At 41.9% G+C, this 72089-nt stretch overlaps 4 protein-coding genes across 6 annotated transcripts in view; 3 read left to right on the plus strand and 1 right to left on the minus strand.

The window, feature by feature from the left end:
* The window catches only part of prdx4 (peroxiredoxin 4), a 14434-nt gene extending 13734 nt beyond the window's left edge, over positions 1-700 (plus strand). The window contains exon 7 of the mRNA XM_080854965.1: positions 493-700. Within this exon, the coding sequence (XP_080711091.1) occupies positions 493-543 (51 nt within the window). The 3' untranslated portion in view covers positions 544-700. The remainder of the gene's footprint in view (positions 1-492) is intronic.
* An 8237-nt stretch (positions 701-8937) lies between these two features.
* On the plus strand, positions 8938-14634 carry LOC308366185 (diamine acetyltransferase 1-like). The gene is made up of 6 exons (XM_080839820.1): positions 8938-9174; positions 9715-9766; positions 10568-10651; positions 13424-13525; positions 13931-13971; positions 14118-14634. Exons 1-6 carry the CDS (start codon positions 9109-9111, stop codon positions 14280-14282), a joined length of 510 nt encoding a protein of 169 aa, XP_080695946.1. The 5' UTR covers positions 8938-9108; the 3' UTR covers positions 14283-14634.
* A 2900-nt stretch (positions 14635-17534) lies between these two features.
* On the minus strand, positions 17535-35162 carry apooa (apolipoprotein O, a). 3 transcript variants are annotated; one of them, XM_080840107.1, is made up of 10 exons: positions 35126-35162; positions 23898-23996; positions 23627-23746; positions 21075-21107; positions 20258-20312; positions 19653-19748; positions 19180-19271; positions 18850-18939; positions 18706-18753; positions 17535-17970 (listed from the first exon to the last, which is right to left on the minus strand). In XM_080840107.1, exons 1-9 carry the CDS (start codon positions 35132-35134, stop codon positions 18718-18720), a joined length of 630 nt encoding a protein of 209 aa, XP_080696233.1. In that variant the 5' UTR covers positions 35135-35162; the 3' UTR covers positions 17535-17970; positions 18706-18717. The 3 variants fall into 3 exon arrangements, with proteins under 3 accessions (XP_080696233.1, XP_080696234.1, XP_080696235.1); XM_080840108.1 differs by lacking the exon at positions 21075-21107; XM_080840109.1 differs by lacking the exon at positions 23627-23746 and having other exon boundaries at positions 35126-35146.
* Positions 35163-66600: 31438 nt separating this feature from the next.
* Positions 66601-72089, plus strand: part of LOC308379444 (zinc finger Y-chromosomal protein-like) — a 15839-nt gene continuing 10350 nt past the window's right edge. The window contains exons 1-2 of the mRNA XM_080856589.1: positions 66601-66665; positions 69782-69885. Of these exons, the coding sequence (XP_080712715.1) occupies positions 69819-69885 (67 nt within the window). The 5' untranslated portion in view covers positions 66601-66665; positions 69782-69818. The remainder of the gene's footprint in view (positions 66666-69781; positions 69886-72089) is intronic.

Genomic DNA, 72089 nt, shown 5'->3' on the forward strand with positions numbered 1-72089 from the left:
TGTGTGTGTTTGAGGGCGTGTGTGTGTATGAGGTGTGTGTGTGTTTGAGGCGTGTGTGTGTGTGTGTGTGTGTGTGTGTGTGTGTGTGTTTACACTGCAGTGTCCATATTCAGATACATGCACAGGCTTTTTTTTGGCCCGCCTGGTTACACCCACCACTGCAATGAGTGTTGGAGGTAAACTGATTCTCTCTTTCTCTCTAGGTCATTCTTGGTGTGTGTGTGTGTGTGTGTGTGTGTGTGTGTGTGTGTGTGTGTGTGTGTGTGTGTGTGTGTGTGTGTGTGTGTGTGTGTGTGTGTGTGTGTGTGTGTGTGTGTGTGTGTGTGTGTGTGTGTGTTTGAGATGTGTGATGTGTGAGAGGCGTGTGTGTGTGTGTTTGAGGCGTGTGTGTGTGAGGCGTGTGTGTGTGAGAGGCGTGTGTATGTGTGTGTTTGAGGCGTGTGTGTGTGTGTGTGTGTGTTGGAGGTAAACTGTTTCTCTCTTTCTCTCTAGATCATTCCGGACCCGTCTGGGAAACTCAAGTACTTTGACAAGCTGAACTGAGGAGCTCATTCTTCTGTTTAATATGCACTTGTTTGTCCCTCCCCACACGTCTTGGACATCACTCATTCTCACATGGAGTCTGCTCGTTGTGTGTTGTGTGTTCATGGAGACTGCTCGTCATGTGTTGAGTGCTGGTATGAAGATGAACAAATAAAATCAGTGGATGTCTTTTGATAATTAAGCCTCACATCATTCTCTGAGGGCGGGTCCAATGGGGCAGGATTCTTGGGTCTCATATCATATGAAATATCACAACTGCCACTCAAGAATGCTTTCTGCGTGTTAGCCATGTCGTCTCGTAGGACCACTTCCACTGTGTGGATTATTGCTAGATTGGCCTGTTATGTTCCATCCCAGAGAGCAAAACGCCAGTGGACCACTGGAGACAGAGTTGGTCAATAAACATGCTAAGGAATATTACTTTTTTGGCTGTTTTAGGTCATGTGACGTCCAAACACAAGCTGAAATCCTTTAGGCTGCTCCATTCCATTTAAGGATCCCCAAAGAGTACTGTTATGTTACGCTATGTAGCCTAATGTTCAGGGTCTTTTCTAATATTAATTTCTGATTAAACTAATTGTGGATAACCAACACAACAAGCACATTCTTTGCCTACAGCTGCATCTTAAACTCCAAAACTTCCGGTTGTTAAGTAAGCAGGAAGCCCTAATGGCTATTGGCCATTTATGCTAAGGCTAATGGTTATTGGCCATATATGCTAAGGCTAATGGTTACTGACCATCTATGCTAAGGCTAATGGTTATTGACCATATACGCTTAGGCTAATGGTTGTTGGCCATATATGCTAAGGCTAATGGTTATTGACCATATATGCTAAGGCTAATGGCTATTGACCATCTATGCTAAGGCTAATGGTTATTGACCATATATGCTAAGGCTACTGGTTATTGGCCATATATCCTAAGGCTAATGGCTATTGGCCATATATGCTAAGGCTAATGGTTATTGGCCATATATGCTAATGGCTATTGGCCATATATGATAAGGCTAATGGTTTATGCTAAGGCTGGTGAGGCAGCACACAAACATTCTTTTCCATTTTTTATCACCTTCCCCTGTAAAGGAATTTCACTCTTCTGCCTGAAGATGGCGCCATCTATCCTAACCCTGACTAACGCAATGAAAGCCTGAACACACTCACAGACAAATAGACAGGCTGAAAGCCTGAACACACTCACAGACGGACACACTGAAAGTCTGAACACACTCACAGAAGGACACACTGAAAGCCTGAACACACTCACAGACGGAGACACTGAAAGTCTGAACACACTCACAGAAGGACACACTGAAAGCCTGAACACACTCACAGACGGAGACACTGAAAGTCTGAACACACTCACAAAAGGACACACTGAAAGCCTGAACACACTCACAGACGGACACACTGAAAGTCTGAACACACTCACAGAAGGACACACTGAAAGCCTGAACACACTCACAGACTGACACACTGAAAGCCTGAACACACTCACAGACAAATAGACAGGCTAAAAGCCTGAACACACTCACAGACAGACTTTCAAGAATACAAGCAGTAATCTGGGGTGTGTTTGTTAGCATGTTAGCATGAGACTGTTCCAACATAAAGCAACAGTATGCAGTAATGTACCACTTTCTCAGCTAGTTTTAAAAGCAACTAGTTTTGGTTTCATTTTCAAACTGATTTTGATGGTCATCATGTGATGGTGGGATGAAAACAAGAACCGTGTAGTTCTGTGGTCTAGGATAGACGACAGACGAAGATGTAAGCATGACATTGCCAACTACAGTTAGTACACCATTAAGTATACTAACAAGCTTTTATTGCAGTTTGCGTATCTTTAAGGTAGGAGTTGTTTACGTGCCTTTAGGGTTGGGGTAAACTCCTAAGTGCTTCTTTAATGAGAAATGTTTTACATAGTACATAGGTTTGTGTGTGTGTGGGCGCGTGTGTGTGTGTGTGTGTGTGTCCCTGCATGTGTGTGTGTGTGTCCCTGCATGTGTGTGTGTGTGTCCCTGCATGTGTGTGTGTGTGTCCCTGCATGTGTGTGTGTGTGTCCCTGCATGTGTGTGTGTGTGTCCCTGCATGTGTGTGTGTCCCTGCATGTGTGTGTGTGTGTGTCCCTGCATGTGTGTGTGTGTGTCCCTGCATGTGTGTGTGTGTGTCCCTGCATGTGTGTGTGTGTGTCCCTGCATGTGTGTGTGTGTGTGTCCCTGCATGTGTGTGTGTGTGTCCCTGCATGTGTGTGTGTGTGTGTCCCTGCATGTGTGTGTGTGTGTCCCTGCATGTGTATGTGTGTCCCTGCATGTGTGTGTGTGTGTGTCCCTGCATGTGTGTGTGTGTGTCCCTGCATGTGTGTGTGTGTGTCCCTGCATGTGTGTGTGTGTGTCCCTGCATGTGTGTGTGTGTGTGTCCCTGCATGTGTGTGTGTGTGTCCCTGCATGTGTGTGTGTGTGTCCCTGCATGTGTGTGTGTGTGTCCCTGCATGTGTGTGTGTGTGTGTCCCTGCATGTGTGTGTGTGTGTCCCTGCATGTGTGTGTGTCCCTGCATGTGTGTGTGTTTCTGCATGTGTGTGTGTGTGTGTGTGTGTCCCTGCATGTGTGTGTGTGTGTGTGTCTCTGCATGTGTGTGTGTGTGTGTCCCTGCATGTGTGTGGGTGTGTGTGTGTGTCCCTGCATGTGTGTGTGTGTGTGTGTGTCCCTGCATGTGTGTGTGTGTGTGTGTGTGTGTGTGTGTGTGTGTGTCCCTGCATGTGTGTGTGTCCGCATGTGTGTGTGTGTGTCCCTGCATGTATGTGTGTGTGTGTCCCTGCATGTGTGTGTGTGTGTCCCTGCATGTGTGTGTGTCCCTGCATGTGTGTGTGTGTGTGTCCCTGCATGTGTGTGTGTGTGTTCTGCATGTGTGTGTGTGTGTGTGTGTCCCTGCATGTGTGTGTGTGTGTGTGTCTCTGCATGTGTGTGTGTGTGTGTCCCTGCATGTGTGTGGGTGTGTGTGTGTGTCCCTGCATGTGTGTGAGTGTGTGTGTGTCCCTGCATGTGTGTGTGTGTGTGTGTGTGTGTGTGTGTCCCTGCATGTGTGTGTGTCCGCATGTGTGTGTGTGTGTCCCTGCATGTATGTGTGTGTGTGTCCCTGCATGTGTGTGAGTGTGTGTGTGTATCCCTGCATGTGTGTGAGTGTCCCTGCATGTGTGTGTGTGTGTGTGTGTGTCCCTGCATGTGTGTGTGTGTGTGTGTGTGTGTGTCCCTACATGTGTGTGTGTGTCCCTACATGTGTGTGTCCCTGCATGTGTGTGTGTGTCCCTGCATGTGTGTGTGTGTGTGTGTGTCCCTGCATGTGTGTATGTGTGCCCGCTAACCTCTGGATCTTACATAAGCACCACAGTTTCTTCCCCACGTGAAGGTGATAGTAAACCCCTAACCTAACCCTAACAATCAAAACAATAACCATAAAGTCACAGTCACATCAAACTAGTTTCATATTATATAAAATCCTTGAACAATAACCATAAAAGATTCAGATCACATTAGTTTCATATTATATAATATCCTTGAATAATAACCATAAAACATTGACATCACACTAGTTTCATATTATATAATATCCGTGCGCAAAGCTTGACCACCAGGTGATGATAGTATGGTAGTATCTGGGTCATTGAGAAATAAAAATCTCCTGCTGCTCATTCTCACTTCTCTAGATGCCAGCGGTTGGAAACTGGCTGACAGGCACTAAAATAAAGCTGGGCGTCATTAGATGAGAACGAGTAACGAGTCTTCAGTGCCTGTGTCAGTCTCGTGATGAGGAGCAGAGGGTTGACAGAGAAGCATGGCTTCCTCAAACTGGACCCTCCATTCACACCCCATGAGGGAGTTAGCTCTATGTGTTTGACACCCCATGAGGGAGTGAGCTCTCAGCTCTGTGGGTCGACACACTCCAGGCTGCCGTGGGCATGAAGGGGTCGAGGGTCAGGCACGTGCACAGTTAGACCCCTAGTGGTGCTCAAGCACTTGCCCTTTTGCCCTGGATGAGAAAAAAGCCCCTTCTGCTGGCGCCAATTTTTTTCTTCATTCATCAATATTTAAGAATAAAAAATACTCTCTCTGTCATCAATTCCCCCCAAATGTGTTTTGATATATGGCCCGACGTTTCCTAAAAAATAAACAAACAGAAAACTCACGAAATCTGTGATTTCAAAGCCTTGTCCAGCTGTTTACTGACGTTTGTCATGTTTAATTAAGAGAGAGAGTGAGAGAGATCCAGACAGGCAGGCAGGCAGATAATTTAAAGGCAGTTTTACGGTTCTACAAAGTTCACTAGATTTGTTTCATTTAAAATTAATAGTAATTATTGAAATGAAAGGTAGGTCTTAAGTTGAGCTACATGACAGTCTGGAGAGGTATATTGTGGTATATTATTAGTGTCACTGTCATGCTGCCTATGCTTCAACTCAGTCAGAAAACAGTAAATGTTTCATTTCATTAATAATTTGGCGATGGGTGCCCTTTTTTTTGGTTTGAGCACCTGCCCCCCAAAATGTCTGTGCACGTGCCTGTCAAGGGTGATACATCTTTGGGATGCCCTCGACGGAAAAAGACAGTTAATGTCAAAGTTTCATTGAAATAATGAACTTTATAAATATCAAAACACAAGTTTTGGGGCTGAGGTTTTCCATCAATAATGTTGGATGCTAATACTATGTCAGAATAAAAATGTTTGAAGATCAATAATGCTTGTATAACGTCAGATCAATAATTTTGGATGCTAAATGATGTCAGAGAGCCAGATGGGAAGAGAATACAAGAACTCAGTGTTTATATCCTCAGTGTTCATATCCAGTCACCTGGAGGGAAGGATTAGCACAGTAGAGGGCCATCTGCAGGGCAATGGCAGTGGATAATCTCCCTAATGAAGCATTTGCATTCCCAGCCCAGAGAAAAGGTGAGGAGGATTAGACACTCGTCTATGAATGTCAGTCTCACACAGTCACACACACACACACACACACACACACACACACACACACACACACAGTCACACACAGTCACACACACACAGTCACACACAGTCACACACACATAATCAACTCCATAAATGGACAGGTCAGACCACGGAAACAGGAGGAGTATCTGATTAACTGTGTCAAAGGCTGCTGACCGTAACAAAAGACCTGATGACTGAACAGAAGTGTTGCTTCAGTCTCAGGCACCACACTGGTTTCGTTTCTGAGCGCATTCCTGCTTTTACACTATATCTCTCGTGGAATGCTGCATGTGAGACAGAGCTCTAGGCCCGAGTGTGTGTGTGTGTGTGTGTGTGTGTGTGTGTGTGTGTGTGTGTGTGTGTGTGTGAGAGAGTGATGTCATAAGCTCTCCCAGGCTACTTGCCAGCAGACAAGGGATGTGATGTAATTTCCAACAAGAGGCCCCCCACTTCCCACTTCCCTGTTGAGTGTGTGACTCAAGACGAATGTGTCCTTCCGTGAAAACAAAAGATGGGGAGTGAGACATCAGGGGGCTGTGTCTGCCTGTCCGGAGCTCTCATGTGTGTGTGTGTGTGTGTGTCTGTGTGTGTGTGTGTGTGTCTGCCTGTCCGGAGCTTTCATTCACCCACATTCATCTTAGCTTAGCTTTGTCTTATCTCAGGGCCATAATTGATCTTGAACATCCTGACATTTGATGACCCTCAGCCATAAAACCCTCCAGGCTGGAAAGTACCTGCACCTGTACGTACTGCGTGTGTGAGGAGGAATGACTTCTATGTCTGGCCAAGTCTGGGTCTGTATGAGCCCATAAACCCTCAGGGTTAAGGTTAGTATTGTCCTCTAATAAAACCTACAACTCTGGCCAGGGTTAGGGTTGTCTACATGTTCATAATTTTTCGGGTAAAATACCTTTTCAGTGTCTTACAATAGATTCCAGCTGGTGGTTACAGTTTTTTCCTATCGTTTTAGGCAATTTACCTAAACCATGTTCACATTCCCTAAACACTTCACACAGTGAGCATACCAGTAGACCATGTGAACCAAACTGTGGTTACTTGCCCCTATGCTTAGATACAAATGCTGGCAATGACGCCTTCTTCCAAATTCCATGGATACCTGTCCCAGTCAATGTTCACTACCGGCAAAACGCTGTGGAACTACAGCATATTTTACCAATGTTTAGATACTCTGTTCAAAACAGTTAACTTTCTGTTCAAAACCTAACTTATCAGTAATTTAGATCACTGTAGATGGAAAGATGCTGCATTTGGACAAACAAATGAAGTTACGGTATATGTTTGAATAAGAAAAATGATTTACAGTAGTTTATAGTTTATTTATTTTATTTTACAGTAATTATTTCGATTTTTTCCCCCCCTGTGCACCATAGTTCTTGGTGAATTGGCATGGAATTACTTTTTTTACGTAAAAGCAACACTACATACAATGATCTGTACAAAAATCTGTGCAAAACACCTGGTTGTCATTTCAGCTAAAGACCTACCCAGGTGTTTTTTAATTTGTGCCTCGTTGCCACATATACAAAAAGGGCCATCTTTGGCATTTGCTTTGGACTTCTTTACGTAGTTGGTATAGGAAAATGGATGCAGCAAGAGCAAGAGGCAGAGGCAGAGGCAGAGGCAGAGGCGGAGGCGAAGGTGAAGGTGAAGGTGGAGGTGGAGGTGGAGGTGGAGGTGAAGGTGAAGGTGGAGTAGGAGGAAGAGGAAGAGGGAGAGGAAGAGGGAGAGGAAGAGGGAGAGGAAGAGGAAGAGGAAGAGGAAGAGGAAGAGGAGCAGCAGCAAGGACAGTTGTATCTGATGAAATCAGAGCAACTGTCATCGACCATGTAATACTGTAAATCATAGTTTCTGTTTTGTGTTTGCACTGTGACTAAATCTCCAAAAAGTAAAGCACAGTGAAAAAAACTGTTGTGTTTGTGATTTGTTTCTGGAACATATATTACGTACTTACTGTATGTAATTTGCATTACAAAAACTGAAAATTGTTATTCTCAGTTTCTCATAAAACACTTATTTACTGTATTTACAATTGCAGTACATTTACCACACGCAATTGTGACATCTTTTGTGGGAGGTAAACCGACATATGAACACTGTCAGCAGATACTTGGCTTGGATTGTCATACTGTAATATTATAAACTGTATTACTGTAGTCCAAAGAAGTGTTTGTCTGTGTTTTTTCAATTTTTTTCAATGCAACACTACAGGAAATATATGCCAAACTGGAGGACACAGCAACATTGTATATGCAATTGGCAATGCTTCAAGATGTTAGTGTTTTTTAGGTCATTGTGTTCTGAGAGGAGACATGTGTTAAGTTATGGCAGCATTTGTTGTGGTGTGGTTGTTGTAGTGCATTTTGCACCAAAGGTTAACATATATGCAGAGGTGTGTGTCTCTAAAGCCCACTGTGTTAAGTGATAGGGAAAAGTGACCATGGTATGGGTACGTGACCGAAAACGATAGGAAAAAACTGTAATTCAGTGTTTCTGTTGCAGTGTCTTACTAAAGGCAAGGCATTGCTGCCCATTGCACATTTAAAGCAGCAATACGAAGTTCTGTTCTAAAACTAGCACGCTAACTACCTAAAAGGCATGCAAAAACCTTGCAAACACCACCAACAGCCCAGCTGACACTGATAAAAGCTTGCCAACACACTAACTGGTTTCTTTTGGTATAGCTGGCAATGTCATGCGTGTGAAAGATTTCCTTTCATTTTTGCAGGGGGTTCCAGCCCGTTACACAGAACTACTTAGGGCTTATCTTGGATGGCTAGTGGGGACGAGGTGTCTATCTGTCCTTCACGACCATATACTATCAAAATGAATTTGAGGATGGTACCAAAAGTTGCCTATAAAACCATACCTCAAAAAGTGTCAAATTGTTGCATAGTGTTACTTTTAATGGAGTCCAGTCTGTGTTTGTATAGCCTCATCGCAGTGTGTTTCCCATCTCCCCCTGCTCTAACCACAAGACTGAGTGCTAATAAACGAGAGCGAGAGCAGGAGGGGAGATATCGCAGTGACGTTATAAGGGAGATAGGCATATTAAACATTGACTAGGCACATAAGCAAAAGGAAGGTTGTGTACCAAGGTAATCTACAGAGGATCATTTAGAAGCACATGATTATCCCCTGCCTGTGGTTACACCAGCTTATTTCATAGAGCTGTAAATCGTAGTATATCACCCTCTCCCTCAAAGTTCACGATCGGTCACTTCAGTTAAGTGCTCTTTCCGCAACATTCGTACGCAACGTTCCACTACAGCGCACACACAAATGCGTGTACCGTCACCAAACCTCGTGCACGTCACGTAGGGTGACGTTCTCTGAACCTGATATAAATAAGGAAGTACGTCCAAAGCAGCTTTTAGACGGGATACTCCGCCAGAGCCTTCATGTAATCGCGTTGTTAACTTTGACCAAAGGGTTGCAAAACCTCCCTTTTGGAAATTAAATATTCAAAAGGCAAACTTATGAAGAAAGAGCTTTTGATTAACTTCACATTTCGCGGAGTTTTAGTTGGAAAGCGTAAGGGTAAAAAGGCTAAAAGAAGAAAATGGCAGATTTTAATCTCCGAAAAGCTGAACCAAAAGACGTTACCGATATATTGCGGTTGATTAAGGTTAGTTTGGTAAATTCTTTATACAAATCACCCACACATTCCAAGACACACGCACGTTTTAACATAATTTTAGCTTAACATTGTATGCTTCGAAAACGTTATTAAGGTTGTAAAATGGAAGCTATTGCGATCTATTTTAAATGGGTGTTTGAGAGAACTTCTGTTTTCAGAACAAACAAAAGATGTTATGCTAGACATTTTTTTATATTAATCATACGACAACGAAAGATAGTTATGTTTTACATGAAAGTATGATGGGTTGGTTTAATTTACTGTAGTTCCTGGCAAGTGTCAAAATAATAGATTTGTTTTTTTTATTCAAATATTGTTTCACTGTGTTCTGGCTAACGTTACCGAGTTCGCTTGCAAATGTATGACGTTTACGTCAAGTTTCCTGTGTCTCGCTAATGTAAATGTTCGTATAATTAAATTAGTCACATAAATGTTGATTTTTCCCCCCCCATGTTTATTACCATTTTGCGGTATTGTCTTTCAATGCCACATTTTGACGTTTGTTTTTATGCATGTATTTGTTTTTAGGAGCTTGCGAAATTCGAGGAGATGGAGGAACAAGTGGTGCTGACCGAGAAAGGTATCGGAAGTTCCCCTCCCCCACTGTCTCTCTCCGTCACCCTGACGAGTCGAGTTTCGCTATCAGACAAGTCTGCCGAGACCACACATGTTTATTTCCAGAGTATCTAAAGACATTTAAATACTTTACATGCAATTTCCATATTGACACCGTTACAAACACGTAATCTACTGAATTGTATAGGTAATTTAAACCAGTACTAGATAAAAGGTAGAGCATGTTTTTGATAGATGCCAATACAATAGATAACTCCGAGTAAAAATGTAGAGTTCTGTCAAAGAACTATCAACGCAGTTCAGCTGTGTTAGCCAATGGGGTAAAGTAGGAAGAGACACAGCGTCCTTCCTGCCGGTCACGCGTGACTGAGAAAAAAAAGGGAGGGGTTACTATGGTTACTCCTCCTGTTCTCAGGCGGAAGTTTCAGAGAACTTTTGTGGTCAAGGTCACTCACTGAAGCTTCAAAGAAATCACATGGTTTCCCCCCCGGAACTAGCAGTTCTGCAACAGTTCTAGAAATCAGTTCATAGGAAATTGAATATTGCTGCTATTTATTGACTATTGTCAAAGAAAGTTTTATCAAAGTTTATGAATGAGTTCTCATGATCTAAGACAGGCAATGGAATGAGTGTGGTATTAAACAAATGAGTGTTGGTTCATAAAACGTCACAGATCCAGTACCTAGGCAACACGCGCGTGTGTGTGGGGTGAATGATTGGATGTAAATGTGGATGATTGTGTGTGGTGTGGATGATGTGATGTAAATGTGTGTGTGTGTGTGTGTGTGTGTGTGTGTGCTCTCAGAGCTTCTGGAGGATGGGTTTGGTGAGCATCCCTTCTACCACTGTCTGGTAGCGGAGGTCCCTGAGGCCCAGAGGAGCAGCGATGGTGAGTTACGTTCAGATTGCAGACAAATAAAATCTGCTATTTGTTCAGACTCCCAAGTTGTCAACAAATGCATCAACATATATCAACATATAGTTGACACACAAACATGCCATCGACATCTAGAAGCACTTGAATTTTAAAAATTACAAACAAACTAAATTAAGGTGACCAGGGGCCGTATTCACAAAGAATCTTAGGGCTAAAAGTAGCTCATAAGTGGCGAATTTAGGAGAAACTCCTAAAAATAATGGGCGTGTCAGTCTTAAATTTAGGACTCCTAATTTTTTTTACTAAGAGCAATTCACAAAATATTTTATCCCTAAAAGTAGCACCTAAGTCTAGGACAGCTTAAAACTCCTCATGAGGACTCCTAAGTCACTAAGACCTATTCACAAAAAATCGTAAGATGGCTGCAGCCGACTTGGAATTGATAAAAGACATTGCTTAAACCGTGAAGGTATTAATATTGTCATAGAATTAGCGCGGGATGCAATGACTCCTTTAAACAACGATGTGTCCCGAAGTGAAATGTTTGGAAACATAAAGATAGCCTATTTGGCTTCGCGGAAAACGCAAATGATTACACAAGATCAAAGTAAATTCCATGGCGATCGCAGGAATGTCCAGTGACGGGACACACATTACAATAATTGCCCCATCAAAAGATGAAGACGTTTTCGTCCACATTTCAACGGAGAGCGGTCTGCAGCAAGTTTTTGAGAACTTACCAGCTGGATGCCACTGGGGTGACAGTGGCTATTGGTCCTGGGACCAGTAGGCTTTCGCTTACGTTTCACGTTCGTTTCGCTTGAAGGGCCGTATGGCTGATAGGCTATTTTTATATTGATCGCGTTCTTTTTCTCTTAACGTGCAAAGTGTCATTCCCGTTGGATGCACAAACTTGTCATCATGCGTGTGCATTCTGCTAACTGCACTGTCCATAACTATTTAATATGACTTAATTTGAAGCCTAGCTTATTCTCTTATTTTCAGTTGATATAGTGGGATTGTTAGAGGGACGTCACGAATGAGTTTTTAATGAGAGAGCCTGTCAACAACCAATCACCGTCCTCACCCCTTCTTAACTCGTGCATGAGAAGCGACGTCATCCATAGCAACGGAGTTTTTATCTTAAGCTTAGGAGTTGGTATTATCCTTAGTATGAGTAGGTCTCAGAGCCGTTGTGAATCACTTTTAAGAAATTACTCCTACGTAAAAGGTTTTAGCGCGAGTTAGGAGCACTCCTAGTGGTAAGATAAAAGGCTTTGTGAATACGGCCCCAGATTTCTGAGACAAAATCCGGGGACAATTTCAGTTCAGATACGTTAACACCTCCAAAACATGTAATGTTTTTGTCTTTGTAAGCGGAAAACGGGGACACTGACTGGGCCCTTATTCATAAAGCAGTTTATCTTCCCCTTGTTCTTGTAAATCGCAAGGGAGGTGTCAAACAAAGAGTATTTAAACTAATCACAAAGTGGCTGAAATTAAGAGTAGTAAAGGTAACAACCTTTAGCCAGATAATTAGAACCAATTTCAGTGATAAGAACTTAGTTGACGTCAAGCTTCCTTGCAGTAGGCCTAACTTCTGTGATTGGCTGATAAGTGACTGGTCTGCACAGATGGGTGTCAGGTGTTATTTTACAGCATGGAAATGCAACTAAAGGCAGTGTATTCCTATATTCTGTGTAAAAAACAGCTGGAACGATGAACATACAGATCAGGCCCATAGACTCCAGGATCTTTGGAATAGTTTTTTTTAGGTATTACTATACCAAAAGTGATTTAAGAAACAAACAAACAAAAAATATTCAAAATACAATTTCAGTAGAAAAAAAAAAAATAAATCCATGCAATGTGAAGGTGAGGGAGGAAGATCTGAATAATCTAAATAATAAGTACTGTGGCTAGCAGTTGACATCTTTGTTAATACAGAATATGTGAAGTTAATGAATTTTAGTTTGAGTTTTTAGGTAATGTAGGCCTACCCTTATTCTAGGCTACATGAAAATCTATGTATCCTAAGCACATGACTCATATTTTAGCACATTAAACCCCCTGCTTAAAATGTAACTAGTGAGACTGTTTTTGCTTCCTCATCTTGAACGCAACCCACTGCCATAACATCAGCAGTTTTACTAAACTTGACAAAGAAAAAAAAATTGTGTAATGTTATAGTGATAAAATAGACATCTGACAGCCTGGCACAGGAGTATTTGAAAACGTATATAATATAAAACCAAAACATTCGTGTTTAACAAGGTTGTTTCTAAAGATTCTACAGTGCTGCATATTCCACCGATTAAAACACTAAAAAGACGGGCATTCTAGATCTTTGAGCTACGAGCTAGAGCTTGCTGCCCTGGCTGCTGGCTGGGATGCTTGAGCCCGTGGCGTGTAGGCTACGCAACTAAACATTTGGTCATTGTTTGTTTCTTTCTTTTTAAATTTTTCCCCGGGTCTGTCTGTGAAAACCGGGGACATTTCCGGGGACAGCTCCAGCCGGGGAGGCCACCAAAAACGGGGACTGTCCCCGGAAACCGGGGACGTCTGGTCACCTTAAACTAAATTGACCACACCTATCACTTAATTGACAGCTCTCCAAACTAGAGATTATGGAAAGTCATGAAAAAAAATTACTCATAAATGCAAGGCACACACATGTTTTAGTGATTAATTACTTTTATTCACACACACGCACACACACACACACACGGTCCGTCCCCCCCCCCCCCCCCTTATGCCAGTGCTGATGTAATGTGATGTTTGCAGGTCACACTGTGGTGGGGTTCGCCATGTACTACTTCACTTACGACCCCTGGATCGGCAAACTGCTGTACCTGGAGGACTTCTACGTCATGCCCGAGTACCAAGGTACACACACACACACACACACACACACACACACACACACTGCTCTAGAGTACATTTACAGAGGTACAAACGCTTATGTACCTCAAGCCACTGTGTGTGTGTGAGTGTGTGAGTGTGTGTGTGTGTGTGTGTGTGTGTGTGTGTGTGTGTGTGTGTGTGTGTGTGTGTGTGTGTGTGTGTGTGTGTGTATAGACTGTGTGCTATTATCACAAGCCATGTGGTGTGGCTATTGAGGTCAGGAACTGCAGTGTCCCTCTAAAACATGACCCCTGAAGTTGGAGCAGAGTTGTATGTGTGCTGAGCTGCGTAAGGGGTGGGGGGAACTCAGCAAGGAGCTCATTGGTTGCTGGTGCCTTTTTTAGTTTGCATCAGAAAACTGACATGCCCTCCTCTCTGTTTCCACAGGTTATGGGATGGGGTCTCACATCTTCAAGCGTCTGAGTGAGGTAGGTTTCTCTTCCTCCGTCTGACACTCACAACAACAACATTAACCTGCTCTCATCATAGTCCTGTGCTGCCCAGACCCTGCCTTCATTTGTTGACATTTTCATGTTTGTTTGTTTGTTTTTATTTGTTTGTTTGTTTGGTGCAGACGGCAGTGAAGACTCGCTGCAGCAGCATGCACTTCATCGTTGCGGAGTGGAACAGCAAGTCCATCGAGTTCTACAAGCGGCGCGGAGCAGCAGACCTGTCTCTGGAGGAGGGCTGGCGGCTTTTCGAGATCGACAAGCAGAGCCTCCTCAAGATGTCCAAGTAGACGGCAGAAGCACCCACAGTCCACAGATTTAGCATTTAGAAGAAAATGGCAGCCGGTCACTAAATGGACAATCGACTTCAACAAGGCAGATATGAGGTGAACAGTGTTGTAGTCATTTTGACCTCTTCATTTAACCAAAGGGCCTTGTATTACTATCAGTGAAGGAGACCATTTAGTAGAGCTGCCATTTTGATGCTTGGACTAAACTTTCTAATGTTCACTTGAGCTCAGCAATGTTATCCAAAGGGACTTGATGCGTAGGAGATGGAAGAGGTAGCAGTGATCATTCCTCATCCTGGACAGGAAGAGGTCATTAGTCTGTGATTCCAAACATACAGACTCTGTTACCATGGCACCCTGTCTCTTTGATCATTGTCTGAATAAATCAATAAAATATGATGCATATTTCTGTTTGGTTTTGTCTATTTTACTGCATTTACAACTAACTGACATCTGCAGCATGTTTTTTTTTAATACTGTTGAATCCAATGGAACTTAACACCAAATAAACCTGTGAGGAAACTTCATCATTAATCACAGTGTCACTGCAGAGGTCGGAGTTCAGAGCCCTCTCTCTTCCTGGTCTACTGGTTACTTATTGATCTAGGAGTGGCCTAAATTATGTCTACCTCTGCACACGGGAGGAACACCCAGTTTTTGCACAGTCACTATAGTGTGTCATTGAGGCAGATAAGACGCCATCAGAGATAGTGTGTCATTGAGACAGATAAGATGCCATCATAGATAGAGTGCCGCCATCATCACATGACCTCTATTCTGGCGGTGGGCGTGAGGAAGAATGTGCTGGCATGGCAGAGAAGAGGGTTTAAGAGCTGAGTGACTCATATTCACGCTGCCAAGGTCTGGGTTAGGGAGAGGAGTGGGTGGAGCCTACAGTGTGAAGATGGGGAAGAATCTGGCTTGAGGCGGCCAGCCCACAGACACACACACAACTCTTACCGCCTGACACACAGAAACACACACATACACACACACCCTATTGTAGCGTATCGATTACAGTAAAACTCCAGATTTCTAGATCCAGTCTCCGGTGTTCTGATTAAAAGAAAAGGTGTGATCAGCCACAACACACACCAATGTGTCTGATTCAAAAAGGAACGTAGCTCTGATTGTAATTTAGGTTAGGCCTCTATGATTCTGATTAAAGTTGACGCACCTATGATCATAAGAGGTCTATTGCCCACCGCTGGGAGATTCCTTTTTGTGTTCTTGTTGTCAATATGTCTTAACAGCCACACATTTTTGTCCTAGAATCATAAAAAGAACACCCAAAGAAACCTTTAATCTTTTTACATATATGCCACTTGTGCTACAATGTTTTTAGTTAGAGGAAATATACAAAAACATCAAGGCATGCCAGAATACATGTCAGAAGTCTAACAGGCCTAAGAGTTAAAGGTCAACACATCAATGATTCTACTTAAAGAACACACCAATGATTCTATTTAAAGAACACACCAATGATTCTACTTAAAGAACACACCTATGATTTTACTTACAGTGCCCTCAACAAATATTGGCACCCCTAGTGAATATGAGCAAAACAGGCTATGAAAAAATATGTCTTTGCTGTTTATCCTCTTGGTCTTTCACTCAAAATATTCACAAAAATCTTACCTTTTCATTTAAGTAAAATTATTGAAAGAAAAAAAAACTGTTGACTTTAAATAAATATTTTCCCCAAAAACATGTGTGCCACAATTATTGGCACCCCTAGAAAAATCTTAATAAAAATCTAACTGAAGTATAATTCCAGTCATGTTTTACATTTTTAAGTTGTTTGATAAGGAACTCCTAGAGGTCAACCATGACTTCCTTTTCCACTGGCATACCAATATGAGGTAACACAGGCCAAATTCCATTAGTCATTCATCACTGAAAGACCCAAATAACACAGTGACGATCTGCGACGGAAAGTTGTTGAGCTGCACAAATCAAGAAATGGACACAAGAAAATCTCTAAACAGTTGAAAATACCCATTTCCACTATCATGGAAATAATTAAGAAGTTTAAAGCGACAGGAGATGTAAGGAATCAGACTGGAAAAGGACCTGTATGTAAATTAACCCCACACAACGTGAGGAGGATGGTTCGACTGGCAAAATAATATCCAAGGATCACAGCTGGAGAATTGTATATGATAGTTTTGGAGGGTTGCCAGAAAAAAGCCTCTGCTGTCAATCAACAACAAACTAAAGCGCCTACAGTTTGCCAAATGTAAGACAAACTTTCAATGGGACCGAGTTATATGGTCAGATGAGACCATACATCAAAGGCGGGTTTGGCGTAGACAGAAAGATAGCCATATAGAAAAGCACCCCATACCCAATGTGAAGTATGGTGGCAGATCTTTGATGTTGTGGGGCTGTTTTTCTTCCAAAGGCCCTGGACATCTTGTTAGGATACATGGTATCATGGACTCCATCAAATACCAGCAGATATTAAATGAAAACCTAACAGCCCCCTCCAGTAAGCCTTAAAATGGGCCGTGGTTGGACCTTCCAGCAGGACATGGATCCTAGGCACACCATCAAAATCAACACAAAAATGGTTCACCGACCACAGAATAAAGGTTTTGCCATGGCCATCACAGTCCCCTGACCTAAACCCCATAGAAAATCTGTGGGATGAGCTGTAGCCAAGTCTACAAACATTGACCTCAGATTCTGAAGGGATACTGCATGTAGTAATGGTCTCAGATCCCGTGCCATTTGTTCACCAACCTCATCACGCATTATAGGAGAAGAGTCAGAGCTGTTATCTTGGCAAAGGGAGGCTGCACAAAACATTAAATTAAGGGGTGCCAATAATTGTGGCACACATGTTTTGGGGGAAAATATGTTTTTAATGTCAACAGTTTTTTTTCTTTCAATAATTTTACTTCAACGAAAAGGTAAGATTTTTGTGAATATTTTGAGTGAAAGACCAAGAGGATAAACAGCAAAGACATATTTTTTCATAGCCTGTTTTGCTCATATTCACTAGGGGTGCCAATATTTGTGGAGGGCACTGTAAAGAACACACCTATGATTCTACTTAAAGAACACACCTATGATTCTACTTAAAGAACACACCTATGATTCTACTTAAAGAACACACCAATGATTGTACTTAAAGAACACACCAATGATTGTACTTAAAGGTGATATATGATTCTGTTTGTTTGCCGTACCCATGAACACATGTAGGTGTATTTATATCTGCCCGAAATAAAAAGATGAATCAGAAGATCAGATCCTCAAATATACAGTTTTATTTCATAGAGCATTTATAATTTATATATAAATATAAATCAATTTTTACATTTATGTTTCAAGGTGAATTTAACTTAACAATTAAAGATTTTCTTAAAAACAAATACACATATTTAGTCATCAGGTTCAATTGCATTTGCATTATTTGCAAATGACTGGACGGCCATGTTTAATGTGTGTGTGTGTGTTTAATTCAAGAATGTTATTTTAAAAAGACTTATATTTTCATTTGTTCAGTTTCAACCGTAGAAGGTTATTTGATCGAGGACAGAGTAAGCCCATTGGCCAATCCCGCCCTTGGGAGAGTGGTTACCACACATGGGTGTGTCTCATTGTAGTGCAAAATGTTGGGGGAGGGGCCTCTTTCGAAAGTGGGCTGGACTTCCCTCGTCCGTCAGCTTGATGCCTGGACCTGAGAACGAACACACACACACACACACACACACACACACACACACACACATTCAGTATGTACTAGGGATGCCAACAGGTTATCACTACGGCCTGTGGAAAGAATGGACAGCAAAGCATCATGTCCTTCTGTTACATAGAAATTAAGCCAAAATGTGTCAAATAGGATTAGAGCTAACATTAAAGTTAGAGCCAGAACACAACATCAGTCAGGTCCAGCCAACACCAGAACACAACATCAGTCAGGTCCACCCAGAACACCACATCACCATAAGGGTCTGGCCATTAGGAGAAGTGTGTATATGTGTGTTTGTGTGTGTGTGTGGGAGGGTGCCAATGTGTGTCCTCCGGTTTGAGAAGGCACATGGTGTGACGTGATCTGTATATGTGTGTGTGTGTGTGTGTGTGTTTGTGTGTGAGTGTTTGTCCAATGAGGAACGCTACGTGTATTTGTGTGTGGGTTTATGCATATCTGTAAATGTGTATGTATCTGGTTTATGTGTGTGTGTGTGTGTGTGTGTGTGTGTATGTATATGTGTGTATGTGTGTATTTGTGTGCGTGTGTGTGTGTATATTTATATGTGTGTGTGTGTTAATGTGTATCTGTATATATGTGTGTGTGTGTGTGTGTGTGTGTGTTTGTGTGTGTTTGTGTGCGTGTGTATGTGTGTATATGTGTATGTGTGTGTGCGCATGTGTGCGTCTGTGTTTGTGTGTGTGTGTGTGTGCGTGTTACCCGCTCCAGAGTTCAAGCTTTGGTCTCCTCCTTGGGACTAGTCTGAACCTGTGGAGACAAACAGACCAACAGGCCTAAGTACACACACACACCCATCTAAACAGAAACACCCACACCCACACCCACACCCACACCCACACACACCTTCTCTTTGGACAGTATTGGTTTCTTCACCAGTTGCTCCATGGTCACATACGCCTGCAGCGCCCAATCATAGATGCCATCACCGGTTGCCTGGCAATGCATCAGGGGGGAATCAAAATCAAACATATAGTATGACACACACACACAACACACAAATAAACACAAATACACACACACACACACACACACACACACACTGTGGCGATTTCTGAAGCCTTCTGAGGGTAGTACACAGACACACAGACACACACAGATACACACACACACACACGCACACACACAGTGATATTTGAAGCCTTCTGAGGGTAGTAAACACACACACACACACACCTTGGCGATTTCTGAAGCCTTCTGAGGGTAGTACAGAGACGCTCCAATGGCCATCAGTCCACTAGGATACACCAACTTCTTCCACCTAGAGCCTAAACACACAAACAGCATTATACACTCACGCACACACACACTCACACACACACACACACCCTCACTCACACACACATACCATCACTCACACACCCACACACAATCACTTACACACACACACACCATCACTCACACACACATACCATCACTCACACACCCACACACAATCACTCACGCACACACACACCATCACTCACACACACACACAGCATTAAACACTCACACACACACACCATCACTCACACACACACTCACACCCACACACCATCACTCACACACACACACCCACACCCACACACCATCACTCACACTCACCATCACTCACACACATCATCACTTACACACACCATGCTCTGCCCCTCACACACACACAAACACACCTCGGGCCAGGAACAGTCCCAGGATGCCAGCAAACCCGATGACCCCTGCTCGTGGGTAGAACTCTGGGGGTGGGTTCTGAAGATAGACATATCCATCTGCACACAAGAACCAATCAGACAGCCAGGCCCAGCCATCCTCCAATCAAACAGTCCTATTCACATGACCCACCCCTAAGTCTATCTCTCTCTCTTTCTCTCCCTCTTTGACGTGTGTGACAGTGGGTGTCTCTCTCTCTCTCCGACGTGTGTGACAGTGAGTGACATGTGTGACGGTGAGTGTCTCTCTCTCTCTCTCTCTTTCTCTCACTCTTTGACGTATGTGACAGTGAGTGTCTCTCTCTCTCTCTCTCTCTCTCTCTGACGTGTGACTGAGTGACATGTGTGACTGTGAGTGACGGTGAGTCTCTCTCTCTCTGACGTGTGACAGTGAGTCTCTCTCTCTCTCTCTGACTTGTGACAGTGAGTGACATGTGTGACGGTGAGTGTCGCTGTCTCTGTCTCTCTCTGACGTGTGACAGTGAGTGACATGTGTGACAGTGAGTGACATGTGTGAAAGTGAGTGACATGTGTGACAGTGAGTGACGTGAGTGCGTTGAGTGACTCACCTGTCCCCATCTGAACAGCGCTGTCCACGTGTGGCTTCACCTTCCCATACACCCCCTACAGATTTTCAACAGGATATGACAACACACAGAGGAGGAGATGACATCATTACAAAGCGAACATAGACCCAGGTCCACCAAAACCGCATCCTGGTTCTGGTTGCTAAGCAGCATAGCATCCTGGTTCTGGTTGCTAAGCAGCACAGCATCCTGGTTATGGTTGCTAAGCAGCACCGCATCCTGGTTCTGGTTGCTAAGCAGCACCGCACTGACAGCAGTCCTTTCAGCAGCTCGGATGTCAAGCAGGAGACAGACCAATGGAAGCACAGCTTGATGAAGAGTTAGCCAATGGGTTGAAAGCAGTATGCTTAAAAGCTTCTGACATTTTTCAGCATTTCATAGATATATCTTTACAACAGATATATCTTTTTTGTGTGTATAAGTCCATTAATGAATGTGTGTGTGCGTGTTTGTGCTTGAGGTAGGACGGGAGAGAGAGCGCAAATACTCAGTCTCTTTGTCAGTGTGTGTGTCTACGTGTGTGTGAATATGTGTGTCACTGTGTGTGTGTATGGGTATGTGTGTGTGTGTGTGTGTGTGTGTGTCTCTATGGGTGTGTATGGGTATGTGTGTGTGTGCGTCTGTGTGTGTGTGTGTGTGCGACTGTGTGTGTGTGTGTGTGTATGGGTATGTGTGTGTGTGTGTGTGCGCGACTGTGTGTGTGTGTGTGTGTGTGTGCGACTGTGTGTGTGTGTGTGTGTATGGGTATGTGTGTGTGTGTGTGTGTGTGTGTGTGTGTGTGCATCTGTGTATGTGGTACCTGCACTTTCTCCACTGCCAACTTTGTTGTTTGCTGAACAGCAGTGATGAGGTTGAAGCAATAGTGTTGCCAAGCATACACACACACACACACACACACCAACATGAGGGGACAAATGCAAAATCATTAAAGCACATGTGTGTTTGTTTTTAATGATTACAGAAAAGCACATGTGTGTTTAATGAAGACAGAAAAGATCTTCAGACTTCAAGCTGGCCAAAGTTCAAGTAATAAAATGATGGAACACAATCAATTTACAAATCAAATGGTTCCCATGGTTACATTCCCAAACACAAATTAGTTGCCACGCTTGGAAACCCCGCAGAACCTTTTGGTTGCCAAATCTGACTAGATGGTTGCCGTCATTAATGGCGTGTGTGTGTGTGCATATACTACAATAGTGATTAAACCAATTCATTTTTGAATACAGGTTTAAATGTATTTCACCTTCACCATCTGTGATCCCAAAAGCTTCAGTTTGACTATTAGACTGTTCACATATCCCTTAGACTGTTAAGCGGTCGGCATGCTTATCCGACCCTGCTCTCCGATCTCACGAGGCACGCCCTAAAACGCCCTCCTTGAAGTGGGACCACACCTTTGAGCACCTCCGACAGGCTTCCGAGGGTCTCGGATGGCCTCTGGAGCACCGCTCGAATTTTCTCACCTATCCGATCCGAGCTGTCCGACACCCCTGGCTAAAATCACGTTTCTTGTTTCGTTCCCTATATGACAGCACCGCCGTTTTAAAAAAATCGCTGAGAGATCGCTGGGAACCTGGGGCTGGAGGTCCAGGAGTGCATTAGGAGTTGGAGGAAGGGACAAGTTTGTAAAAATTCAAAAAACTATGAAGGGCACCAGCGGTGATGCAGGAGGAAAACCGACATCTCCCTTCTTCCTTGCTCTATCGTGGCTCTCGCCGCATATAAAGCATAGGGAGACGTCGTCTAATTACAGCAATAATAAAAACATTTCTTGGTTTTCGAACAGCCTCTTTGTGTTTGAGCTAGCAGAGCATGCAGTGTAAATGATTACATTGTAAAAGAACCTGAATTGTAGACGTAAAAAAGCAGAACTGTTTGTGTGGTATAATAATAGAAAATATTCGGCAATAACCGCCAGCTTGGTCATTGTCGTTAGTAGTTCATTTCACAACAGCCTCTGATCATTAACGGAAAATACACGGGATAAAAACAAACGATTTCTTATTTTATAGTTCTACTGTTGTTGTTGATGATGACGATGTAATGGCCTTGTAACATCATAATAAACCGATGGTAATCTCCACAGCCCCTCGTAGAACCATGCAGGTAAAGGTGAGTCTTACGATCATCCGATTAGAAAGGGCGTGTCTCTCGTGAAGTCGTACGAGGTGAGTTGGATAACCATGCAAAAGCCTTAAGACTGTTCACAAAGCCTATCCCTTAGACCACATGTGTCAAACTCAAGGCCCGCGGGCCTGATCAGGCCCGACAAGCCATTTAATCTGGCCCACCAGCTCCTCAGAAAGTTCCATTGATTTGAATGAGCAACGGTGAAATTTGATCTGGTTTGCCTAAATAATTTTCCCTCATGATTAACAAAGTATCCATCTTTTTTTATCTTTCAGAGCTTGACTGCCGCGGCCGCTGGTATGCCGAACGCACCACAAATACTGCAAGTCCCACAATGCACTGACCCCGCGTTGGTAGCATACGTCAATTTAGGGAGCGCTTGCCCCACTGTCCGGCCCTCGACTTACACCCACTTTTTTTTCGGCCCTCTGTGTATTTGAGTTTGACACCCCTGCCTTAGACTGTTCACAGTGTTCACATATCCCTTAAACTGTTCACATATTCCTTAAACTGTAAGACTGTTCACATATCCCTAAAACTGTTGACATATCCCATTGTAAGATTGTAAGATCACTGGTCGGGGATTGAACCAGCCACCCTAAGGTTTCCAGCCTGAAACCCTAACCAGTAGTTCACGGCTGCCCCTTGATAAAGGGCAACTGGGCAACCATTCATGTGGAGTCTTGCAGTGTTGGGTTCTGATACTTATTGATCACATTTAAATCACAACTCTGATGATCAATCTCACACGCACAAAAACAAACAGATACACTCATACATGCAAGCGTGCGCACACACACACACACATTTGAACACCACGCATACACACTGTATGTGTCAGTATGTTTGCACCGAAGTCACAGCATCACTATGGGCATGCAGGGCACTGCTATGACAACACGGGTCAGCATCTAGCAACTATGAAGCGCTGCTATGGCAACACGGGTCAGCATCTATGAAGCCTAGCCCTTATAAACTCCAGTCTAACTACCCTTAACCCCAGTGTTTACAGGAGTTTAAATCTCCCTCTCTGTATTCCCTGATAAGGCCCTGGTTTTTATAGTTTCCTCATAGGCCACCCGTCCCCCACCCGTCCCCACAGAGCTGTGTCAGGTGTTTGCAGGCGTACCTGCAAAGGGGCATGGCTGTGTCAGGTGTGTGTGTGTGTGTGTGTGTGTGTGTGTGTGTGTGTGTGTGTGTGTGTGTGTGTGTGTGTACCTGTCCCCAGGAGAGGTAGGGCTGGGTGGCGTGGCGTACGGTGGTGACCCCCTGCTCCAGGGACCCTACTGGTGGTTCCAGGTAACGCAGTTTGGGCTGCGGAGTTGTGTACAGGGACAGCTGCACACACACATTACACACACACACACACACACACACACAATTATTATTCCACACAAGCATTCAGTCATCAGCCCACCTGTGCATTGTGTGGAGTGGGGGGGCAGGTCTTAAGGTCGGATAATATTGTGTGCGTGTGTGCGGTCTTTACCTCCTCCAGACTAAGGTCATTACTGGGTGATTTCTTATCGTTGGGGGTTGCAGCAAACACCACTGCCATCATCATGCCCACAGGGCCCTGGGCTGACATCTAACCAACAAACAAACATAAACACATTAACAAACTCACACAAACACTAACCCAACTACACAACACACACACACTCATACAACCACACACCACACATGCTTATCCAACCACACTGTTAAAGGTCGGGATGGCTTGACAGTCTTGAGCAAGATGTAAAACTCAAAAGGAGGACTCAGGAGGTTCAGATGTTGAAAAAGATGGGCATTTTATTCCACCCAAAGAAGGCCAATAAGGCAGTAAAACAATGAAAATACTAAATAAATAAATAATATAACTTTTCCCAAAATGACATTTAAATGGGTATCATAGTCACACATAAATATGTACAATAAACATAGCATCATTCGACTAAATACTTAAAAGGACACAATAACAGTCCTTTGGAGAGCTCTTAAGACTTACGTCCTGTGACATGGCAACTCCCCTGAAACAAACAAAAAGCTTGTTTAAATAGCCTAGGCACTAACCTGCAATTGGCTCATGCCAATCATTACCTGCAGGTGTATCATCAGCAGGCACCAACACCTGTGGCTCAAATCAGCCCTAAACTTGGCTACTAACAGCCTAACAGTCCCATACCTGGGAAAACATACTACTCAAACGTAGTCAGCAATGGCTTGGTGACGGCACAGCCGACTCATGATACAGCAGCCTACATACTATTATAAAAACTCGGGTTAACTCACAAAAGGAAAACATCTGGTAAATAAACAAACTCATGTACATTTAACATGCAACACACTAGAGAAACACTGGCATCCTGTTCCTTAATAAAGGCAGCTCAATGCTGCCGTGGCGGTCACATATGTGCCCCGTCACACACCCCCCACTTAAGAGTGAGCATCCATGACGTGAAAGAGAGTCTGCAACAACATAGCAGGCTGCAATGTTGTAAAAAGACTGCACAGAAGTGGAGTCCGACGTCCCTTTTTTCCCAACAAGAACGACAGGACTGGACCACTCACTGCGCGATGGCTCCATCGTCCCCCTCTCCAGCATGGCCTGTACCTCTTGGTTCAGCGTACTCGTCAGTCGCGCTGGAACCCTGGTCGAGGTCTGCCGGATATGGCCTGGAGACGTGTGTGCCGGATGTTTAAGCAACCTCTTCTGTCATGTCTGGGGCTTGATAAGCTGGTCGGAGCCCATGGAGCTCAGCTGGTCCAGCTCCTCCCGCATCCTCCGGACATAGCTTGAGGATGCCTATGCATATCCTCTGTACGGGTATCCCCAGAATAGCGAGACACTGATCCCAGACAGCTCCATAGACAGACAGTCCATGCGGGGATTTCACGGTTTTGATGCTTGTTCTCCTGGTCTACTCCTTGAGCCGCTCGCAGCCACTGGATCCCATGTTCGCTGCCACCAAATGTTAAAGGTCGGGATGGCTTGACAGTCTTGAGCAAGATGTAAAACTCAAAAGGAGGACTCAGGAGGTTCAGATGTTGAAAAAGATGGGCATTTTATTCCACCCAAAGAAGGCCAATAAGGCAGTAAAACAATGAAAATACTAAATAAATAAATAATATAACTTTTCCCAAAATGACATTTAAATGGGCATCATAGTCACACATAAATATGTACAATAAACATAGCATCAGTCGACTAAATACTTAAAAGGACACAATAACAGTCCTTTGGAGAGCTCTTAAGACTTACGTCCTGTGACATGGCAACTCCCCTGAAACAAACAAAAAGCTTGTTTAAATAGCCTAGGCATTAACCTGCAATTGGCTCATGCCAATCATTACCTGCACGTGTGTCATCAGAAGGCACCAACACCTGTGGCTCAAATCAGCCCTATTTAAACACTTGGGTACTAACAGCCTAACAGTCCAGGGACGTGCAGTCATAGGAGGCAGGGGAGGCAGAGCCTGTCATTTTGAAAAGTAAAAAAATAAAAATAACTAGAAAATGCATTTCCTAAAGGAAATACCAGTGCATGAAATGCAAAGGTTAAGAAAGGAAGAAGAAAAGAAAGAAGAGTGAAAGAAGGAAAGAAGAAAGGAAAGAAGAGTGGAAGAAGGAAAGACAAAAGGAAAGAAGCGTGAAGAAAGAAGAGTGGAAGAAGGAAAGAAGAGTGAAAGAAGGAAAGAAGAAAAGAAGAGTGAAGAGTGGAAGAAGGAAAGAAGAAAAGAAAGAAGAGTGAAATAATGAAAGAAGAAAGGAAAGAAGAGTGAAGGAAGGAAAGAAGAGTGGAAGAAGGAAAGAAGAAAAGAAAGAAGAGTGAAAGAAGGAAAGAAGAAAGGAAAGAAGAGTGTAAGAAGGAAAGAAGAGTGAAGAAAGGAAAGAAAAGTGGAAGAAGGAAAGAAGAGTGGATGAAGGAAAAAAGAAAGGCAAGAAGAGTGGAAGAAGGAAAGAAAAATGGAAGAAGAAAATAAGAAAGGAAAGAAGAGTGGAAGAAGGAAAGAAGAGTGAACAAGAGTGGCTCTGGATGAAGAGATAAAGAGAGAGTGAAAATATTGAAAAAAGGAGATAAAAATGGAGTGAAGAAGAGAGATTGAGTGTGAGAGAAAGTTGACTGAGAGAGAAAGATGGAGAGATGGAGAGAAAAAAAAATTGAGAATGGATGGTGTCTTAATGTTCCTAGTTACAGTTAAATTGAGAGGGACAGAGAGAGAAGAGGTTCCTTGGATTTGGCACAGGTGTCAGTAAAGCACAGGTGCAAGCCAGTTTAAAGACCCTATTATGATGTCATAATGGCCCAATGTAAGTCAATGGGAAAAAAATTATATTCGTTTTTCTTTAATATCTTAGAAAGTATAAAGTTTAGAAAAGTGAAAAATACATAGCATAAGTGTTGTTTACAAGACCTACGCGACAAAGTTTAAATGAAGTTTCTACGTTAAGCGGTTCGGGCTGAATTAATCGCAGAAAAAGGTAACAAGAATAAGAAGAAGAAGAAGAAGAAGAAGCCTAGGAATAACAATACAGGGCATTTCATGCACTGTAATAAGAAGAAGAAGAAGAAGAAGAAGAAGAAGAAGCCTAGGAATAACAATACAGGGCATTTCATGCACTGTAATGAGTGAATACTTTCTCTACACTGACGTCACGTTCTTAAAGGTTATTGTAACTTCTATAAGGTAAATCCAATATTATATGTTAAAATACGCAACACAATACCATAGGCCCTAACATGAAAGTGAACTAATAACTTTAACTAGAAAATGCATTTCCTGAAGGAAATACCAGTGCATGAAATGCAAAAGTTAAGAAAAGAAGAAGAAAAGAAAGAAGAGTGAAAGAAGGAAATAAGAAAGGAAAGAAGAGTGGAAGAAGTAAAGACGAAAGGAAAGAAGAGTGAAGAAAGGAGAGAAGAGTGGAAGAAGGAAAGAAGAAAGGAAAGAAGAGTGAAAGAAGGAAAGAAGAAAAGAAAGAAGAGTGAAAAAAGGAAAGAAGAGTGGAAGAAGGAAAGAAGAAAAGAAAGAAGAGTGAAATAATGAAAGAAGAAAGGAGAGAAGAGTGAAGGAAGGAAAGAAGAGTGGAAGAAGGAAAGAAGAAAACAAAGAAGAGTGAAAGAAGAGTGAAAGTGGGAAAGAAGAGTGAAGAAAGGAAAGAAAAGTGGAAGAAGGAAAGAAAAATGGAAGAAGGAATGAAGAAAGGAAAGAAGAGTGGAAGAAGGAAATAAGAAAAGAAAGAAGAGTGAAAGAAGGAAAGAACAAAGGAAAGAAGAGTGAAAGAAGGAAAGAAGAGTGTAAGAAGGAAAGAAGAGCGAAGAAAGGAAAGAAGAGCGAAGAAAGGAAAGAAAAGTGGAAGAAGGAAAGAAGAGTGGATGAAGGAAAAAAGAAAGGCAAGAAGAGTGGAAGAAGGAAAGAAAAATGGAAGAAGAAAATAAGAAAGGAAAGAAGAGTGGAAGAAGGAAAGAAGAGTGAACAAGAGTGGCTCTGGATGAAGAGATAAAGAGAGAGTGAAAATATTGAAAAAAGGAGATAAAAATGGAGTGAAGAAGAGAGATTGAGTGTGAGAGAAAGTTGACTGAGAGAGAAAGATGGAGAGATGGAGAGAAAAAAAATTGAGAATGGATGGTGTCTTAATGTTCCTAGTTACAGTTAAATTGAGAGGGACAGAGAGAGAAGGATTTGGCGCAGGTGTCAGTAAAGCACAGGTGCAAGCCAGTTTAAAGACCCTATTATGATGTCATAATGGCCCAATGTAAGTCAATGGGAGAAATTTATATTCGTTTTTCTTTAATATCTTAAAAAGTATAAGGTTTAGAAAAGTGAAAAATACATAGCATAAGTGTCGTTTACAAGACCTACGCGACAAAGTTTGAATGAAGTTTCTACGTTAAGCGGTTCGGGCTGAATTAATCGCAGAAAAAGGTAACAAGAATAAGAAGAAGAAGAAGAAGCCTAGGAATAACAATACAGGGCATTTCATGCACTGTAATAAGAAGAAGAAGAAGAAGAAGAAGAAGAAGAAGAAGAAGCCTAGGAATAACAATACAGGGCATTTCATGCACTGTAATGATATATATTTATGTATTATAAAATAAATATTCATATTTCTCTAGTTATCTGTGTTACGGGAGTCATTTCTGCATGATTCCGATCATTTCGAGCATTTTTATAATCAAAATCGCTGAATTTGCGCATTTCCGGTTCCCAGTGACAGTGATCAGCCAATGAACCAGGACGTGCGGTCGATGCATTGGTGTCTATGGGCAGGTGAGGCTAGAGGCTAGATTGCGCAATCACTCCAAACTGGGTTTTACGCATGCGTGCGCGTGCGTGCGTGTGCGCTTCTACTTGACGGCGAAAATGGAACATCGTATTGCTAAGCTGAAGCAGATCTCAAAACTGGACTTTCAATCCAAACGTGAAATGAAATGTGAAATGATAAACTAGAAAATGCATTTCCTGAAGGAAATACCAGTGCATGAAATGCAAAAGTTTGGAAAGGAAGAAGAAAAGAAAGAGTGAAAGAAGGAAAGAAGAAAGGAAAGAAGAGTGGAAGAAGGAAAGAAGAAAGGAAAGAAGAGTGAAGAAAGGAGAGAAGAGAGGATGAAGGAAAGAAGAGTGAAAGAAGGAAAGAAGAAAAGAAAGAAGAGTGAAGAAAAGAAAGAAGAGTGAAGAAAGGAAAGAAGAGTGAAAGAAGGAAATAATAGTTGAAGGAAAGAAGAGTGAAAGAAGGAAAGAAGAAAGGAGAGTGCAGAAAGGAAAGAAAAGTGAAAGAAGGAAAGAAGAGTGGAAGAAGGAAAGAAGAGTGAACAAGAGTGAAAGAGAAAAAGAGATTGAAAATATTGAAAAAAGGAGATAAAAATGGAGTGAAAAAGAGAGATTGAGTGTGAGAGAAAGTAGACTGAGAGGGATAGAGAGAAAGATGGAGAGATGGAGAGAAAAAAAAGTAGAGAATGGAAGGTGTCTTAGGCTGAATCCCATTTCACCCCCTACCCCTTCGTCTTTCCCCTTCCCCTCCGTTTTGCGCGTTCACGTGGAGAGGTAGTGCTAACCCAATTCACGTAAGGACAGAGGGGTAGGGGCGAGGGGAAGGGCTTTCCACCCCTCCAAACGAAGATTTTCCGAGGGCACACTTCTTCTTATTCTTCTCACCTTTTTCTGCGATTAATTCAGCTCGAACCGCTTAACTTAGAAACTTCGTTCAAACTTTGTCGCGTAGGTCTTGTAAAGGACACTTATGCTATGTATTTTTCACTTTTCTAAACTTTATACTTTTTAAAATATTCAAGAAAAACTAATATTAATTTCTCCCATTGACTTACATTGGGCTATTATGACATCATAATAGGGTCTTTAAACTGGCTTGCACCTGTGCTTCACTGACACCTGTGCCAAATCCAAGGAACCTCACCTCTGTCCCTCTCAATTTAACTGTAACTAGGAACATTAAGACACCTTCCATTCTCTACTTTTTTTTCTCTCCATCTTTCTCTCTATCCCTCTCAGTCTACTTTCTCTCACACTCAATCTCTCTTCTTCACTCCATTTTTATCTCCTTTTTTCAATATTTTCACTCTCTCTTTATATCCAGAGCCACTCTTGTTCGCTCTTCTTTCCTTCTTCTACTCTTCTTTCCTTTCTTCTTTCCTTCTTCAACTCTTCTTTCACTCTTCTTTCCTTTCTTCTTTCATTATTTCACTCTTCTTTCTTTTCTTCTTTCCTTCTTCCACTCCAGCAATGGCTTGGTGACGGCACAGCCGACTCATGATACAGCAGCCTACATACTATTATAAAAACTCGGGTTAACTCACAAAAGGAAAACATTTGGTAAATAAACAAACTCATGTACATTTAACATGCAACACACTAGAGAAACACTGGCATCCTGTTCCTTAATGAAGACAGCTCAATGCTGCCGTGGGGGTCACATAGCCTATGGGCCCCGTCACACACACACTGAGGGCCTGATTTACTAACAGGATTGCGCCCATTTCTGGCGTAAAATAGCGGTCGTAAACATAAAACAGTATTTACTAAGGGGGCGCATTTGAGTAGAGTCGCATATTAACGCTTTAAGGGTGTGTACCTGCCAACAGGTCGGATGGCACGGAGACGTGGGTGGTAACATAGGTGTGAAGCGCACTTTAATGGGAGGAGTGCACCTAATGATGTATTGCGTGGTATTTACTAAACTGCGAGCGCACGTCTCTGATTTGCGGGCTAATTCTCCGCCTCATAAAAGCACGTCTTAACTAGGGATGCACCGATACCACTTTTTTACAAACCGATACGAGTACGAGTATTTTTATTTCTGTACTTGCCGATACCGAGTACCGATACCGATACTTCCAAGATTTGATTTCCATGAAAGATTTTATTTTAAGGTTATGTCAAGCCTATAGTACAACATTAACAGAAGGCTATCCCAAGCCAAAAATAAAGAGCTTTCTGGTTTAAACCAAAAAAAAAAAAGAGTCAATATCATCACATTAGACAAAATTTGCATATAGACAGATGGCAATTTAATTTGCTGCATAGTTAACAACACAGTCTGCTTAACAAAAAGTGAACAGAACTATCCTGGATGATAAGAACATGAGCACAGTTCAGTTACAAAAGGATCAACAACTCTCTTCCTCCCCTTCTCTCTCTCTCTCTCTGTCTGTGTGCGCGCGCGTTTTTGTCTTTTGAAAGACGTCAGTAAAGATTGGTTGCTTGGTCTCTTAAGCCACTGGCATGAGTGAACTTTGTGTGCTTAGCACTATGGTGCGTCTTCAGATGTTTAATCAAATTGCTTGTGTCAAACGAAGTACTTTCCTTTCCCCCCTTCGACACTGTAACAGTGCAGATCTTACACTGTGCCTTACTCCTTTCATCATTTATCTTAAAATGAGTCAAAATCGCCGTTAAGGCAGCACAACGGTATAGCGATTTCTTACTAGAGTTTAATGTTGACAATGAACTGGGCTACGTTCTTGCAGCCAAATTGACACTTGCCTGAAGTTTGACTGTGTTAGGGAAGTTGTTTGCAACCTAGCCAACATAGCTATCACAATAACATTGCAAAGAAGTTAACGCAAAAGCACTTAATATTAGCATCAGGCGGAAAAACGGAAAAAAAACGTAATACTAGCATCAATGTCCAAGAGTGTTAAAACAACCTTGCTAACATCGCTAACGGGATGTCTTGCTAGCGGCTACTTGCTAGCGGGTGTTTATGACAAACTAACAAGATTCCTGAAACACAAGACAAGACAGACGTCCTCTTTTACCCTCACATGTCCTCCTTTCGAGACCTAAATGCGTCCGGGTAAAAGAGGAGAAAACAAATACATTCCCGTCCCCGTCAATCAACCGTAGCAAATGGCAATAATATGTTATAGGCGCAGCGTCGCTAAAGACAGTAGGCTAGCCCCTACACTTTGCCTATGTAACAGCAGTTCTAAGTTAACTGCAAAACATAAAATAGCCGAAGATAGCACTTACCTTTACTGGAGGTCGTACGTGTTAAGTTTAAAATCTCTAGCGAAACCGCTAGCTTACGCAAGCCACCTCCACACATCGTATCCAAGCTGTTATTGAATTAATTTAAACTGCAAGTTCAACCTCAACTTATCTGTCTGCAATACCGCTCTCGGCCTCTATGCAACTCGCCGCTCTCACACCTGGCAGGCATAGACAGTAGAGGAGAAGAAAACACACGCGTTAAGACGCAACACTGGGTATTGGTTTTTGGTATCGGTAATTTAAAACGAGTACGAGTACGAGTATTTTAACGAAGTATCGACCCGATACCCGATACTGGTATCGGTATCGGTGCATCCCTAGTCTTAACCAGGGCGCATTTCCATTGAGTCTGAAAACGTTGATATGGCAGAAGTTATAAGAGCAAGGCGAAGAAAAAAGACAGAGTCAGAGAAATAATTTTTTCAACTCGTATAACACATTTTCAGTTAAGCGAACCACAAATCATTAGACGGTACAGGTTAACCAGCCACGCAATACTTCAATTACTGAACCAGATCAGAGACGACATCGAACCCTCCAACCGGAGATCACATTCCATTCAATCAGTTGGTAAACTTCGGACAACATTGCAAATATTGGCATCGGATCATTTCAAACAGTTATAGCATAAGCAGTTGGTATATCTCAGCCATCACTCAGCCAAATATTCACCCAGGTACTCGACGCATTGCTACGGCGCACTGGTCAATATACATTTCCCCACTATACGATAGCTGAAATTAAACTTTCCAAACGTAATTGGAGCCATTCATCGCACCCACATGCAAACAGTCCCACCTTCAATCCACGAACACGTTTAACGAAACAGAAAGCACACATATTCAATGAATGTCCAGGTCATATGTGATGCCAACATGACCATTACTTACGTGGTAGTGGTCTGTCCATGACAGTTTTATCTTCCGGAATAGTGCCATCTATCCATGATTGAGCAACGGTGATTTTGGAGAGGCCTGGCTACTTGGTAAATGTATTTGTTTCAGTGGGGATATATTGTAGTGAACCCATGTCCCTTGTAGAACGTATTAATCTCGCCATGTACACATCTATATTGTTATAATAGACAGTTTATGCATTAATGTCATCAATAGCATATTATTTATAATCGTGTTCTTTTAAACATCTCGCTGTAGGTGATGGCGGGCAAAACAGCAATATAACCCATTGAATCAGGTTCAGTGATTGAGCAAACGTGAACCAATATAGGCTAATCGATATCCTCTTCGCTGAACCTTAGTTTTTTCTTCCTCGAATCTCCATGGTGGCAGTAACTTGCAGGCAATTTCTCTTTCTCGTCTTTTAACGGTGCGCTAAATAATGATTGCCCAGCGCGATTCTGGCTCGATAAATATCACGGAAAATGCGGGGAAACACCGTGCGTTAATGTGCGCTTGGCAAAGGCGCTGATTAAGCTGCGGTCGCAAATCAATAGTAAATCAGGCCCTTTACAGGGCGGAGTAAGCACACAGCGCCCAGCGCGGATGTGGTTTGATAAATACCACAGAAAATGCGCAAAAACACTGTGCGTTAATGTGCGATCGCAGATTAAGCAGAAACTGCATATAATGGGAATAGTTTTTGTTTGCCGTAGCGGAACCCTCTGTAATACGGTTCTGAATGTAGGGTTAGGGTCAGCTTAAAACACTGAGTCAAGAATTTTAAGATTCCAATCCCCCCTTTCCTATCTCCACCCGGCCGACCTCAAGCAGATGGGTCCCCCCTTATGTGCCGTGGTTCTGCTTAAGGTTCCTTCCTGACTAACAGGGAGTTTTTTCTTGCCCCTGTTGCCATTGTGCTTGCACTAAGGGGGTTCTGGCTCTGGGCTCTGTAAAGCGCCTAGAGACAATTGTATTGTTATGGCGCCATATAAATAAAATTGAATTGAAATTGAATTGAATGACATATTTCCACCTAAAACAGAAAAGACTGAGGTAAACTTAACACGTCTGAGCCGACAGAAGAACATTGGCAAATAGAACACTGCCAAATAGAACAGGATAGAGTAATTTGACTGGGCACACAAGGTAAGGCTATAGGAAGTGAGAATTAAACGTCCATGTAAAGTAAAGTAGATGATGTAAAGTGTCTTTAAAGATATAAAACCTCTAGTAGAAGGTCAGCTGGGCTTATGCTGAGTTCAAAAGCGTGAAAGTGTTCAGCACATGGTACAATCCCGGTTCTCAGACTAATACACTGTTATAACATAAATCTCTCAAATACTTCAACCTATCACCCACACATATAAAGTCTACACCTTTGGGTACGCCTTTCAAAAAGCCTTAGAAGGTGTTATAAGGAGAGTGCAGTTGACAACAGGGATGTAGGGCGCTGGAGAAGTGAGAAGGCATTAGTGGACAAAAGTCCCGGCTGTGCCTTAAAACTTCTGACAGGCTGATGTTGCCGCTTTCTCTCTAGTCCTGCAACATCTTGTCGTCACCTGGCGGTCATACCAGGTTCTGCATGTAAGTAAAGAAACCCTGGGATAATTGAAACTACACCTGACCTACAAAAACGGTTAGACAATTCATTTTTAATTCAATTTTCATCTCAACCTAAAAATCTATACATTTCTTGGGCTATATCTTGTTTCAAATTGATTCGCCACCTAGTCTACGGTAGACAACGATGACGTTGAATGTCATTGGTCCACCGTTTCTCATCGACATTTACCAGTTCCAGTCACTGAAAATACTAGACAAACATAAACAGCTGGTTTCCCCTACTCATGACCAGACTGTTAGGTTTTTGTCACGCTATGTATTCCACAGCAGTTATTGCGACCTTTACGACATTGACATTATTTCCGTGGACGTACGTTGCCTTCAGAAATACTGTATTTTATATCACATACAGTAGGTGATAAATCATTTTTAATCAATTTTATTTCATCCATTCCACCTTACATGTGGTCTTCTGGAAAATCTCTACGTATGGAAATTAACGTCCTCGGAGAATGTCGCTGTGTAGCTAACGTCCCATTCAAGCTGTAAAGACCTTAAATGACCTCGTTCTTAATCCACAAACTCCCTTAAATTAAGCAGGAAAATACACCAAACTCTAGTCAAATGCATACGACCAACTCCATTTACTTTGGCGCATGACCCAGATGATGTAATTTCACATACTATGGGTTGGGGAAGAAAAACGTAACTATGTTATGTCCCGGCATCAAGTTTAAAGATATCAAAAAACCCTTCTTACCTTGAACATGGTTTACTTTCTTCTTCTACGATTGTGGCAGTGGAGCAACTTCACATTTGAAACATCGCCCCCTTTAGTTTAGGAATGGAACGTGCATTTGGATTCATAGACTGCAAAAAAGAGACTATTAATTTTGTAATACCATAGCTCTGGAAATTACTGTACCAAACCATTACGCAAGACCTGACCATGTATTTAGTGTAATGTAATGTTGGTGGCTTTTTTTGGAGAGATTTGTATTGTCTCCTAAGTTAAGTTACCCTCTCTAGGGTAATTTAATGAGTATACTGTTGCCATAACAACACACGTCCACAACCCCTAGCAAGCGATGACAAGACTAGCTACAATGCTAAGAAAAACTATTTATCGCACTTCCAGACATACGTGGATGGACTGATTGGAAAATATACAGTTTGGCCAAAGGAGAAAGAAGGCATTTCCTAAGCTGTTTTGTCCTAGCAAGTACTAAATAACGGTGCAGATGGATTCTAACGTTAGGTGAGCAATTAGATAAATGTACTATCCTAGCTAACATTATATGGGCAACTAACTTATTTCTTTGCTTTAGTTCAAGTTCAAGTATTTATTTGTCAGATACACAGAAAAACAGTCAGACTGGGCATTGAAATTCTTAGGACAAGACACCGCACAACAACCTACCATAGCATAACATAAAATGACAGTAGGCTACTGTGAACACAAATGAAATTACACATATAATAAACCAAAATAAATAAACAATACCATCTGCTGAACATAATACACATATAGTAACCTAAACTAACCTAATATACCTATACTAACCTAAAGACAAATCAAATGTGCCTGGTATCAGGTAGTGCAATATTACTGTAAACGGGGACTGTCCCCGGAAACAGGGGACGTCTGGTCACCTTACTGTAGTGCAAACAGTAGAAAACTGTAACATGTAAAGTGTAAGGTGGCAAGACTGTATCACTGTCCATTTAAAAGCCTGATGGCCCTTGGAAAGAAACTGCTCTCAGTGCGAGATCGAATGCTTAGGTAACGCTTACCAGAAGGCAGAGGGGAAAAAAGTCTATAGGATGGATGGTAGCAGTCTTTAAGGATCCTGCCAGCTTTTCTGATGCATCGTGTATGGAAGATGTCCTGCAGGGCTTGGAGCTCCCTGCCTATGATAAACTCCGCAGACCTGACCACACTGCGACGGGCCTTACGGTCCTTGGCTGTGCAGCTCACGTACCACACTGTGATGCAACCTGTCAGGATGCTCTCTATACTAGAGTCTATAGTACACCTTTAAAAGTTAGTAAGGATGACTGATTCCATTCAAAACGTCTTCAGTCTCCTGAGGAAGAAAAGGCGTTTCAGGGCCACTTTCACCACCATGTTCGTGTGAACAGACCAGGTGAGATCACTGCTGATGTTCACCCCAAGGAACCTGAAGCAACTGACCTTTTCGACTACAGATCTATTGATGTATAGGAGCGCATGCTCTTCCTTCTGCCGTCTCCTATAGTCCACAATCATCTCTTTCGTTTTGCTGATGTTAAGAGAGGTTATTAACCTGACACCATGTTGTCAGGGTATCAACCTCCTCTCTGTAGGCTGCCTCGTCATTGTCAGTGATGAGGCCCACAATGGTTGGGTCGTCAGCAAACTTCACAATGAGATTTGAACTGTGAGTAGCCGCACAATTAAGTGAGCATAAGTAATAGCATGTTATTGCAACGTGAATAGGACTAATACCATTACCTTCAGTGACGGTTTAAGAAATAGTGCGATATTAAGACTGAACAGTGGTTTATAATTTAATTTACTGGTTACCATTTTAAACCAGGGCAGCTGAATACGATGCTCTTCTGTTTAAGAGAAAATAAACCAAGAACAAAAACATCATGACACTATATAACTCATTGCTTCAAGTCTTGAAGCTACTGTTTCAATGAGAGGCAGACGACCGAGTACGAAGAGCTGAAGTTTATTTCAATTTCGCAGACTTCCAGCCAATTTATAATAATAACTAGAAAATGCATTTCCTGAAGGAAATACCAGTGCATGAAATGCAAAGTTTAAGAAAGGAAGAAGAAAAGAAAGAAGAGTGAATTAAGGAAAGAAGAAAGGAAAGAAGAGTGGAAGAAGGAAAGACAAAAGGAAAGAAGAGTGAAGAAAGGAGAGAAGAGTGGAAGAAGGAAAGAAGAAAGGAAAGAAAAGTGGAAGAAGGAAAGAAGAGTGGATGAAGGAAAAAAGAAAGGCAAGAAGAGTGGAAGAAGGAAAGAAAAATGGAAGAAGAAAATAAGAAAGGAAAGAAGAGTGGAAGAAGGAAAGAAGAGTGAACAAGAGTGGCTCTGGATGAAGAGATAAAGAGAGAGTGAAAATATTGAAAAAAGGAGATAAAAATGGAGTGAAGAAGAGAGATTGAGTGTGAGAGAAAGTTGACTGAGAGAGAAAGATGGAGAGATGGAGAGAGAAAAAAATTGAGAATGGATGGTGTCTTAATGTTCCTAGTTACAGTTAAATTGAGAGGGACAGAGAGAGAAGAGGTTCCTTGGATTTGGCACAGGTGTCAGTAAAGCACAGGTGCAAGCCAGTTTAAAGACCCTATTATGATGTCATAATGGCCCAATGTAAGTCAATGGGAGAAATTTATATTCGTTTTTCTTTAATATCTTAAAAAGTATAAAGTTTAGAAAAGTGAAAAATACATAGCATAAGTGACGTTTACAAGACCTACGCGACAAAGTTTGAATGAAGTTTCTACGTTAAGCGGTTCGGGCTGAATTAATCGCAGAAAAAGGTAACAAGAATAAGAAGAAGAAGCCTAGGAATAACAATACAGGGCATTTCATGCACTGTAATAAACCATTTTATTTTTAACGCACTTTTCATTCAGACGAATCTCAGAGTGCCTACATATTAGAAACTAACTATAATAATACAAACTAGAAAATGCATTTCCTGAAGGAAATACCAGTGCATGAAATGCAAAAGTTAAGAAAGAACGAATAAAAGAAAAGTGAAAGAAGGAAGGAAGAAAGGAAAGAACAGTAAAAGAAGGAAAGAAGAGTTGAAGAAGGAAAGAAGAAAGGAAAGAAGAGTGGAAGAAAGAAAGAAGAAGGGGAGAAGAAAGGAAAGAAGAGTGAAGAAAGGAAATTAGAGTGGAAGAAGGAAAGAAGAGTGGAAGAAGAAAAGAAAGAAGAGTGAAAGAAGGAAAGAAGAAAAGAAAAAGGTAAGAAGAGTGGAAGAAGGGAACAAGAAAGGAAAGAAGAGTGGAAGAAGGAAAGAAGAAAGTAAAGAAGAGTAGAAAGAAGGAAAGAAAGGAAAGAAGAGAGGAAGAAACAAAGTAAGGAAAGAAGAGTGAACAAGAGTGGCTCTGGGTAAAGACAGTAAAGAGAGAGTGAAAATATTGAAAGAAGGAGAAAAAAAGAGTGAAGCAGAGAGATGGAGTGTGAGAGAAAGTAGAGTGAGTGATAGAGAGAAAAAAAAGTAGAGTATGGAAGGTGTCTATTAATATTCCTAGTTATACAGTTGAATGGAGAGGTACAGAGAGAAGAGGACCCTTGGAGGCTTGCCGCAGGTGTCAGTGAAGCACAGGTGCAAGCCAGTTTAATTACCCTATTATGATGTCATAATGGCCCAATGTAAGTCAATGGGAACATTTAGATTCGTTTGTCTTTAATAACTTAAAAAGTATAAAGTTTAGAAAAGTGAAAAATACATAGCATAAGTGTCCTTTACAAGACCTACGCTACAAAGTTTGAATGAAGTTTCTACGTTAAGTGGTTCGAGCTGAATTAATCGCAGAAAAAGGTAAGAAGAAGAAGAAGAAGAAGAAAATGCCTAGGAATAACAATACAGGGCATTTCATGCACTGTAATAAAAAAACTAGAAAATGCATTTTCCTGAAGGAAATACCAGAGCATGAAATGCAAAAGTTAGGAAAGGAAGAAGAAAAGAAAGAAGAGTGAAAGAAGGAAAGAAGAAAGGAAAGAAGAGTGGAAGAAGGAAAGAAGAAAGGATAGAAGAGTGAAGAAAGGAGAGAAGAGAGGATGAAGGAAAGAAGAGTGAAAGAAGGAAAGAAGAAAAGAAAGAAGAGTGAAGAAAGGAAAGAAGAGTGGAAGAAGAAAAGAAAGAAGAGTGAAGAAAGGAAAGGAGAGTGAAAGAAGGAAATAATAGTTGAAGAAGGAAAGAAGAAAAGGAAAGAAGAGTGAAAGAAGGAAAGAAGAAAGGAGAGTGAAGAAAGGAAAGAAAAGATGGAGAGAAAAAAAGTAGAGAATGGGAGGTGTCTTAATGTTCCTAGTTACAGTTAAATTGAGAGGGACAGAGAAGAGGTTCCTTTGATTTGGTGCAGCTGTCAGTGAAGCACAGGTGCAAGCCAGTTTAAAGACCATATTATGATGTCATAATGGCCCAATGTAAGTCAATGGGAAAATTTCGATTCGTTTTTATTTAATATCTTAAAAAGTATAAAGTTTAGAAAAGTGAAAAGCATAAGTGTCCTTTACAAGACCTACGCGACAAAGTTTGAATGAAGTTTCTACGTTAAGCGGTTCGGGCTGAATTAATCGCAGAAAAAGGTAACAAGAAGAAGAAGAAGAAGAAGAAGAAGAAGCCTAGGAATAACAATACAGGGCATTTCATAATTAGTTAACATAAGCATAGTAGAATAGTAGAAGGGAGGCTGTTCCATAAGTGTGGCGCTGCCGAGCAAAAGGCCCGGTCGCCCATGGTGCGGTTTGAGTGGTGGTCCATGGAGCATCTTTGCTAAACTCTCAGTGCACAGCTTTTTTATACACTACAATTCCTGTCGTATTAACATCATGCATTTCCAATCGAAAACTAAACACTTACATATCAAAGTTAAGCCAGTCAGAATATTCTGCTCACTTGTTGCCGGAAAACATTTCAAGACACTGTTGGCTGTGTGCACGTGTGTGTGTCCGTCTGTGTGCGTCTGAGACCCTGTTTACAACTCTTTGGAAGGTTTCACCTGTCCTTGACTGCCCGCTTCCCCTACACAGAGACCCTTCCATGAATACTTGGCCGTCTTTGTAATGTGCGTCCGTTTGTGTGCGTAGGAGACCTTGTTTACAGCTCTTTGGGAGGTTTCACCCGTCCTTGACTGTCCGCATCCCCTATATGCTGCGATCCCTCTATGAATACTCAACTGTCTTTGTCAGCCTGCGCCTGCTGATACGGACAGCACGTTATCTGCCCGGCCTTCCTTGACACTCATTTCCTGCAAAGTTGCTCCATGTTCACCACACCACTGTATCACAACCATTTTATTTTCTTACATCGGTTTCTCTAGTTTTGACCTCCAACAGACAGACCATGCTGCTAAGAAGATCCAGAGATTCTGGCGGTCCTGCCAGGACAGGAATCTGTTCCACCTGCTTCTGAAGACAGTTCGTAAGGCAGTGAGTGTCTGTGTTTGCCTGTAGTGTCTGTAACCAGAAACACCAGTTTAGTGTCATGGGTAAAAGATTCTTATTCATTCTGATGTATGACAAAACACTCAACTACTGGTTATATTTGCTTCATACGGTGATCTGCCTTCCATCCTCTATGGTTCACGCCTCTGACCTGAGGTGGGTATAGATAGATAGATAGATAGATAGATGGATAGTAAGCAAAAGCTGCACTCTAGTTAAAGTGTTGTTACTTTATAATAATAATGACTCAAGTAGAAGTAACAGTACCCATCAAAATAATGACTTGAGTAAGAGTAAAATGTATCTCATAAAATAGTGAGTAACTTAACATGATGCTATTTTTTTTTTTACACCTATTAGCAGTGGTGTATACAGTACCCAAAAGCCGTACTTGAGTAAAAGTAAAGATACCTTACTGGAAAATAACTCAAGAAAAAAAGTCAGTCACCTTTTAGAATACTACTCGAGTAAAGTCTTTAAGTATCTGATAATTACTGTACTTAAGTATCAAAAGTAATTTTCTGATATTAAATGGACTTAAGTATTGAAAGCAAAGTATGTTTTTTAATGTACTCAAGTAAGATTGAAAAGTATTCTGCATTAAAACTGCTCTGATAAGGACAATTTATTAGGAAAAATACTGTCTGAGTGTTTCAGGAGAGCTGTCTGACTCCTGCAGTCCTGCGCCAGCTAAACCCCCGGGAGGCTCAACTGCTCTCCGATTCCAGCATGCACTGCAAGGTGCGCTTCAGGTAACCTGACTAAGTATACAACTAGACAGCTAACACTAACTAGACAGCTTACACCCACCAGACAGCTAACACCCACCAGACAGCTAACACCCACCAGACAGCTAACACCAACCAGACAGCTAACACCCACTAGACAGCTTACACCCACTAGACAGCTGACACCCACTAGACAGCTAACACCAATTACACAGCTAACGCCAACTAGACAGCTAACACGAACTAGACAGCTAACACCCACCAGACAGCTAACACCAAATAGACAGCTAACACCCACCAGACAGCTAACACCAACTAGACAGCTAACACCAACCAGACAGCTAACACGAACTAGACAGCTAACACCAATCAGACAGCTAACACCAACTAGACAGCTAACACCCACTAGACAGCTAACACCAACCAGACAGCTAACACCCACCAGACAGCTAACACCAACCAGAAATTCCAGCATGTACTGCAAGGTGCGCTTCAGGTAACCTGACTAAGTATACAACTAGACAGCTAACACTAACTAGACAGCTTACACCCACCAGACAGCTAACACCCACCAGACAGCTAACACCAACCAGACAGCTAACACCCACTAGACAGCTTACACCCACTAGACAGCTAACACCAATTACACAGCTTACGCCAACTAGACAGCTAACACGAACTAGACAGCTAACACCAAATAGACAGCTAACACCCACCAGACAGCTAACACCAACTAGACAGCTAACACCAACCAGACAGCTAACACGAACTAGACAGCTAACACCAATCAGACAGCTAACACCAACTAGACAGCTAACACCCACTAGACAGCTAACACCAACCAGACAGCTAACACCAACTAGACAGCTAACACCCACTAGACAGCTAACACTAACCAGACAGCTAACACCCACCAGACAGCTAACACCAACCAGAAATTCCAGCATGCACTGCAAGGTGCGCTTCAGGTAACCTGACTAAGTATACAACTAGACAGCTAACACTAACTAGACAGCTTACACCCACCAGACAGCTAACACCCACCAGACAGCTAACACCAACCAGACAGCTAACACCCACTAGACAGCTTACACCCACTAGACAGCTAACACCAATTACACAGCTAACGCCAACTAGACAGCTAACACAAACTAGACAGCTAACACCAAATAGACAGCTAACACCCACCAGACAGCTAACACCAACTAGACAGCTAACACCAACCAGACAGTTAACACGAACTAGACAGCTAACACCAATCAGACAGCTAACACCAACTAGACAGCTAACACCCACTAGACAGCTAACACCAACCAGACAGCTAACACCAACTAGACAGCTAACACCCACTAGACAGCTAACACCAACCAGACAGCTAACACCCACCAGACAGCTAACACCAACCAGAAATTCCAGCATGCACTGCAAGGTGCGCTTCAGGTAACCTGACTAAGTATACAACTAGACAGCTAACACTAACTAGACAGCTTACACCCACCAGACAGCTAACACCCACCAGACAGCTAACACCAACCAGACAGCTAACACCCACTAGACAGCTTACACCCACTAGACAGCTAACACCAATTACACAGCTAACGCCAACTAGACAGCTAACACAAACTAGACAGCTAACACCAAATAGACAGCTAACACCCACCAGACAGCTAACACCAACTAGACAGCTAACACCAACCAGACAGCTAACACTAACTAGACAGCTAACACCCACTAGACAGCTAACACCAACCAGACAGCTAACACCCACCAGACAGCTAACACCAACCAGAAAGCTAACACCCATTAGACAGCTTACACCCACCAGACAGCTAACAGCAACTAGACAGCTAACACCAACTAGACAGCTAACACCCACTAGACAGCTAACACCCACTAGACAGCTAACACCAACCAGACAGCTAACACCCACCAGACAGCTAACACCAACTAGAAAGCTAACACCCATTAGACAGCTTACACCCACCAGACAGCTAACAGCAACTAGACAGCTAACACCCACCATACTGTACATACATAAATACCCTTCCATACCTGCTGTACCCCCTTCATAAATACGCTTCCATACCTGCTGTACCCCTTCATACATACCCTTCCATACCTGCTGTACCTTCATAAATACCCTTCCATACCTGCTGTACCTTCATAAATACCCTTCCATACCTGCTGTACCCCTTCATAAATACCCTTCCATACCTGCTGGACTCCCTTCATAAATACCCTTCCATACCTGCTGTACCCCTTCATAAATACTAGAGCTGTGAAAAATTACGCGTTATGATTAATTTACAGGATTAATGCGTTATTTCTTTTAACTAATTTAACGCATGTGCCGAATGAGCTTCCATTAAACCCACAATTGACCGTTCGCGAAACTCCTCCCTAGAACATCCCTCGTCCAATCCTACCTGAGCAAACTCTACGAAGAGAAGAGGGTCAGACAACCTTGAGGTCTGATGATGAGCATGGTGAAACGGCGTACGGGACTTGTAGATCTGACACAAGGTACCCTGAGATTTTAGAGCGAAACAAAGGAGGAAAGGAGCCGGCTGGGGATTTAACAGTGTGGGAGACCCCGCTCCCAACTCAATGTATCAAAGATCAACAAACACACATGTCTGCTCCAAAGTAAATTAAGCTTCTTGAGCTTGCAGGTAGCGAACTATGCTATGCTAGCTAACTATCTAGTTGAGAGAACACCCCCAAACAGTTATGGTTCATGTCAACTAGTATTATAACGACTACAAGTCCATAACTAGTCTCTCCAACAAATGTGTTAATGTTAAAATAAAATGTTAATGTTAATGTCAAAATGTTAATGTTACCGTGTGTAAGGTTGCACACTTAGCTAGCGATAGCAAACGCCATCAAATTGCAAGGAGCTTAATATACTGTATCAATCTTGAACAAAACGTCCCAAAAGGCCATTATGAACTTTTTTTTTTTTTTTAATCTTTGTAGCATTTTGTGAACGGGCAACCTGCTCCTGGGTATCCCAAGGTATGTGTGGTGTAGTAAAATGACAAGCATGATGATATTAACTCTTTACTGAGAACCAGTGTTCGAATTACGGGGGGTACGGGGTCTGACGGTCCCGATTGAGACTTGATACCCCCCAAATGGCATTAAAATGAAACTTTGGGGGGTACCGAAAATAATGTATTTATTCTTCAAATTGCGTGTTTAAAAGTGTCTTCTTATTTCTTAAATGCGTTTGATGTTTACTATGAGTAATATAGGCTACTGACATTAAAATTCAAACACTCCTTGAATGGGCTGTACCATTAACACGTCTTCAGCGGTCTTTCAACGTCTTCTCGGCTTGACCTCAACTGATCTAGGCTATATAGGAAGTATATATACCAATTGTTGTTTTAAGTTCTGCATATATTGTGTTGTTTGATTAACAGCCTGGCGGCGTGTTGAGGGGAATGTAGTGGGGAATGTTTCATGTGAATTAAGCTATCTACACGACTTTTTATACGTCTACATTTACTCGGTTAGTTGTTTCTGTGCTACACGAATGTTGCAGAGTATTGTAAGTCTTTACTGAAAGTCTTGAATATTATTTGTAGGTGACTGCTAGCGCTTAGACCAAAACTCCATTGAAACAGATAGTAGCTAGCTAGCTAGCCTCGTTAACGTAGCTCTCACATGCGAGTTAGTGGCGATATCCAAATCAATATAAACAAATATTAACAAAGTTGAAAGTGTCCCATTGTAGTTTTTGTTATTTTAATGGAAACTTTATAAAATGAGCAATGTGAATGAACTAAATGGTGCGAGATCAATGTCGATCTCCTAGCTAATCATCAACAAACTTTTTGTGCTAGGCTAACAGACGTGAAGTCCCCAATGCTATTTGTCTGTTGCATAGCAACAGCCACACAAAGGGGGACTATTTTCTCTTGGCTACTGAAATGTGATACACAACGTTTAGTGTCTACAACTTTTTTTGTGCTGAAAGGCAGCTTACTGTTTGTATTTTAATTGTACTTAATATTTATAAAGTCGCTGGCAACCGTGTTATAAAAGCAATAAGGTACTCGAGGCAGTACTGTATCGTCAATAATGTACTTGTTCGAGGGTTTTCCGGCAACAACTAACAACTCCCTCGAACAAGTACATTATTGACGATACAGTACTGCCTCTCGAACCTTATTGCTTAAATACCCCTTCATAAATACCCTTCCATACCTGCTGTAACCCTTCATAAATGCACAGGTTCTGTGGCTCCCAGTTCCCCCCCGTCATCGTCTTTAAGATCTTCCAGTGCGGCGGAGGACAGCACTACATTTCTGGGAAGAAAATCTTCAGGCCATCCAATCAGGTGAGGAGAACTCCACCTGTTGAGACTTACTTAGACACACACATACACACTTATACACACACACACACACTTAAACACACACACACACACACACACACACACACACTCTTAGACAGATGTGGAGTGTTGTGTCTCTAAGACAGATGTAGAGTAAACTCTTAGACAGATGTTGAGTCCAGAGTAAACTCTTAGACAGATGTAGAGTCCAGAGTAAACACTTAGACAGATGTGGAGTCCAGAGTAAACTCTTAGACAGATGTAGAGTAAACTCTTAGACAGATGTAGAGTAAACTCTTGGACAGATGTAGAGTAAACTCTTAGACAGATGTAGAGTCCAGAGTAAACTCTTAGACAGATGTTGAGTAAACTCTTAGACAGATGTAGAGTAATCTCTTGGACAGATGTAGAGTAAACCCTTAGACAGATGTAGAGTAAACTCTTAGACAGATGTTGAGTAAACTCTTAGACAGATGTAGAGTAAACTCTTAGACAGATGTAGAGTAAACTCTTAGACAGATGTAGAGTGTTGAGTAAACCCTTAGACAGATGTAGAGTAAACTCTTAGACAGATGTTGAGTAAACTCTTAGACAGATGTAGAGTAAACTCTTAGACAGATGTAGAGTAAACTCTTAGACAGATGTAGAGTGTTGAGTAAACTCTTAGACAGATGTAGAGTAAACTCTTAGACAGATGTAGAGTAAACTCTTAGACAGATGTTGCGTCTAGAGTAAACTCTAGACAGATGTTGAGTAAACTCTTAGACAGATGTAGAGTAAACTCTTAGACAGCTGTAGAGTAAACTCTTAGACAGATGTTGCGTCTAGAGTAAACTCTAAGACAGTGGTGAGTAAACTCTTAGACAGATGTTACGTCTAGGGTAAACTCCTACATCACAACAGACTAGAAGACCCAAATCAGACTACTGTGAACACTAAAAACATTGACATATAAGACAGACAAGATTGATAATCTTAGGCTAGCTTTACACGACAACGATCTGAACACAAACCGCAAAAGTGGCGTTGCGTTCCCACTTTTAATTTCGCGTTTAGACGAGAGTCTTTGGGTGGAAATCTGCATGCAGACGGTGACGCAAAAGTGTGTGAAATTGAACTTAACCGGTGTAGACGTGGAGGTACTGCAGGATGTATATGTGTCCATTCTATTCCACTATGGCTATTTTAACGCGATTGGGAGCTTATTTATGTATTCATTCACTTACATTTGCAGTGTTCGTGTACATTTACATTTAGTCATTTAAATTAGCAGACGCCTTTGGCCAAAGAGACGTAGGCTACAAGGGATAGAACAGTCTAGCTACGAGACCTAGTGTAATTAATGCGCCTTCTCTGTTCTGTTTTATCTGTGATTACTCGGCTTATTTGCTGAAATGACTCCTGGATAGATATCAAGGCAGCTTGAATCTCCGAGTAATGGAAATAATCCGACATGTTTGTTGTTGTTTGGCTGTACTGCACATGGATATGATGTCAACGCGTATGCGAGGATAGCCAGCGTGAGCAGCTCAGAGCACACTTTTGCGTTTTCAACCCTTTAGACGGGAACGCAACGGTGGAGCGTTTTTAAGATTTCCACTCTGGAGGGTGGGTTCATTTCTTCGCGTTTTCAAGCCCCAAAAACGCTGTCGCCGTCTTAACGAAAGGCACATCTGATAAAATATTTTGTCGTTTTCACCCGGGAGCGTTGTCGTGTAAAGCCACCCTTAAAGGAGGAGAGGTGGCTGGCCATGGCAACACACGCACACACACTCACTAAAACACACACACACACACACACACACACACTTAAAGGAGGAGAGCTGGCTGGCCATGGCAACACACACACACTTATACACACACACACACACACTTAAACACACACACACACAAAATTTAAGGAGGAGAGGTGGCTGGCCATGGCCACTGCCAGGCAGAGGAGCAAGTGTGTGATAGGGAGAGGAGGAGGTGCACAGACAGCAAGAGGAGAGAGGAGGAGGCACAGAGAGAGTAGGAGGAGAGAGGAGGACAGAGAGCAGACTTCAGCTGACTATTCTAATGTAGCTAGCTAGCATTATTACCTCCAGCAAGGAGGTTATGCGATCGGGTCCGTTCATTTATTTATTTGTCCGTCTGTTTGTCTGTGGACAAGATTTCTCAGAAACTACTGGGCGGATCTTTCTGAAATTTTCACAAGAGGTGGATCTTGGTCCTGGGACATCCCCATTAAAATGTCAGGATGATCCGGAAAGATCTTGCTTTACTATCAACGTCAACCCTTGCTGGAGGTCAGAAATCTCGGATTGCTCTTGTTCCCTAATGCAATCGCCACTTCAGGTGGCTATTCTAATGTAGCTAGCGAGCATTGTTCCCTAATGCAGTCACCACTTCAGCTGGCTATTCTAATGTAGCTAGCTAGCATAGTACCCTAATGCAGACTATCCGTAGTGTTATTTTGTTAGCATCATGTTGGCTTAGTTGCTTTGAGTCAGCTAGGTCCCCTCCGCAGTGGTGGACGAAGTACACTAACTACGTACTTAAGTGAAAGTATAGATACCTTGTGTAAAATATTACTCCAGTAAAAGTGGAAGTATGCACTTTGAATTTCCACTTGAGTAGAAGTATAAAAGTATTTGCCTTCGTATTTACTTAAGTATTAAAAGTAAAAGTACCTTGATGATTTATGGTTCTAATGGCCTTTTATCATTTTCACATCAAAGCTCAATGAACTGATATTAGGTAGAAATACTAATGCCATTACATTTGTCTATTAAAAAGAGTATAAGCACAAAACATTGAAAGCCATCTATTGCCATTAAGTTCGACCAAGTTCTTATGAAAAAACAGCACTAGAGAACAATTATTTGACATTTATTTGTAGCTGCACATTAACAATTAAACAGTGTGTGTGTGTGTGTGTATGTTGAGATGGGGGGGAGGGTTTGTCTGTGTGTTTGAGTGGTGAGTGTCTGTGTTGCGCGCATGAATGTGTGAATATGAGTGTTGTTAAAATCATAGGGGAGGTGTATAAACTGTAAAACATAACAAAGTATGCTGCTACCTGTATTGCCTCTAGTATGCAATAATACAAATAATTATGAAAAATAAACAAATAAATAAACAGACGAAAGTCAAAACAAAAACACTTGACCTCAGATCAAACTGAAAAAACTAAACAAAATACACGGCCAGACAAGTGGGGAAAGACTTCCCATTACAGGAACTTAATTCCATTATACGAGAACACCATTATGTTATACCAATTTAGGAAACTCTGGTACAAGCAGAGAGGTAAGTCACAACAAACCAGTTAACCTGACCTACCCTGAATCACAAGGGGAATGCTAAAACAGCAAGCCTAAAATGGCAGACCTGATCACTAATTACCAAAGCTGAAATATCTCTTATTACGCTTCAGTAGGAGCTGGTTCTCCAAATTTTTTGCATCAAGCCTTGCCCGCCGTGGACTGAAAATCAGCCCAGCTGTGCTGAATAGGCGCTCGCAAGCAGCTGAAGCTGGTAGAGTGGTGTTAAGTTTCAGAGATAACTTACACACTGCAGGGTACAACTTTAATATATCTTTAGTGTCTACCTTTGAGGCAAGGTAGCCCTCTAATTGTTTAACATTTTCCTGACCAGCAGGTGTCTTCATGCTTGCAAAGAAATCCTCATCATCTGATGCAGTTGAGCCAATAGCTGGCGATTGATGTGGAGTGTCTTCCTCCAGATGGTCCTTAATGTAGTCCATGCCTGAAATGGACATTTAAATAAATGCTAAAAATCAAGTAACTGTAATCATGCATTCCTCCATGTTAAATCAGAACGACAGCATTTTGAAGGTGCTATAAATCTAATGCATACCCATTTGAGCTTGTAGGCTTTTTAAGTGTTTTGGTTATTTTGTTTCTGTGAATCTAACTTTTACTACTTTTCTGACACAAAACTGGATCACTTATGTATAGTCTTACCTACAGGCATGAAAACGGGTAAGGGGTGAAAAAGGTGAGGAGGATATTACCCCTCTGGGGGGGTCCGGGGGCGTGCCCCCCCTGTAAGTAAAATTTAAATATTCCATATTTTAAAGCGTCAATCTGATGAAGTTTGAGATGCTTTTTTTCCAACCTGGGGAGAGCTGGAGAAACTTAGCTTCAGCCATGAGTCAAAAAATATTTTGGCCTCCTTACTTAGTATTATGCAAGCCATTTCATGCCAGCCTGTCGTTGGGTCTATCATTTACAGTATATGAGGCACAATGTGGTAAGGGCACCACAAATGGCTTAATGCATAGCCCCCACGAGAGATGCCGTAACTTAACTTGTCTACTCTTCCATCATGATTGACAGCCAATACAATGTTATGTAATTCAGATTTCAATACATTTTATTGGCGAGGCCCTTCGCGTTAATATTTCCATGCACTCGCATCATCCAGTTATTCAACATAATAAATCAGCGGCGAAAAAAAACAATACAATCATATATTCTTTAGAAGTTCTAAATGATGCAAAATGTAAGGATCTCTTTTCATTTATGGAATTCTTGTCAAGAAAATATGATTCTATTGTTTTTTTCGCCGCTGATTTATTATGTTGAATAACTGGATATATATATTTAAAAATATGTTAAGCTCCTATTAAAGCATCCATCTATACTTCCAGTGGCACTTGCTCTTGACTGCTTTGCCTCATAGCTTGGCGACTTGGCCTTTTTGAGCAGAGCATCACTGAAGCCTTCCATGTGACAAGAGTCCCCTTTGCAGCCATGCTCACCTGTCTTGTCACCAAAGTGCTTATCATGTCAGTGCTCAGGGTTGCACTGTATTGGGTCTTGTTTATGGTAACGAGACTGAAAATGGTCATCTGACGTCATGATTTGTTTTATACCTGCAAGGCTTGTAAGTTGACTGGCTGAAATAGTAGGAATTATTTGCTACGTTAACAGTCTGTAGTCAAACACCTTTGCAATGGTCACTTTGCCCCAACAGAGCGATTCAAAGTTAGAACAGGGAGTCTCCGTGGCGTTTGAGTTAATGTAGCTAAATTATCTTACTCCATCAGTTATTCACACCGTAGCCGTCTCGTAACCAGGCTAATCACATCATTGCTAACTTTTTCATACTTGTATCTGAAGGTTATGCCCCTTGAAATGAATCGTCCCGTTAAGTTACCGAACACATGTTTTAACGTTTTATATGGTAACCTTACAGTCACACAAAAAAAATGCGTCCAGCAGGGATTCCAAAATTGTCCGGGATTTTGCCTCGTCGGATATTATTGTTTCTCTGGGTCTTTCACAAATGAGTTATTACGTCTTTACACGTTTTGGAAAGGGTATCACTTACGTTCCACCTTCTTGCGCGAGCTCTGTCATTGGTCAAACTTTCCCAGTGTTGACAGATATAATTCATTATCCTCCAAATACGATCATTTTGAGCCTTTGATATGATACGCAATGTACAATCTGGCAACACTGAGCACCTTGCCGCCGCCAGCACTAGTTCAGTACATGTCATCTGAATATGAAAAATATGTCCAACCCCCCCCCCCCCCACAAAAACAAAACTCATCGAATCTACACGATTCATGTAGGTCACCTATTTTGTTTTCAAAACGGCGAATTTCGCTGAAAGGTGAGTGATTCTCATGCCTGTACCTAGTTTTAAGACGTTCTCTTCAGAAGTCCACAATGTTTTAAACTTTGGGACAAGGATAGAAGCAGCAATAAATTCTGGTTCCAGAAGCATGTCTGCAAAGCAGGCCCTCTTGGACAGCATCCACCAAAGGTTTGCAGTACCTGCAATTCATGCGGATTTTGTCAAGCTTTGTGTTGAGGAGCGTCAAAGTAGGCAGGAGCCATACCATCTGAACGTCAGCTTCGGATTGCAGAATGTTGAGGGCCTTGGCAAGTGGTCCCATGGATCTGGCATACTCCTCCAGAAAGGCGATTTCGATTGGACTCAGCCTAACAGATTCAAACAACAGCAATTTATCAACTAGAAAATGCATTTCCTGAAGGAAATACCAGTGCATGAAATGCAAAAGTTAAGAAAGGAAGAAGAAAAGAAAGAAAAGTGAAAGAAGGAAATAAGAGTGGAAGAAGGAAAGAAGAAAGGAAAGAAGAGTGAAGAAAGGAGAGAAGAGAGGAAGAAGGAAAGAAGAAAGGACAGAAGAGTGAAAGAAGAAAAGAAAGAAGAGTGGAAGAAGAAAAGAAGGAAGAGTGGAAGAAGGAAAGAAGAAAAGAAAGAAGAGTGAAATAATGAAAGAAGAAAGGAAAGAAGAGTTGAAGAAGGAAAGAAGAGTAGAAGAAGGAAGAAGAGCGAACAAGAGTGGCTCTGGATATAAAGAGAGAGTGAAAATATTGAAAAAAGGAGATAAAATGGAGTGAAGAAGAGAGATTGAGTGTGAGAGAAAGTAGACTGAGAGGGATAGAGAGAAAGATGGAGAGATGGAGAGAAAAAAAAGTAGAGAATGGAAGGTGTCTAACGGTGCAAACCTATGCCACCGTTGTGAGCGACGCGATCTCTAAACCCAATGCATTTCAATGGGAGCCAATCCATTGTGACGTAAATGAGCGATCTGAGCGACGCGTCCGTTGAAAATTCGAACATGTTGAAACTTATGCAAATGAGGAGCGATATTTCCCGGCAGCAGCCAATGAGATTGTTTGGTGTCGTCTTTGACGGTTTGAAAATTGTGTATGCTGTGTATGCTATTTCCACACGCTACACCACGCCCACTCAAAGCGATGGAATTTGTTTGCGTCGCTGTCATGGGTTTGCACCGTTAATGTTCCTAGTTACAGTTAAATTGAGAGGGACAGAGGAGAGGTTCCTTGGATTTGGCGCAGGTGTCAGTGAAGCACAGGTGCAAGCCAGTTTAAAGACCCTATTATGATGTCATAATGGCCCAATGTAAGTCAATGGGAGAAATTTATATTTGTTTTTCTTTAATATCTTAAAAAGTATAAAGTTTAGAAAAGTGAAAAATACATAGCATAAGTGTCCTTTACAAGACCTACGCGACAAAGTTTGAATGAAGTTTCTAAGTTAAGCGGTTCGAGCTGAATTAATCGCATAAAAAGGTGAGAAGAATAACTAGAAAATGCATTTCCTGAAGGAAATACCAGTGCATGTAATGCAAAGGTTAAGAAAGGAAGAAGAAAAGAAAGAAGAGTGAAAGAAGGAAAGAAGAAAGGAAAGAAGAGTGGACAGGGATTAAAGCAAAGAAAATCATCTGACTGAAAAAAAAAAAATCGGCCCTCATTTTGGGTCGTGGCTGCATACCGCCTCGATATTTGAACTTCACGTGGTCTATTATCACTTACTAGTTCAAAGCTAGGGCATAAAACCAATATTTTTTGCAAGACTTCACCATTCTTGTTAATGGGCTATAAATGACAAAATGATTTACTGAAATCCAGGGGCATTTAACAAAAAAATTGGGGGCACTTTTAGAAACTTGTGAAATAACATTTAACCTTTGTTCAAAATAATAAACACACTTATTTAGGCTTACAGTATATGAATATGAACAATTGTCATCAAATGGCAATAATAAGACTATTAGGCATTAGTCTACAGATTCAAAGTGTTTTCTTAGATTTTTTGAACAAAAACCAAACAGACAACGTAAATTAGACAATCGTATTCTTCTTTCTTTGTGGTTATTAGTTGTTATAGTAACAACAACTAATACAATCTTTTTAAAGGTAAAAAAATGTTTTAAACAACTATTAACAATCGTTTTTGTTTCTTTGTTTTTTAATAATAATAACACATTATATTTATGGATTTTTGTGTTACCTTTATTCATGTACCTACCATAGTAGGCCTACAGGAAATACAGATTAGACTAGTTAGCTAGTTTGCAAGCAAGCCTTTGTAGCCAACGTACTATCAGAGATAGCTAACGTTAGCTAACTAACATTAAACTAGCTTAACCTAACTAAATCATTTCTAAAAGTATTATTACTAGTTATCATTCACCGTAGGTGATGCGTGTTGTTTGGCGCTTGGTGACGAAGTACCATGTATTTCTGAACGTTTTCGCTCCCCTTGATGGAGCCAGTAGAAGAATTTACCTGTGCTGGTTTGACAACGATTTGGGCAACTCGTTGTCCACAATTCCGACATGCCTTGAAAACAAAACCGGGTCTTTTTATCAACGTCGTCGTCATCCTCCACCACAAGCCAATCTAGCTTTCATTTTTGACAGTCGCTGGGTGTGTGAATTTTATCTTTTAGAACCTGAGATGGTGACAGAGACTGCGCTGGTCCTCATCTCTCCTCACTCTCGCAGTCACAGGACTGATTAGGAAGCGCTCCAAATGTGTTTTGTTAGAACGTTTGTTTCTTCACGCAACAGTCAAGGCGAAAATCAAAACATTAAATGGCAACTGACCGGGTCATATAGGCTACAATGTTTTTGACACGTTCATTGAATAAGTATTACTCTCCTAGTAATTTTAGGGGCAAAATTATATTTCTTAGGGGTAGTTTTGCCCTTTGCTCTCGTGTATTTCCGACGCTGAAATGTGCAAATCATATCAGTGTCTCATTTTTGGCCTTATGCGAGCCGAGTTGACGGAAATCCGTCATAGCGACGGAAAACTTTAATCCATGAGAGTGGAAGAAGGAAAGACAAAAGGAAAGAAGAGTGAAGAAAGGAGAGAAGAGTGGAAGAAGGAAAGAAGAAAGGAAAGAAGAGTGAAAGAAGGAAAGAAGAAAAGAAAGAAGAGTGAAGAAAGGAAAGAAGAGTGGAAGAAGGAAAGAAGAAAAGAAAGAAGAGTGAAATAATGAAAGAAGAAAGGAAAGAAGAGTGAAGGAAGGAAAGAAGAGTGGAAGAAGGAAATAAGAAAAGAAAGAAGAGTGAAAGAAGGAAAGAAGAGTGTAAGAAGGAAAGAAGAGTGAAGAAAGGAAAGAAAAGTGGAAGAAGGAAAGAAGAGTGGATGAAGGAAAAAAGAAAGGCAAGAAGAGTGGAAGAAGGAAAGAAAAATGGAAGAAGAAAATAAGAAAGGAAAGAAGAGTGGAAGAAGGAAAGAAGAGTGAACAAGAGTGGCTCTGGATGAAGAGATAAAGAGAGAGTGAAAATATTGAAAAAAGGAGATAAAAATGGAGTGAAGAAGAGAGATTGAGTGTGAGAGAAAGTTGACTGAGAGAGAAAGATGGAGAGATGGAGAAAAAAAAAATAGAGAATGGATGGTGTCTTAATGTTCCTAGTTACAGTTAAATTGAGAGGGACAGAGAGAGAAAAGGTTCCTTGGATTTGGCACAGGTGTCAGTAAAGCACAGGTGCAAGCCAGTTTAAAGACCCTATTATGATGTCATAATGGCCCAATGTAAGTCAATGGGAGAAATGTATATTCGTTTTTCTTTAAGGCGAGACACTACAGGTGAATAGGGTAAAAATCTTAAATAATAGGTATCACCATGAAACTTTCTCAGTTGATTACTCATGTTTAGATTAGAAAAAAATGTATTACAAGTTTTTTGTATTTTGATGTTTGAATATGCAAATTAGGTATTATCTTGTTAAATATGCGCTAATTTGCATAATGTTTAAAATAAAAAATCTGATCATGGGATAAAGCCAGGTTAAAAATTCCTTTCCCCTTTTGTTGGCATATTAGATGGGAAGAAAATTACAGAGGGGTTTATGGATATCTACTTTAGTTTTCCTGTAAATCGGATTTTCGCCATGTTTTTGGGGATATAATGTTATATAATTCAGGCTAGGAATAATATATTTACAAATCCCTCTGTAAATGTCTTCATAATATAGTTGGGTACAAGACTGGAAAGTTTGGTGTATATAGGGTGAACTGAAGTGGAGATTTTTTCCTTGGAGTATGACAAAAAACTAATTTTGAGAAAATCGCATTTAAAGATTCAAGGAAGTGTCAAGCCATACCACGTGATGCGTCTGAACGAATCACGTTGTCAGAAACCACCGCAAACCAATGAAATTGCGTCCTTAGGTTTAAACCCACGTTTTTACTAACATCATTGGTTACTGCTGGAAAGGAAATGTCCTTATTTGGATAACATAGCCTTGTGTGTGAGATACAGGGCTTTCCAACGATACCAAAGATGCCAAGCATTAGAAAGCCGATATACTGCACGTTACGTTGGAATGCTAACTTTCCTGGAAACCTATGAGAATACTGACGCCGCGAACAGACAAAATGTGAATAAATATACACATTAATGTATAATTAGGATATTTTCTTTATGCTAGTATGAAAGATTACATGTTTAGGGAGTGAACTAGCTCAAAATCTCAAAATTGACCACTGCTGAAAAAAACGATGTTTTTGCCTGCCGTGTCTCGCCTTAATATCTTAAAAAGTATAAAGTTTAGAAAAGTGAAAAATACATAGCACAAGTGTCGTTTACAAGACCTACGCGACAAAGTTTGAATGAAGTTTCTACGTTAAGCGGTTTGGGCTGAATTAATCGCAGAAAAAGGTAACAAGAAGAAGAAGAAGAAGAAGAAGAAGCCTAGGAATAACAATACAGGGCATTTCATGCACTGTAATAATAATAAGAAGAAGCCTAGGAATAACAATACAGGGCATTTCATGCACTGTAATAACAATACAGGGCATTTCATGCACTGTAATTAATGTGATCACACCTTTAACTCTGCGTGTGTGTGTGACAATGTAGTGGGGTGTGTTTGGGGGGGAGTATTTAGAGAAGTGACATTTATAGGCCCTCTGGAGTCATAGATGTGCTACATTTAGCAGTATTACCATATAGAATCTGACATACTAAAGCTATTTGAAGCAATACATGAATTTAAAAACAACACTTACATGGGCAACTTCAGTGAAGTGAAGACAGTTCTCAGAGCTCCCGCTCCCTGATCTTTGTCGATTCGTATGATTCTCTCAACAGCAAGAAACAAAGAATTCCACCTTGTTGCGTTGGGACGGATCAGCTGAATTTTGCATTCATCCTCTATAAGCTCTGCAGCAGTAGAAGATCTCCCACATTTGTTCCATAGTGCATAGCACTTTGAGAAAGCTGATCTAGACAACCTTTTGAATGCAGCATTAGAGGTTGCTTTGGCCGCATCCACTGTGGAGACGAGATTCAATAGGTGGCAGGCGCATCGATGATGCTTAGGGAGGTGGAATTGTAGACCATCATCTTCATTCAAGATGGATGTGACGTCGACGAAATCCACTTCAACCCCATCCAACTCCTGGTCCTCATCACCACCATCATCATCTTCAGACTCATCTGAAGGAGAGTTGTTGTTTTCGTCTTGTTCTGCGTACATACGGAATGCCTTCAAGAAATTGGACCCGTTGTCTGTGGTAGTTCGAATAATCTTGTTCTGTATGCCAAATTCAGAGTGTATCTCATTTAACGAACTACCCAAGACGTCAAACGTGTGTGCGCCTTTGAGCTGCTTGCATGCTAGCGCCACTGAACACCTCTCTAGGCTCTTGGGATCAATCCAGTGGGCAGTAACTCCAAGAAAACCCCTTCGCCTTGCACTCCAACAATCTGTTGTCGTAGCAATGAAATCCACTGTGGACATAGCTTCCTTGATGTTCCTCTTCATCTCAATTGCAGCCTCATCTATCTTGCGTCTTAAGGTGGTCCTTGACATCAGAGAGGCACTGGGGTTGAAGATCTTTCAAGAGATCTCGAAATGATGGCTGCTCCACCACACTAAAGGGCTGGAGACTCTGGATCACAAAATTCAAAACGGCATGATCAACTTTTCTTTGAGACACTAACTTTGTCTCACCTAACTTTAATTGTTTGAAAGTTGAAGGAGCGTCTTGGTGCTTTGCCTTTCTTTTTCGTGGAGCTGTCAGAGCATCATACCTTTCCATGTGACTTGCATGCTTTCTCTGAAAAAAAAAAAAAAATAAAAAATCCAACCATTAAAGGCACCCAGTGCAACTTTATGTAAACATTCAATGAAAAATAAACATTACATTTCTAGTCTTTTTTACACGTTGTAAGTTTCAATAACTCCATACCATCACATATCGACATTCAAGGAGCAAAGATGAGACATCGTTGTGTGGTGAGAACTGATATAAAATCGTAAACAACAACAATCGCCGGTGGGGAGAAGCCATTTTTCCATTGACTGGAAGCCTGCTTTATTTATTGGAGGTTACAAAAAATAAAGAAAATGGCGGCGATTGTTGTTGTTATCGATTTTCTATCAGTTCTCACCACACAACGACGTCTCATCTTTGCTGCTTGAATGTCGGTATGTAATGGTATGGAGTTATTGAAACTTACTACGTGTAAAAAAGACTAGAAATTTAATGTTTATTTTTAAGCCTCGAAAGTTGCACTGGGTGCCTTTAACAACATTTCCACATAGGCTAGGCTACTAATACTCTCATTTTAATAAATAAAATACACATTTTGGCATGTCCTAGATCTAGGCTACACAGTATGTTGATATCTTTTAGTTTACTCAAAGCTGGTCTTAAGAAAGTGAACCTAAGAAACTAGGTGATTTCTTTCAGTGACAAATTTCAACAGACAACTCCCTAGGCGCCAAAATGCATTCAACTTGACTCTGGCGTAGCCTCTAGTGGCTATAACACTAGCTTGCTTAGCTAAGTGGGTGCGCAAACATCCCGGCTAGAATCACAAATACTCAAAAGTGTGCCCCCTACCAATTACAGTATTTACCATTTCAGTATGCAGGTCCATATTCTACGAGCTGCATCGAAACGGTACTAAATAGCATTCTCATTTATTGTATTGAATTGGATATTCCATCTCCTATGAGCAGTGATACAAGGTATGCTAGCGTATAGCTGCTAGTTAACTAATTTAGCCGAACAAAAAATGCAGACAACGTAGGTTAAATTTAAAATAATTCGGCAGCTAGTCATCAAACCTACCAGAGTAAAAATCACTTACCTCAACGTGTTTCTTTAAATTCGACGGCGAATTTTTGAAAGATGATATTGTGTTTTGCTTTGGAAGGCAGAGAAGACACTTAAAATAAAATGAGTCATTCCTCCTTTCTGTAAATTCAAAAAGTTCGCCCAAATAAGGCCAAGGGTGTTCATTGTCAGTGTATTCCATCATTTCGAGTCAGCATAAGCATTACACATCCTCTCAATGCTGCAGCAGTGTTGTAATGAATCCAATGTAGTTCAATGCCGTTCGTAACTGACTAAACCAAACGGACTCTAGCAAATCGCGCGCAGAGCCCTGATTGGTGTGATTTATGCACTGGCTTTGACTTCTCATTATTTGATTGGCTTTGCTAAAAAGGAACGAGAGGATTTCCTAAATGTAGTGGAGTAAAAAGTACGAGTTTTCAGTTTGAAATGTAGTGGAGTCAAAGTATAAAGTCTCACCAAATAGAAAGACTTAAATAAAGTACAGATACATCTATTTGTTACTTAAGTACAGGAACGAATTACATCTACTTCGTTACTGTCCACCACTGCCCCTCCGTATATCATAATATTATTAACATGATTAGGCTAAAGGTTCCCTCCGTATAACATAATATTATTAACATGATTAGGCTAAAGGTTCCCTCCGTATATCATAACATTATTAACATGATTAGGCCAAAGGGTCCCCTCCGTATATCATAATATTATTAACATGATTAGTCTAAGGGTCCCCTCCGTATATAATAATATTCTTAACAAGATTAGGCTAAGGGTTCCCTTGATAAAGATGCGCCTAAAGGCTATACAACATACCACACCTGTACTGTGTGCCTGTCTGTATGATATGCATGCCTGTCATTACCATCTCTGGGGTAGCTCTCCACCTACAGTAAGTTACCATCTGTGGGGTAGCTCTCCACCTACATGGTGGTGTATTGGTGGGTTGTGTCTGACCAATAATGGTGGCCCATCTGGGCCAGAAATGCCAGGGCCAATTTGTTTGTCTCAGTCCAGACCTGGAGGTAAGAGCCGACAGGATGTAAGGGATGGTTGGTGCGTACTCACTGCATACTCACTGCATACTCACTGTGTACTCACTGCATAGTGTGCATACTGACCCTGTAACAGGCCACGCCCCAGACCTGCAGGATCATGGGAAACAGGAAGTTCCTGGAGCTGCTGGTGACAGACAGGCTGCAGCAGCGAGGGCGGAGCGTGGGGGAGGCAGCCCACGTCGTCTGCATGAGGGACTTCATGCAGGTCAACACCTTTCCCTATAGTCAAGGACTCAAATATATATAAATATTAGTGCTGTCAGTTTAACGCGTTTTTAACGGCGTTAACGCAAACCCATTTTAACGGCGTCCATTTTTTTATTGCGCGATTAATTATTATTATTTTAATTTTTTTCAAGATTAACGTTCTCTTTGCCCTCCCAAACTGTGTAGTAGGCTACCATTACGTTTGAGTGAATGGTGAGCGCGATACGGTGAAATGGATGACAAAAAGCTTCTGAATAGAAAGTTTACCTTTAAAAGCACAGAAGAAGTAGGCTTACCTTTTATTGGTAACCTAACTTTTACGGTTCATTGTTTTTGAAATAAGAGGCCTGACTTGTATTTTCACAGCAAACTTGAAAAAAAGAGTCCTTGTTTATCTGAAATGTGCACTTTATAATTTTATTTTGTTCCGCCCTGTTTGGCAATGTTGTTTTTCAATAAAATAAAACATTGCATAAAGCAATCCACTTTTCCATGTTGATAGGAACATTCAAATAAAATAAAAATGATGGAAAAAAATAATTGAAGGGACATTTAGAATACACCGCGTTCCACATTATTATGCAAATTACACTTTGCTCAGATTTTCCTAAATAGTTATGCACATTCAGTCAGTATAATTTTCAAGTCATCAACTGTAAGAGTATAATTCAAATTTTATTGAACAAATCTCCCAATGATAACAGTATTTTTTTCAAAATTAAAAAACTCAAAATGCAGTGTTCCAAATTATTATGCAGAGTTTCGAAGTCTCGGAGTTTCAAGATGTTTTATAGGTTGTAAAGAACTAAAAATTGTCATTTGTTGAATTTGCAGCATTAGGAGGCCATATTTACTGAAATCAAAAAAAGTTTTAATCAACAACATCTTAACAGGTGAAGTTACATGTTAACATAGGACGCCTTCATTGACATCAACTTCACAATTCTGGCATCCATTGAACTCATGAGTTCTTTGATTGTTTCTGCTTTAATGTCTTATCAGGATGCCATAATAGCCTCCCAGAGCACCTGATTGGATGTGAACTGCCTTCCACCCACATAGATCTTTTGCTTGATGATGCTCCAAAGGTTCTCAATGGGGTTAAGGTCAGGGTAAGATGGGGGCCACACCATGAGTTTCTCTTTTTTTATGCAAAGAATACATTTGGGGCATTGGCTGCTATAGCCAATGCCCCAGAGGTATTCTTTGCAGCATGAGATGGTGCATTGTCATGCATAAATATGACTTTGCTATGGAAGGCACGGGTCTTCTTTCTGTACCACGGAAGAAAGTGGTCAGTCAGAAACACTACATACTTTGCCGAGGTCATTTTCACACCGTCGGGGACCCTAAAGGGGCCTACCAGCTCTCTCCCCATGATTCCGGCCCAAAACATGACTCCGCCACCTCCTTATTGACGTCTTAGCCTTGTTGGGACATGGTGGCCATTCACCAACCATCCACTCCTCCATCCATCAGGACCATCAAGGGTTGCACGGCACTCATCCGTAAACAAAACAATTTGAAAGTTAGTCTTTATGTAGTCCTGAGCCCACTGCAACCTTTTTTGCTTGTGAGCTGGGTTTAGGGGTGGCCGAATAAGGTTTAAGGACACTTGCAAACCTCTTGAGCATCCTACATACTGAAGTTCACGAGACTCCAGAGGCACCAGCGGCTTCAAACACCTGTTTGCTGCTATTCAATAGCAATTTAGTGGCTGCCCTCTTAACCCTACGCATTTGTTTGGCAGACATCTTCCTTATCTTGCCTTTGTCTGAACAAACCCACTTGTGCTGTGAATCAGTGACAAATTTCTTCCCCGTCCGATGATCATGCCCAATTCTTTTGGAAATATCCAATGTTGTGATACCTTGACCAAGGTATTGCACTATTTGTCGCTTTTCAGCAGTAGAGAGATCCCTTTTCTTCCCCATTTTGCCTGAAACATGTATCTTGCGTAATAATGTGGAACATCCTTCTTAAGTAGTTTTCCTTTGATTGGAGTCGCCTGGCAAACTAATTATCTCAGGTGTCTGAGATTGATTTAAATCATTCAATAAGCCCTGAGACACAATACCACCCATGACTTGAAAAACAAAAAAATAAATGTTTATGACCCTTAAATCCAATTTGCATAATAATGTGGAACGCGGTGTAGATACAAATTTGCGATTAATCGTGATTAATTTTGAGTTAACTATAACAAAAATGCGATTAATCGCGATTAAATATTTTAATCGCTTGACAGCACTAAAAAATATATACAGTATATATACAGTTTATAATATAAAACAAGATAAATGAGTATTTGTGTGTTGCTGATAATTATTAGTGACACACATTCAGGAAATCTTCATTTCCCTGTTAATTTCCAGCCATGTCATGTATCTTCGGGTGGATCTCAATACGCTTAAATGTAAGAGAGATGTCTTACAACCTTGGTGTCTGGTCCAGACAGCTGTCTTGCATGAGGTCATTTTTAAGGGTGAGATTATTAAAAAAAAAACGTTGTTTACAAACATTCTTTTATGACGTTAGTATGCTGAAAGGACGTAGGTAGCTTACGTAGCTAACTTACGTAGGCTAACGTCTGACTGACGCCTCGCAAATCACATCAACCATTATTGATGGTTACAATGATGGTGTTATCGGATAGTGCAGTGTCTATTTCTCGGTAACTTTTAAAAAATCTAAGCGCGAAAACGCTGAAAACATGTACATTTACATACAAAACACGACCGTCAGTGGAGTTGGTCCGCCATCTTTGTTTACATTTTTCAGTTGCCGGAGGGTCGTGGCGCACAGGTTTGTGGGTAATAGACAGCATCAAGGCTACATTGATGGTTCATTGAAAAATTACCGTTATGTGACGTATTCTAAGGTGTTATGACCCCAAAGAAAAATATTAAGCAGAATGGGACAGTACTTCCTTCTCTTCTTCTAAGACACCAGGGTACTAAGACAGCATTTTAAGAGTATTGAGATCCACCCTTTTATTCTAAATGCAGTATTCTAAATGCAGTATTCTAAATGCAGTATTCTAAATGCAGTACTCTAAATGCAGTATTCTAAATGCAGTATTCTAAATGCAGTACTCTAAATGCAGTATTCTAAATGCAGTATTTTAAATGCAGTACTCTAAATGCAGTATTCTAAATGCAGTATTTTAAATGCAGTACTCTAAATGCAGTATTCTAAATGCAGTATTCCTAATGCAGTATTCTAAATGCAGTATTCTAAAGGCAGTACTCTAAATGCAGTATTCTAAATGCAGTATTCTAAATACAGTATTTTAAATGCAGTACTCTAAATGCAGTATTCTAAATGCAGTATTCCTAATGCAGTATTCTTAATGCAGTATTCTAAATGCAGTACTCTAAATGCAGTAGGCTATTCTAAATGCAGTATTCTAAATGCAGTACTCTAAATGCAATATTCTAAATGCAGTACTCCAGTCATCTTGACGAACTGCCAGCATACCTTGGTGGCCGTAGCAACAGCTGGCGTACCCTGAGACTCCGCCCTCTTCCTGGCCCCGCCCCGAACCCCGGCCGTGTGGACTCAGGCGGAGCTGGCCCAATGGGAATGCTGAGAAGATACTTCCTGTCGGGAGCGGCTCTGGCTGACGTGACTGCAGAGGACGCAGGTTTTCTGGGAGGAGGAAGAGGAGTTAGAACACTCAGGTAATGAAATATTTGTAAAGGTGCCCTTAGGTGACGGCTTCATTTTCATTTATGGATCTCCGATGGTTGTGGGTGTTGGAAAGCATTTAAAAAACAAAAAAGATGGCGGCGGACCAAACTCGCCTGTCACGTTGTTATGGGAACAGCCTGTGAGTTTATGGCCACGCCCATCCCTCTACTCAGATCTCCAGCTGCTCCTCCCTCGTCTGCTGCTTCGGCTCTCGTCTCTGAGAGAACTCCCTCCAGTCGGCCGACACCCTCTTCATCACGGGCGTCATCAGCAGCCTCTTCCTCACAGAGATCCGGAAGATTCCACCACAACATCTCCACGAAGATGCGTAAGCTGTACATCACTGGCCACCGTGACGAAACTGTCAGAAAGGTGAGAAAAATATCTGATTCCTTGAATGCTATTGAAAAGTTATATTATTATAGCCAGTGGTTAAAGTGGGATTTGGTAGGTGGGGGTACTCTATTTTCCGGTGTGGTGGCGGCGGCGGGGGGGTATTTGGTGGATCTGGCAGCGGCCGTGGCGGGGGGTATTTGGTGGATCTGGTGGCGGCGGCGTTGAAATCACCCATTCCTATATCTTTTTAATCACAGTGATATAAGGAGGTCTAACCAAAGACCTAAACCAGGGATGGATCATGAGCCTTTGGGCCCCTATTTGGTTCCATGAGAAAATTTTGAATTTGGTAAATATGATTTCCTGTATTCTGGTGCATTTTGGGGATGGCCAGCTGGAAATGAACAATTAGTGCTGACATTTAGATTTGAAACTCATAGCATTTAAGCGATTCACACATTTTAGAATGTTGGCCTATAGTAGATAGATGTTTATGCTGTAAACCACTTAGTTCTTTAGTAGGCTACATATACAGTATAGTGATATACTGTAGGTCTTCTCTCTGAATGGTGACAGGCCTACTGCAGACATGCCGGTCACACCCATCCACCACGCAAGGTTACAGAGCTCTTTATCATTAAAAAAAATGATAAAAAAAATACTGATCAGGCTACATGAAATGGAGCAGAAGAAATAAACCTAGGCTACTGTAAATCTACTACTCTTACACTTGTGTTCCCATACGTGTTTTTTTAACAGAAAATGGAAACTTCCAGCCCCTGAGCTTGGAAATAACCAGTTATTTTTCGTTTACACCCTCTCTTATTTCGATCCTCCTCCATCTTTAAGAAGGAAATTATGAAGACATAACATTACCAACGTGTTTTCCAATTAGGAAACAAGTACCGGTAGGCTACTCACATTTTTTGTCTATCTGACAAGCTGACGTGCTAGCCAATAACCAACTTGTTGCAGTTAACCATTGTTAATGTTCGTCATTCTCAGTCAGGGCCAGAGTGATAGAAAACGAATAACTAAAAGCCTGGTTCTTTCTTTAAGTTGTGTTTGTTGACCTATTTAAAATATAGACGTTAGACTTTAGCTTACTACTTCACCTTGGACTCCAACATGCACTCGCTCTGACTGGAACAGTCTAAACACTTACCGCAAAGCGTCGCGCTCTCAACTGAACTGACAGGTTAACTGTTTTTTTTTTGCTCGAAGCGTGTTTGTCAGAGGGATGAACAAGGCGGGGCTAGGGGATGATATTACGTTTTGATTTGATCGAGAGAGATCTTTGGTGTGGACTGGCCTTAACATTAAAAAAAAATATACATATTTTTTTTTTTAAGAATCTATTTATTTATTAATTTATCTGAGGTGCCGGTACTGAGTACCGGAGCGTTCCGGCCCACTTTAACCCCTGATTATAGCTACTTATTTCATTTCATTTTGTTGTGTTTGTGCGAATAAAAATTAAGAACTTTAAATCTGTGTCACTCCAACAAACAGACAAATACTCTAAATTAGCAAATGTACTAAGTTAGCAAATGCTCTAAGTCAACAAATGCAATAAGTTAGCAAATCCAGCAGTTTTCACTGGCAGTTGCTGTGTTCCTTTTGTCATTCCAGAGCTCAGAGTCACCGGCAGTAGCGGTAGAGTCACCGGCGGTAGCGGTAGAGCCAACGGCATCTCGGCTGGTTGAGGGTGAAGAGGTGTGGTCTAACACAAGCCCCTCCTATTTATCAAACAGTTCAGACTGGGAGGAGGAACAGGAAGAAGCAGAGAGACTGTGTGATTGGTCGAGGCATTTGGGGGAGGAGTTTGATCCAATGATTTAATGCTTATTGTTCCAATGGCTTATGGAGTAAAAGATAATTGTGTATCAACTGACTAAAGTTATTTTACATCATTCTGATAGATGTATTCTCTACTCATATGGGGTTCTATGTTCATGAAATAATAAACATTCACCCATTGTTTGCCCACCACAGAATACTTTCAGTGTTTTTTTTGTGTGAGCTGAGGTATATAGGTGCAGTGTGTGTGTAACTGGTTTGAGAGCAGGCCCACCTGCATGAGCGATGATCCACTGAGGGACGGACAGCTGCTGTTTGGGCTGGGGTATATGGGGGGGGGGGGGGGGGGGGGTCCATACATGCTGAACTCTGGCTACCTCCTCATGCTACTGGTGGACCTTCCCCACTCACTAAAAATAACTCACTCAGTCCCCCCCCACCCCAGTCCCTCCCTGGACCACCTGTCATGAATGCCACTGGATCAGTAGTGAGCTGCTGGAGCTCCAGGTTTGGGCTGCAGTTGGAAGGTTGGATCTGCATGTGAAATGAGCTGAACTGATGATCCCTGCCTAAACCCTGGCCTACACATTACACAAGGGCACAAAGGCTTTATTACTTGATAACAGCCAGCAGAGGACTGAGAGAGAACTCCTGTTACTACTAATGTGTTGTATTGTGCGATGTGAATAATTAAATACATTAATGGAAATCTTTAAAGGTATTTGTGGTAAACATCCAGTCCACTCACAGAAGAATACGAGAGTTGTAGTGCCTGTAGTGCTTTTACTACTGGGGTCTTCTTCATCCAGCCCCACCACCCCGCGATCCCCCGCCCCCTTCCTCCCTCCCTCCTCCCTGCTGAACAGGCCCTTCCAGCCAAGGCTTCCACCTCTCCTTCCATCCCGGTGAGCTCAGCCTCTTTCGCGTTGGAAACAGACACCGCGCCCGGACGCGTGTTCTATAATAACAACAGGCAAAAGGCGGTGTTAACAAATCAATGCAATTATATCCCCAAAATAAATTCCACAGGACTACAGAACAGGATTTGTTGACTTCCAAATACATGGTAAGCCCGAGCCGAGACAGTTACCTTTTTCTGACTGATATCTGCATGCGATGTTTGCACAGGCGTTGTCAAAATGCACCCCTAGCATGCAATGTATATGTATATGATTGTTCTAAGACGTCAGTAGCAGGCTGTTTAAAGGGGAACGTTTTTAATTCGCATCGAGGACAATGGTGAGAAGGAGTAAGGCTGAGGGACTTCCTGGTCCTTGTAGCCGGCGAAGAAGTGCGTCTAGACGGTGTTCGCCTGCCGGAAATCCCGCTTTATGGCCCCTAGTAGCCTACGGAAAGCGGCTAGTGAGGGGGTGCTAAAGGCTAAAGCTAACGCTATTGTTACCGTCTTTGAATGGGGGTGACATTAAAATAGTTTGTGTCGCAACAGTGACTGCATGTAATCGTTTTTGACCATCTTTATCGATTCTGATAAAATGTAAGGATTCATTTTTTTTGGTTTATGAAACTTGCCAAAATGGCGACCTTGTGGTTAGCGTTTTGTTTGAAATGAGAGAATCTGAACAGTGATCAGAAAAACTGGTGACCGCCATGTTTGTTGTCCTGAGCTAGCTTGACGCTAAGCTACTGATACCACAAACAGTGAAGTCGAGCGCTCTTTCTACTGTGTATGTATGAAAAGGGGGAGGGAGGTCATCCTTTCAAAACGATAACATTCCTAAACGGAAAATGCCATTACACAAACGCTAATCATATGCTGAGTTTTCTCTTAAAATAAATAAGCTAAACGTTTCTATTCACCCTTTATTGATGTCACAGTAATATTTTCTGCATGTGGTTCTACCAGCTTGTGTTCTAATTGTAGCCCCTGTATTTATCCTCTGCTGGTAAATACTGCCGTAGTACTATGGGACTGCACATTGCGAAGAAGGTTCGCAGAGGCTACTATGGGGATGGACCCGACCAGGGAGAGACAGTTGTAGAGGAAAGTTCACCACGAATACACTTTGACTACAATTGTGTATAGAAATGAGATATTAAACAAAGCTGGTGGAGTTTACCTAACAGAGTGCTGATTGTCAATAAACACGAGCATGATCTGTTTTGCTTGTGATGTACCAGATGACAGGCCAGGGTGGACTAAGATGGGGAAAACCCTCAAAACGGGTCCCTGAATACAGCAGCATCAAACTAGCATGGCTAAATCTAGAGGAACCAGCGACAGACCAGCCTTGGCCCAGGAAATCTTATTAGACCAACAATCGATCACAAGTGTTTTGTTTTCAGCAGTGAAGCCTGCGGTGTCTCGATGTCCTCGTGCGGAGACATGCCATGGGATGTCAGCCCAGTTTCATCTTACAAATCAGATGGTTTCTTAGGTTTGTGCCCCTGGCGTGACTGATAGAGGGGCAAGGCTCAGTTTGAACATGCCACGGAGTCCGACCTCTGCCCTCTGACCTCATACTGCCACTGGGGTTCCTCTCAGATCAGCATCACCGCGCTCGCTAGTGTGCGTGCCAAACCACAAACGTGCCGTTCTCTCTGCACATGTATGGGCTAACGTACACATGCTTGCTCACCTGCTTTGCCAGTCCTTTATAAAACAGTGTGTCATGTGCAGTTTCAATTGTGAACCATAGGGTCTATCACAAGATGGGAATCATATATCACAACAATATCGCAAGGAGATAAAATGTTTTTGTTTCAGTTAGTCTGGGAGTTAGTTTCAGTGTTTTGAATAGAATATAAGAAGATTTGCCTGAAGATATAATAATCCCTTTTTCTATGTCAATTCATTAGCTTCTTTGTTGCGTGGTGTGTAATGTAACATCTTGTCACTCTATCAGCTTCATGTCTCTGTTGCCGGCACTCTTAGGCCCTGTGCTTCCCTGTAGAACATCTGTGTTTCCCTCTAGAACACCCCTGTGTTTCCCTTTATAACATCTTTGTGTTCCCCTGTAGAACATGTGTGTGTTTCCTGTAGAACATTTGTGTGTTCCCCTGTAGAACACCTGTGTCTGTGTGTTCCCCTGTAGAACATCTGTGTGCTTCCTGTAGAACATCTGTGTTTCCCTGTAGAACATCTGTGTGTTTCCTGTAGAACATCTGTGTGTTTCCTGTAGAGCATCTGTGTGTTTCCTTCTAGAACATCTGTGTGCATCCCTGTGTAGAAAATCTGTGTGTTTCCTGTAGAACATCTGTGTGTTTCCCTGTAGAACATCTGTGTTTCCTGTAGAACATCTGTGTTTCCCTGTAGAACCTCTGTGGGTTTCCCTGTAGAACATATGCGCTTCCCTGTAGAACATCTGTGTTTCCCTTTAGAACACCTGTGTGTTCCCCTGTAGAACATCTGTGTGTTTCCCTGTAGAACATATGCGCTTCCCTGTAGAACGTCTGTGTTTCCTGTAGAACATCTGTGTTTCCCTGTAGAACATCTGTGTGTTTCCCTGTAGAACATATGCGCTTCCCTGTAGAACATCTGTGTTTCCCTTTAAAACACCTGTGTGTTCCCCTGTAGAACATCTGTGTGTCTCCTCTCCCTAGGTATGGACACATACGCATATAATTAGAATACATTTGCATACTAGTTAGATACCTTTAAAGTGACACTATGCAACACTTTTATCCCAAAATAACAGCTTTAAAATCGTTTTGGTGGTACACTGACTGTAATTTGGAGAATGATGTCTTGTTTTGCACTATGTGACTGGGGTACAGGGCGTGTGACTTTGGGGTACAGGGCGCGAGACCTCTTGCGAGAACCACGTAAAGCTTTATGGCGCCACCTCACGCAACAACAACTAGACCCATGCACTGGCTATCAGAAGAAGCTAGCGCAGTATTCTCTGTATGTGAAGCATGTCGGCAACAACATTTTATTAGATTACACATTCTCCACATTCAAACGCTTAGAAAACAATGTATATGAGCTTGAAATGCTAGCAGTATTTCCGCGAACACTTATTCTTTAGTGTCCATCTCCGATGTCACAATTAGTACAATTATGCAGCCATATGGTAAAACCTTGTCATATTACTCGACCTTGTCAGTCTACATGCTCCTTTGGCTTCTGCTGTTGTCTTTACCCATTCAATATTCGTCAGCAAATACATGTGTTGATATATTATATGGAAGTGGTTCTCATGTTGTCATTGGTTCCCCCAGTTTAACGCAGACCAATGAGGTAGCAGAGGGCGGGGCCATGGATGACCACATGACCAGGCTGGCAATCCACTCCCAGGAGCCGAAGATCATACTACACGGAGGAGGTAACAGAGACGACCCTTACCCTCGTCACGGAGACGACCCTCACCCTCGTCTTCACCTCGATAACACACACGTCTGAACACAGAGACGACCCTCACCCTCGTCTTTACTTCGATAACACACACGTCTGAATACAGACACAACCCTAACCCTCGTCTTCACCTCGATAACACACACGTCTGAATACAGAGACGACCCTCACCCTCGTCTTCACTTCGATAACACACACGTCTGAATACAGAGACGACCCTAACCCTCGTCTTTATCTCGATAACACACACGTCTGAATACAGAGACAACCCTAACCCTCGTCTTCACCTCAATAACACACACGTCACGGAGATGACGCTCACCCTTGTCTTCACCTCGATAACACACACGTCACAGAGACAACCTTAACCCTCGTCTTCACCTCGATAACACACACGTCTGAATATAGAGACAACCCTCACCCTCGTCTTCACTCCGATAACACACACGTCTGAATACAGAGACAACCCTAACCCTCGTCCCTTCGATAACACACACGTCTGAATACAGACACAACCCTAACCCTTGTCTTCACCTCGATAACACACATGTCTGAATACAGAGACAACCCTAACCCTCCTTTTTCCTTCGATAAAACACACGTCTGAATACACTGCATAACAGCTTTAAAATCGTTTTGGTGGTACACTGACTGTAATATGGAGAATGATGTCTTGTTTTGCACTATGTGACTGGGGTACAGGGCGTGTGACTTTGGGGTACAGGGCGCGAGACCTCTTGCGAGAACCACGTAAAGCTTTATGGCGCCACCTCACGCAACAACAACTAGACCCATGCACTGGCTATCAGAAGAAGCTAGCGCAGTATTCTCTGTATGTGAAGCATGTCGGCAACAACATTTCATTAGATTACACATACTCCACATTCAAACGCTTAGAAAACAATGTATATGAGCTTGAAATGCTAGCAGTATTTCCGCGAACACTTATTCCTCGATAACACACACGTCTGAATACAGAAACGACCCTCACCCTCGTCTTCACTTCGATACCACACACGTCTGAATACAGAGACGACCCTAACCCTCGTCTTTACTTCGATAACACACACGTCTGAATACAGAAACGACCCTCACCCTCGTCTTCACTTCGATACCACACACGTCTGAATACAGAGACGACCCTAACCCTCGTCTTTACTTCGATAACACACACGTCTGAATACAGAGACAACCCTAACCCTCGTCTTCCCCTCGATAACACACACGTCACGGAGATGACCCTCACCCTTGTCTTCACCTCGATAACACACACGTCACAGAGACAACCTTAACCCTCGTCTTCACCTCGATAACACACACGTCTGAATACAGAGACAACCCTCACCCTCGTCTTCACTTCGATAACACACACGTCTGAATACAGAGACAACCCTAACCCTCGTCTTCCCTTCGATAACACACACGTCTGAATACAGACACAACCCTAACCCTTGTCTTCACCTCGATAACACACACGTCTGAATACAGAGACAACCCTAACCCTCCTTTTTCCTTCGATAAACCTCGATAACACACACGTCACAGAGACAACCTTAACCCTCGTCTTCACCTCGATAACACACACGTCTGAATACAGAGACAACCCTTACCTTCGTCTTCACTTCGATAACACACACGTCTGAATACAGAGACAACCCTAACCCTCGTCTTCCCTTCGATAACACACACGTCTGAATACAGACACAACCCTAACCCTTGTCTTCACCTCGATAACACACACGTCTGAATACAGAGACAACCCTAACCCTCCTTTTTCCTTCGATAAAACACACGTCTGAATACACTGCATAACACACACGTCTGAATACACTGCATAACACACTTCTGAATACACTGCATACCACACATGTCTGAATACACTGCATAACACACGTCTGAATACACTGCATAACACACACGTCTGAATACACTGCATAACACACAAGTCTGAATACACTGCATAACACACAAGTCTGAATACACTGCATAAGATTACTCACTGCTTGTCCTGAGATTACTCACTGCTTGTCCTGAGATTACTCACCGCTAGTCCTGTGATTACTCACCAGTCACCGCTAGTTGTGTGATAACTCACCAGTCACCGCTATCCCGCTTATCATCATAATTCTCCGAAAAACAATATGACACTTTGAAGGAGTTGTAACAGTGCGTTTA

The sequence above is a fragment of the Sprattus sprattus genome (assembly GCF_963457725.1).
Source record: "Sprattus sprattus genome assembly, chromosome: 1".
In the NCBI taxonomy this organism is placed as follows: domain Eukaryota; kingdom Metazoa; phylum Chordata; class Actinopteri; order Clupeiformes; family Clupeidae; genus Sprattus; species Sprattus sprattus.

Coding starts and splice junctions, on each gene's coding strand:
- LOC308366185 (XM_080839820.1), top strand. CDS start 9,109: ATGGCAGATTTTAATCTCCGAAAAGCTGAACCAAAAGACGTTACCGAT. Junction 9,175..9,714: donor ATATATTGCGGTTGATTAAG/GTTAGTTTGGTA, acceptor ATTTGTTTTTAG/GAGCTTGCGAAATTCGAGGA. Junction 13,972..14,117: donor TCTTCAAGCGTCTGAGTGAG/GTAGGTTTCTCT, acceptor TGTTTGGTGCAG/ACGGCAGTGAAGACTCGCTG.
- apooa (XM_080840107.1), bottom strand. Junction 19,749..20,257: donor CGCTGTTCAGATGGGGACAG/GTGAGTCACTCA, acceptor TCTTGTGTGCAG/ATGGATATGTCTATCTTCAG. Junction 18,754..18,849: donor CAATACTGTCCAAAGAGAAG/GTGTGTGTGGGT, acceptor TTGTCTCCACAG/GTTCAGACTAGTCCCAAGGA.